Genomic DNA, 66,176 nt, shown 5'->3' with positions numbered 1-66,176 from the left:
CCTGATGGTACTTTGGATTCCGTGTATCGTGCCCACCCCCAAGATCCTATATGTATGTGTAATGAGAGTGTGAGTAATGTGAATGTCTAAGTTGTGGGATAAAATTGAGGCAGAGGCAGCCAGAAGGGGACAAAGGGGGGTAGCCTCCTCTGCACCCTGGTGACATACCCCTACTCCAAGGTCCTGCATGTGTGGGTGGTTGTGGTGGAGCGGGAAGAGGGAGGCAGCTGGAGATGGGGAGGGAAGGAAGGGAGGGGCAAGTGACCCCTCCCTGGGGCCAGCTCCCCCGCTGACCCCAGTAGGCACCCCCATACTCCGCGACCCGCCAGGGAAAGGGGGCCCAGGCCCATCCAGACCGGGGCCCAGCGCAGCAGCGCCGCCCGGGTCAGTCCACCCAACCCCACCACAGAGAAAACTGCACCCACCCCGTCATCCACTCATCTTCCAGACTACATGAGACAATAAACACCCAGGCTGAGATCTTCCTCCACCTCTCCTGTGTCTCCCCCTCCTGCAGAGAGAGCCCCTGAGGAGAGGAAAGCTCCTGCGAGATGTGACAATCTTCCCCACCAGTGGCTCGATGCACCGGCGGCACCCTGCTCCAGGGCTGGGCCCCCATGCACCCACCCGCCCACAACCCCGGCAACGCACCAACCAGGACCCAAGCCCCCAAGGCCCGGCCCGGGCCCCAGCCCAGAGACGGAGCGCCCCCAGAACCTCACGCCCATCCCGGACCCACCCAGGGGCAGCCAGGCTACCAGGTCAGTAACCCACGTCCGTCAGCACAGACCCTCCCCTAGCCCCGCTGCACGCAGCCGCGAGGAAACAGTCACCTGAGAGCCAACAGAGCCCCTAACCGGACATGACCGCTACCCCGGGTTGAGCCCCCCAAGGAAAGGAACCATTAACAGGTTTTTCAGACAGGATATTTTTAATACTTTTAATATTGATATTTTTCCATTTTAGAGATATTGTGCAAATGCAAGAAAGAATTCTCACTCCATGGACTTGTTGCCACTGATTTCAGTGTATGTCTTCTCTCTTCTCTGTTTCTTAGCGGGTTAAACATGAGCTAAAGGCGAGAGCCTAAAAACCGGCTCAGGGGAAAATTTACTAGGTTACACGTCACTTTGTATGAAATGAAAAGAATCACTAGAGGTTCACAACAATCTGTGAAACTACACTGTGAGATACTACCAGTAGTACTAACAAAAATGCTATGAACATTTCTATAAGTCACTTTGATACCAAGAGTACAAAGAATCACAAGAATACACTGGATTTTCTAAACAATGAGTGTTTGTTTCAACTGTTTGATCAAAGACTGCTGTCCTGAAAGAGCAGGCAGCCAAAATTAAAGTTTCCGTCTTTATAGGACACTTGCAAACACTGGACAGCTGCTTCATCCAGCCATGCTTCACAAAACCCAAGACATTTACATCTAGAACAAATAAGAAGAGTTAGGATTAAAATCAACTGACCAATTTCTTCTTCCTGCTCCTTTTCACACATGGTTGTTGTGTTTTGTTGATAGAAGATGTGGTTGTTTTGTTTGATTTGTAGTACCAAGTGTGAAATAAATAAAAATGAAATGAAATGAAATGAAATTTACAACTTAAAACCACTCATAAATATTTTGTTTTACATCTGATTGCCTCAAGGCCTTATGACATCCTCCTTGAACATATAACAGTGATGATCACCTCTTTTATTGAATTTTATTGAAGACAAACAAGCTGATGAGTAAGATAACCAAAAAAATGTGAAACTCTGTTATAGAGTCTGACAGCTGCTGGTAAGAATGACCTGCGGTAGCGCTCCTTCCTACACTGTCGGTGTAAAAGTCTACTGCTGAACGAGCTGCTCAGTGCTCGTACAGTCTCATGCAGGAGGTGGGAGGTGTTGTCCATGATGGATGTTAGCTTAGACAACATCCTCTCCTCCCCAACCTGCTCGATGGACTTCAGCGGACAGTGCAGGACAGAGCTGGGTCTCTTGGTTAAGTGTCCCCCTGTCCCTCTCTGCTATTCATATGTATTATTGTAGGGTCTACCTTACAATATAAAGAACCTTGTGGCGACTGTTGTTGTAATTTGGCACTATATAAATAAAATTGAATTGAATTGCTATTCCACCACTCCAGCAGACCACAGCATAAAAGAGAGCAGATGCCACCACAGTGTCGTAAAACCTCCTTAGAAGAGTGTTGTTCATCGTAAAGGATTTCAGCCACCATAGCAGGTGGAGACGACTTAGACCCTTTTTGTAGAGTGCATTTGTGTTTGTGGACCAGTCCAATTTATTATTGAGGTGAACACCCAGGTAATTTTACTGCTCCACCGTTTCACTGTCCAAACCCTGGATGTTCACTGGTGTAATAGGGGGTGGCTTTTTGCTGAAGTCAATCACCAGCTCCTTCGTCTTGCTGGCATTAATGTGAAGATGGTTCTGTTCACACCAGCTGATGAAGTCACTGATAACCCCCCTGTATTCCAGTTCGTTTCCCTCCGACATCCGACCCACAATGGCGGTGTCGTCTGACAACTGTCCATGTCATAACGGAAGTCTGCCGTGTACAGGCTGAAGAGGAAAGGGGCGAGTACTGTTCCTTGTGGGGCCCCCGTGCTACAGACTACCACCTCAGACACACAGTCCCGCAGCCTCACATACTGGGATCTACTGGTAAGGTATTCAACAATCCACAAGGACAACTTATGGTCCACTCCCTGTAGCTTTTCCCTTAGCACTGAGGGCTGGATTGTGTTGATGGCACTGGAGAATTAAAAAACATGACTCTCACAGTGCACCTGGCACTCTCCAGATGAGAGAAGGCCTGATGCTGCATTTAGATGACAGTGTCATTCACCTCGATAGGTTTCTCCCGACTAGTGGGCGAAGGTGGTGAATTATGATCCTTTCCATGGTCTTCATCAGGTGTGAAGTCAGTACAACGGGTTTGAAGTGGTTCGGCTCCTTGGGGTATGTTGTCTTTGGGACTGGCACCATGCAAGAGGTCTTCCACAGAACGGGGACCCTCTCCAGACTGAGACTGAGGTTAAAGATGTATGTGATAACCTCACAGAGTTGATCTGCACAGTCCCTCAATAGTCTGGAGCTGATTCCATCCAGACACGTGGCCTTCCTGGTTTTCATCTTCCTTGGCTGACTCCGCACCTATAGTCAGCTGTGATGGAGAGGCTGCAGTGTAGGGTGTGGGTGGTTAGCTCCTGATGGGGGGAGGAGGCAGTAGAGTCGTTGAAGGAAAAAAGGGGGCAAGTGAGGTGCTGTCCACTACTCTGTGAAGTCACCAAATTAGTGTTGTAATGCTAATGACCTTGTTAAGAAAGGGGGATGAGTGGAAGACAGCACTTAACACGGGTCAAATTCCCTCTCCAAGTCCATAAAACACATGTAGACATGCATGTAAGTCACTTCTGATGAACAACAACTCAGTGTTTTGTGATGCTAGGGAGGCAATAAAACCAGTGTAAACCTGTTCAGATTGTGAGAGTGAATTATGAGTTAAAGAAAATAATCTTGTGGATAGAGGTGAAAAGGAAGAAATAAAAGTATCAAATTGGGTAATTTTAGGTCAAATGTGAGTCATTATGATGGGCGATATTTTTATATACGGAATGGCAACCAATATGTAATGAAATGAAGAAATGTATTGCTTGAAATGTATGTGCCTCACACTGTGGTTTAATCACTAAAATCTCTCTCCATGTTTTCCTTCTACATTTATTGATTCATTCAAATATACTTGATAAGAAAAAATGTGAAACCTTTATTAAAGAAATCTAGTATGAGACAGAAAACTATATAGAAATGTGAGATGTGAATGAATAAATGAGAAAACTGAAACAACTGCCATCTGCTTTTAAAATAACCACATGCACAAAACAGTTCAAAAGTGAAGAAAAAATAAAACCAAGGTCATATTGTTGTCTTTGGATTATCTAAGGTAATCTGATCTAATTGTTCATAAGGAACGAGGTGGAACAACATATTATCTTACACATGTGCAAGCATACCTAGTCACACACCAACCGTTTTAAAAACTCTGTAAATAGCACCTGGGACATTTTCTATTGTGGTTACACTGTCTTGACAGGCATTTCAAAAGTTCAGTACACCAATTGTCAGCTCATATAGTAATAATAATAACAAATTAAATAGGAACAGGAGCTTTTTGTGAAATACCTGCTTGACTGCAGAGAGCAGAAAACATGATCACATGAACTCAATAAAAAAATGCAGTAACTGAGAGTTCAGTGAGGCAAGATCACTTGAAAGAACTGAACATGATTTAATGGCAGAGAAACTAATGTATTTGGTGACTACACTCCGATTACCCATAACAGCAGATGGAATCCCTGCAGTGACAGGTTTTAGGACAGGACCCCAAGGAGTCTAGATGCTGGAGCTTAAATGGAGCTCTGTGCAATTCAGGTGAGATGAAGACAGGGAGGAGATTGGTTGCACAAAGGGAAAATGATGGAAAGCACAGATTTCAAGCACACAGAGCGGAGGCTCAAAGAAGATGACTGGACTAAGGTAATGAGGATGATTAAAAAAAATAATGAAAAAAAAAACAAAATCAAACCTGAACTCCATTACTTAGCCCCAACCCAGTCATGACCCTTCAAAGGCAATTTGTGCCTCACTTCTTACAAGTTCAAAGGGGGTGAAACAAGTTCCCATGGGTAAGTGATCTTTGAGGTTTAAATCCCCATGAGCACATAAGAACATTCAAAGACTATTCTCACTTTTAGTCCCATAATGGATCTCAAGGAGATGAGAAGAGGCTTTTGAAGAAGTGTATGGTGAAAAACAAATATATCCTTTATCCTAAAACTCACTCATCCTTTATTCAGGAGAAACTAAGATGAAGCAGCATTAGCTTAATGAAAAGCACTCACTGAGGCACAGATACATAAACAGTCACCAGAGACAGTGAAAAGAATTCATTGGAAAAATATTTCACACCACAAAACAAGATATAATATACTTCACTAAGCTTTTTTTTTATCAACAGATAATCCAGTTTTCTCACTTAGACAGAACCATAAATGCTGTTCATCCGTCCATTCTCTTCTGTTGTAGCCTATCTCAGCTGTCACAGGTCAAAACACTCTGGGCAGGTCACCAGTCTGTCAAAGAGACTTGTGAAAGGCGCTATGCAAAGGTAAAACTGATATTATTTTTGAAATTACTACAAATATTGATTCATTATATTTGTATTGTTTTTAATTAAAGTGACATGATATCAAAAAACTGCACCTTAATAACATTTGATCTGAAAAACCTTAGCTATTGTCAAGAAACACAAGTCAGTTGATGACTTATTAGGAGGAAGTCATTAGTCGACTCAGAGGTAGTAGCAACACGTTACGGAACAACAAACACTCCAAACACACCCTTAGAGTCAAACAATGAAGACACACATCAAATGTAGATTTATGATAAAATGTGTCCTTCGACAAAACCTTCATAACTTTGTTATGAATAGAGGTGTTTTGTTAATGGAATGTAAAGAAAGTGGATATATAAAAAGGATGATCTCCATTTAGAAAACAAATATTTCCAAAACTGACTACTAGACTTGTAGTCAACACCCTCTCTGTTTTTCACATAATGATATTATCCTATATCCTCGTATGTGATTGGCCACAATGTGGAGAGATTGGAGCATAGCTGAGCCACTGTGTGAGAGCTGAGCAGCGAAAGGAAATTAAGTGAGGAGCCGGCTCTCGCTTAATGGGAGTCGACTCTTCTGATTCACTACAAAGCACTCTCTAAGCATGGCTCTTAGAACTGATGCTTTTGCGCATGACACATTATCGAACATTACGTTGTGTGTCATGGATACTGTTGACTCCAAATCTCCCGACCACTATCTCGATCTGAGACAGAAAGACCGAGACAGCAAGACCAAGACAAGACCGAGTGATCCGAGATCAAGACAAGACCAAAACCAAAGATCGGTCTCGAGACATCCAACTCTACTGACTACATGAACAACACTTTACAGTGGTTGTATATAAAAATCATATCTGTACCCATTCATCTCTCCATCTGTTACAGGTTGTCATGTAGGGTGATGGAGTACCTGGAGGGACCTATGCAGGAGTACGGAGAACGGTTCCTGTGTGGGAACAGAACACACAAAACATAACATAAATTATTTACCTAACATTTATCTCCATTATGCAATTAACTTCCTAGGACCTGGTGTCCACATATGTGGACATCACATTTTGGGTTGTCTAGACCAAAATACAAAATTTTGCTCTACAAGGGCCTGATATTCATTTATGAGGACATTATACTATCAGTGTTCTATCAAAATTTAAAACGAATGTCCTTATATGTGGATTTCATTTTTCTCAGAAAAAAAAATCCGGTAAAAAAAATTAAATCTGGTAACTATTTGTTTTTACATTCATCAGGTCCCAATCAGCCTAAATAGTAAAGAGTTAAAAATGCATGCCATGAAAGAGTTCGGGTCTTAGGAGGTTAAGAGTCTTAGCAGGTTAAGTCAGTTGTTTTTATATATACCTTATGTTGGGGAACTGGGTGTTGGAGCTTAAACGGTTTAGGCCAACATTTTGCTGTGATCTTTATTTTGAGTTTGTAGTTATAATCTTGATTATTTTGCATTACAACATAAAACAATATGCTCCACAAATTTGTCCTGCCTTGTTAATCTATTGGCTTGTTGTAAAGTGTTGGTAGGTGTCGTAAAGGGGGTGTGTTAGGCATGAGGCACCATGAAAGGTTAAGTAAGTAAGCAGGACGTGGAGCAACAGTTTTCTGATCGTCGCCGTTTATTGTGGTTTCGTTGTAACATAAAAGGAATGTAAACAGAGCTCCCACCAGAGGCATTTGTTTTGTATTTTTCGGTTTGTATGGAGAATAAATGTTTTCCTTTTTTTACATTTGCCTCGTTTTTGCTACCGAAAGGCATACAAGCGATTCAAGAAGAGCACAAGTCAGAAACTTTACGTCCTGCAGAAGTGGCAAAGAAGGACCAAAGGTTGCCGCTACACTGGGTATATCATTAAAAAAGAAAACTGGGGCAGAAAAAAGACAATATACCTGTCAGGGACTGGGTCTGTGACCCAGCATTTAGAGTTTATTGTTATATTTTTGTGATTTCTTAGGTATATTGGTAGGTATTGGTAGGTAGGTATGTTAAGATCTTGCTGTGGCTGTTATTAGTTTGGATTTGAGTTTCCTTGTATTTTGTTATTCATTGTTTATGTTTAAGTCCATCTAGTCATAAGCTCCTGGGTTGCCTAGTTATAGTGTTACGGAGTATAGCATGGTGGGAAAGGACGGAGAGAACCCCCCCCCCCCCCCCCCCCCCTAAGTTTTGTTGGTTTTGTTTTTGAGTTTGTTTTGGATTAATTGCATGTTTTTGTGTTTATTTACGGTTGTTGCACCTGTGTGGGAGGGGAGATTTTACTCTAGCCCAGCTGCCAGTGAGGCGGAGTTGAATACAGGGAGCGGCTGATTGGAGTTCCTCTTTATAAAGGGGAGAGGAAGCAGGAAGTGTTGTTGTTGTTTTTAGTAGGACCTCGGTGAAGCAGGAGAGCCCCGGAGATCCAGGACAAAGTGTGCGCATTTTTAATAGAAAGGATTTTTTTTTAGCCTGGCCTGGTTTTTGCTTTTAACGAAACGGAGGACGTGGAAAGGAGGACGTATTCCTATGGAGCTGTGAGAGGACGTGCTGGAAAAGAGAGGACGTGCTGGAAAAAAAAGGGACGTGTTGGAAAAGAGGAAAACGAGCACTAGACTGGAGACCTCCTGCGCCCCGATAAGAAGAACTGGACCAGCTCGGGGAAGTTTAACTGCCGGGAGGTAATGTGGAGACCCAGCCTCGAACAAAGTTAAAGCCTGAAAAGGTGGGTGGCAAACCTGTTTTAGGGAGCTGCAGGATTGATACGGTTGGTTGCGTGTTCGTGCAGTGACCCTCTCTCCCCTGTTTGTAACTAGGCGAAGAACTCGGACCGCGGTGGTCTTTGGGCTTTGGATCCCTGGCCGGGGTTGTCTTCAGCCGGTAGTTTGCCTAGAGGAAGAACAAATAAATTTTGTGTAACCCATTGCAGTGTGTGCGTGGTGGTTTGTTGCTGGTCCCTACTAGAATTCCTATTCTTTTTGCACGGAGGCTCTCTTAACAGACCTCCCGTAACATTTGGCGTTTGTCGACAGGATTTGTGACCAGTATACAAACCTACCTGCCTTAGACTGATTAATATGGCGGATGAGTTATCTGAAACCAGGAATATGGCGTCACCATTTTTTATCGGTGGGTACCAAAATTTTGTGGGCTTAATACGAATTATGAAGATTGGGAGAGTCAAATTAGCGCAATGCTCCGTGCTCAAAAGTGGTCGATAGAACAGCAATGTGATTTTGTATTGAGTGCATTAGGAGGAGAATCACGACGTGAAATTCTTATTCTGGAACAAGCGGAGCGGGATACGCCAGATAAAATCTTTCTTCAGCTTAAAGAACTGTATGGGGACAAAACAGCCGTGGGTACCCTGCGTGCCATGTTTTATGAATGTAGACAAAGGACAGAAGAGCCTATTAGAAAGTTCACGTTACGCTTAAGGGAGTTGGGCCATCGCCTGCAGACAAAAGAGCCACAAGGGTTTCGGCGGGCTGACCTGCACCTGCGTGATCAGTTTGTCTTGGGTCTTAGGGAGGGTGAGATACAGCGTGATCTGCGGCGTTTATTAAGGCACGATCCTGACCTCTCATTTGAACAGGTGCGTAAAGAGGCTCTGCAATTGGAAGCGGATGCGCTGTATGGCGTACATGAGGACTCCGCTTGTGCTGTAGTAAGAGGGGATTTAAAGTGGCAGGATACTCTGAATTGGAGAGATAAGTTTAAAGTGGAGATCCTTGCAGAAATGAAGGAGCAAATTATGGATCTCAAAAATACTCTTCAGGAGGAGCTGAGGGAATTTGTCCGACCAGCACCAATGCCACGGACGTTTTCAGCTCCTAGAGGTGAGCGAGAAAGGTGGAACCTTAGTTCCCCTCAATATAGGGGAGGTGTTGAAGTGTCCGAGCCACCCCCGGTGACAAAGCAAACCCCACGGTTAGTGGAGCGACCACGGCACAAGTGGGATGAGCATGGGCAGCCTATTTGTAGTAGGTGTGGAGTTAGTGGACACATGGCAAGAGAGTGTCGGGGCACTTCATCTCAGATGGCTTTAAACGAGTAAATCCAGTCGCTATGGGCCAGGTGATTGGAAAGGATGATAGTGGTCCAACTCAGTTAAACCACCCTCAATTTTTAGGGGCATGCCGTCAAGTAGAAGTATTCATTGATGGTAAAGAAGTGACATTTTTGCTGGATACTGGGTCTAATGTAACATTAATGCCACAAGCCTGTTTTAGGAGATTGTTTGGTGAACAGGAGCCGGGGAAAGAGAGTGATCTTAATTGGCTAAAGCTGAAGGCCGCGAATGGATTGGCTATTCCTTACGTGGGCTATGTGTTAGCTGAAGTACAGGTGGGAGACATTACCCTGAAAGATATGGGAATTGTGATTTCAAAGGACGACCCCAATAATTCTAATGCATTACCTATATTAGGTATGAACATCATCGTTCCATGTTGGGATGTGTTTTTTTTGAAACCTCAGACGCAGACCCAGACCTGGCCTGTTGGCTCGACTGTAGACGCTCAACAAGCGTGGGCATCTGCTTTTCAGGACTGTCAAAGAATTCAGGCAGCTGTCCCCGTACCACAAGTAGGGACCCTGCGACCCGCTTACCGCCACCCGGTGAAGATCCCTGAGCACAGTGAGCAGGTGATTTGGGCTAGGGCCCCACAGACACTGAGGAAAGGACAATGTATCTTGGTGGAGCCATTGGAAGGGCCTAGTACAGTTGCCGTTGCTCGATCGCTAGGAACTGTCTATAGAGGCCGGGTCCCCATCAAAGTAAGGAATCTCAATCCTTTTCCTATTACGTTACGACGTTATGAGGCCCTGGCTACATTCTCCACGGAAAATGTCGACATTCAGGAACCTTTTGAAGTCACGTTTGAGCAAACCAGGCCAGGCATCGTTGAAGTGGGCGTATCCCAGGTGAGCTCGGAACCATCTGGTAAAGCTCCTCACATTGAAGTTATGACACAAGGGCGGTCGAATCTATCTATGGAGGAGCAGGAAAAGTTAAATGGTCTCTTGAGGAAGTGGGGCGATGTGTTTGCTGCCGACGAAGAGGATTATGGCCACACAGATGTAATTACGCACTCTATTCCGACAGGTATGGCACCTCCTATTAGAGAGCGGTATAGGCCAATCCCCCCTAAAATGTATCAGGAAGTGCGAGAATTGCTGAATAATATGATTCGATCAGGGGTGGTGCGAGAGAGTACAAGTCCCTGGGCAGCACCCATTGTCCTGGTAAGGAAAAAGAATGGGGAATTGAGATTTTGTGTGGATTACCGCAAGTTGAATGCAGTGACACATAAAGACGCCCATCCATTACCTAGAATTGAAGAGACCTTGACGATGCTGACTAAATCAAAATACTACTCCACCCTTGATCTAGCAAGTGGGTATTGGCAAGTGAAAGTTTCTGAAGCTGACAGGGAAAAAACTGCATTTTGTACTCCTTTTGGCTTGTATGAGTTTGAAAGAATGCCTTTTGGATTGTGTAATGCTCCAGCAACATTTCAAAGGTTGATGCAGAGTTGTTTGGGAAGTCAAATCACAGAGTCCGCTTTTGTCTATCTGGATGATGTGATAGTATATTCACCGGATTTTGACAGCCACCTAGAACATCTGCAGGCAGTGTTTGCAAGATTGAAGAGCTATGGGCTGAAGTTGCGACCTGATAAATGTGTTCTTTTCCAGCAACAGGTGAAGTTCCTGGGTCACCTGGTGAACAGTGAGGGTGTGGCTCCGGACCCTGATAAGATTGCCGCTGTACAGAAGTGGCCGGCCCCGCAGACTATTCATCAGGTGTGTTCCTTCTTGGGCTTTGCCGGTTATTATCGGCGGTTCATTGCAGGGTTTGCGGGTGTTGCTAGGCCTCTTAACTCGCTGCTAGTGGGAGTACCGAAGAATAAAAAACAGAATATCCCCATAAATTGGGATGAGGATTGTCAGCAGTCCTTTGATCTTCTGAAGCAGAAATTGCTCGAGGCTCCTATTTTAGCTTCTGCTGATTTCAGATTACCCTTCCGGCTTTATACGGATGCCAGTAAAGTGGGCCTTGGTGCAGTACTGTCTCAAGTACAAGATGGGAAGGAATGTGTGATAGCCTATGCTAGCAGAAGCTTAGCACCCGCCGAAAGGGATGATGCAAACTATAGCTCCTTTAAACTGGAGCTGCTCGCTTTGAAGTGGGCGGTGACTGAGAAATTTAAAGATTATCTATGGGGGTCTCTGTTCACAGTTTATACTGATAATAATCCATTGGTCCATTTATCGACTGCAAAAGTGGGCGCAGTGGAACAACGGTGGGTAGCCCAGCTCGCAAATTATCAATTTGATATTAAGTATCGGCCTGGCCAGGAAAATGTGAATGCTGATGTTCTGTCTAGAATGCCATTGCAGGTGCAACCCCAGGATTTGGTGCCTCCACAGAGGGTGGACGAAAAAGCATGGGTTCAGGCTGTGAACATCGATTGGGATCCAGGATGCTGGCAAGGCTTACAAGAGCAGGACCCCACGCTGCATAGAGTGAGATACTACATGGCCCGAGGAAAGATGCCATCTGGGGAGGAAAGACGCCAGGAGCCTACTGCAGTCTTAAACTACATGAAACAATGGTCACGGCTGGAGTTGTTGGAGGGTGTTCTGGTCCGCAGGGGGGTGGATTCCAACACCTGTGAGGCGTACTACCAAATCCTTGTTCCTTTGGAGGAACAGCAACCAACATGGAAGGCTTTCCATGAAAGGAATGGTCATTTGGGGGTGGCAAAGACACTTTCGATGCTGCGCCGTAGTTTTTATTGGCTTCAAATGGAGAAGAGAGTGCGGGACTGGACAACATCCTGTGAACGGTGTGTACGTCATAAAGGTCGTGGTGACGGTCAGGCCCCACTTAGTCCTGTTCTTACACACGCACCTCTCCAAACCGTGGCAGTTGATTTCCTGACATTAGGTAGACCGGCAGACTCATACCAGTACATTTTGGTCGCCACTGATTTGTTTACAAAGTATGCTTGGGCAATACCTACCAGGGACCAGACCGCTGCAACTACAGCGAAGATGTTGTTGAAACATATTATTCAGCCAAATGGATGCCCAGAACAACTGCACTCGGATCAAGGTGCTAATTTCGAGTCCGCCCTCATAAAGGAGCTCTGTCAGTATTATAATTGTCGGAAAAGTCGAACTACTGCCTATCATCCTCAGGGAAATGGGGCCTGTGAACGTTTCAATCAGACATTAATAAATATGCTGTCCACCCTAGAGGAAGAGAGGCGGACTCGGTGGGTACAATGTTTGCCCGAACTGCTCCAGGCTTATAATAACTCTGTCCATGCGTCTACAGGTTACACCCCCCATTACCTGATGTTTGGATGGAATGCTCGTCTGCCAGGCGAGCTGTTTATGGGGACAAAGAGACCCATGGAGTCAACCACGATGCAGGAGTGGGTGAGGAGACATCATGAGCGCTTGAGGCTGGCATACCAGATGGTGGAAAAGAGCAGCCAGAAGGCTGCAGGCCGGATGAAGGACAGGTATGATGTTGGGGCTAGGGCAGCACCATTGCTCCCGGGGGAAAGGGTTCTAGTCCATACGACAAGAAGGGACGGACAGGGTAAACTGGCAGCACACTGGGAGGAAGAGATCCAAATTGTAGTTGGCCAGCCAAACCCTATGAACCCAGTCTACAGAGTTCGGCCAGAAGGTAAAGATGGGCCTGTTAGAGTGGTCCATCGTAATTGCCTGCGCATATGTACTTTCTTGCCTTCCGTCAATGATAAAACAGGAGGTGGTGCCTTAGAACCAGGAACGGCAGCTGCGCATGATATAGCGACAGCCTCAGACCAGTGGTTACTTCTATGGAGTATGGCACAGCAGATGCCAGGGCCAGGTCACTATCCGTCCTCCAACAAGTCCGCCCCTGCAACTCAGGAGGGTTTAAGGAGATCTGCCCGTGAAAATCTCGGGAAGCCCCCACCTCGATATACTTAGTAGAGTGCCCGAGGACGGGCTAGGAAAAAGTTGGGGTGGGTGTTACGGAGTATAGCATGGTGGGAAAGGACGGAGAGAAACCCCCCCCCCCTAAGTTTTGTTGGTTTTGTTTTTGAGTTTGTTTTGGATTAATTGCATGTTTTTGTGTTTATTTACGGTTGTTGCACCTGTGTGGGAGGGGAGATTTTACTCTAGCCCAGCTGCCAGTGAGGCGGAGTTGAATACAGGGAGCGGCTGATTGGAGTTCCTCTTTATAAAGGGGAGAGGAAGCAGGAAGTGTTGTTGTTGTTTTTAGTAGGACCTCGGTGAAGCAGGAGAGCCCCGGAGATCCAGGACAAAGTGTGCGCATTTTTAATAGAAAGGATTTTTTTTTAGCCTGGCCTGGTTTTTGCTTTTAACGAAACGGAGGACGTGGAAAGGAGGACGTATTCCTATGGAGCTGTGAGAGGACGTGCTGGAAAAGAGAGGACGTGCTGGAAAAAAAAGGGACGTGTTGGAAAAGAGGAAAACGAGCACTAGACTGGAGACCTCCTGCGCCCCGATAAGAAGAACTGGACCAGCTCGGGGAAGTTTAACTGCCGGGAGGTAATGTGGAGACCCAGCCTCGAACAAAGTTAAAGCCTGAAAAGGTGGGTGGCAAACCTGTTTTAGGGAGCTGCAGGATTGATACGGTTGGTTGCGTGTTCGTGCAGTGACCCTCTCTCCCCTGTTTGTAACTAGGCGAAGAACTCGGACTGCGGTGGTCTTTGGGCTTTGGATCCCTGGCCGGGGTTGTCTTCAGCCGGTAGTTTGCCTAGAGGAAGAACAAATAAATTTTGTGTAACCCATTGCAGTGTGTGCGTGGTGGTTTGTTGCTGGTCCCTACTAGAATTCCTATTCTTTTTGCACGGAGGCTCTCTTAACAGACCTCCCGTAACAATAGTTCTTGTTTATTTAGATTCCTTTGTGTCATCACTCCCTGTGTTAAGTCTCCCTTGTTGGTTAGTGTGTCTAACCTGTCATGTTTCATGTCTGTGTGGTTTATGTTGTCAAGTTCGTTTCAAATCAAATCAAATCACTTTTATTGTCACATCACATGTGCAGGTACATTGGTACAGCACATGCGAGTGAAATTCTTGTGTGCGAGCTTCACAAGCAACAGAGTTGTGCAAAATACAATAACATAAACAGGCAAAATATACGAATGGCTAAATCTGAAACTAATAAATATATGTACAATATAGAATAGTATATGCAAAAAAAAAAAAAAATTTCTGGATGTGTATACTAAATGTTTTTCTACGTGTGTGTGTATACACATATTTTACAAATTAAATAGAGTCAACAATAAATAAAATATATAAAAATATACAGAGTTGAGACATGTGCAAAACAATGGCATTACTGTACAGTATGGAGTGCATAATGTTAAAGTTCCAGTAGTGAAGCTGAGGTGTCTATGACGTGTTCAGCAGTCTGATGGCCTGATGGAAGAAGCTGTCTCTCAGTCTGCTGGTTCGGGACCGGATGCTGCAGAACCTCCTTCCTGATGGAAGTAGTCTGAACAGTTTATGGCTGGGGTGACTGGAGTCCTTGATGATCCTCCCCGCTTTCCTCAGGCAGCGCTTCCTGTAGATGTCTTGGAGGGAGGGAAGCTCACCTCCAATTATCCGTTCAGAGCACCGCATTACTCGCTGGAGAGCTTTGCGGTTGTAGGCGGTGCTGTTGCCATACCAGGTGGTGATGCATCCAGTGAGGATGCTCTCAATGGCACAGTGATAGAAGGTCCTGAGGATGCGGGGGTTCATGCCGAATCTTTTCAGTCTCCTGAGAAAGAAGAGGCGCTGTTGCGCCTTCTTCACTGTTTTGTTTGTGTGTACTGACCACGTCAGATCCTCAGCCAGATGTACACCAAGGAACCGGAAGCTGCTCAGTCTCTCCACAGCAGCGCCGTTGATGGTGATGGGGGTGTGTACTTCTCTGCACCTCCGGAAGTCCACTATCAACTCCTTTGTCTTTGTGACGTTGAGGGTGAGATGGTTGTCTTGACACCAGTGGGTCAGGGCGCTGACCTCCTCCCTGTAAGCCGTCTCATCACCGTTGGTGATAAGACCAACTACTGTAGTGTCGTCCGCAAACTTCACAATGATGTTGGAGTTGTTAGTGGCTGTGCAGTCGTAGGTGTAGAGTGAGTACAGGAGAGGGCTCAGTACACACCCCTGTGGAGCACCAGTGTTCAGTGTGATGGGGGATGAGGTGATGCTGCCCAGTCTGACCACTTGGCGTCTGTCAGACAGGAAGCTATCTGTGTCCCCTCATCTTTCCTGTTTATTTTGAAAGTCTTGTTTCCATGTTCTGTGTACTTAGCTTACACTTTCCTTGTTGTGTCATTATGATCTATTGTGTCAGCTCTTTCCTCATGTGTTTCCACTTCAGCTGATCACCCCGTGTGTGTATTTAGTCTGTGTGTTTCCATTCAGTCATTGTCAGGTCGTCTGTTGTACTCCCCCCTAGTCATGTCAGTTTCTAGTGTATTTAGGGCATGTTCATGTTTCAAGTCTTGGTTTTTCCTCACAGTTTCTATCATGCCCCTGCTCACTACCATTTTAAGGTCAGGTATCATAGTTGCCATAGTCTAGTCTCGCCCAATTTAGGTTTAGTTTTAGTTCTCGCCACTGTTGATTTTACCTTATTGTATGTTCATGTTTTTCATCAGCCACAATAAACGGCTCACTTTTAGTTTACCACAGTTTTGTCTTCCTCCATGTCCTGCTTTTACATCTACTTCATCACCGGTGTACCCTGTAGTGACAAAATCCTTGCTTCATAGATTGCCTGTATTCAGTTTTGGGGAGTAACGGAATACATGTACTGACGTTACGTATTTAAAATACAAAATATGAGTAACTGTATTCCGTTACAGTTACCATTTAAAAAGGTAGTATTCAGAATACAGTTACTTTGTTGAGATAAATGGATTACACGGCGGTACTTTCCTGTTTCATTTTGTCGCGGGTCAGGACTGTTTGGGTTTTGTTTGACAGCTACGCTCTGTTGTTCCAGGCGGCAGCGTTATGGTTGCCATGGTTACAGGGCGATGCTCTCTCTCTCTCTGTGACTGTGTGTTTCCTGGGTGAGAGAGCGCCTTTTTGTTGTTGTTGTTGTTGTTGTTGTGCTAAGCTAACAGGCAGAATTCTACAAGCATAGCTGTAAAGAATGTAGCATCATGGGCAGTGTAGTCCGTGCTGCAGGGAGAATGGACTGCCATACACGTTATGTGTCTGTGAGCGCGAGGAGGGAGAGAAAGGGGAGTGGAAAGGTACGAGTTGTCATCGAGCAAAAACGGGAGCTGGAAGCATGTAAATATAATAATAACCACTTCAGCCAAGAAGAGTGCCTGACGAGCCCAGTTGTAAGTAAGCTATTAAGACTCGACTGTACACCGTGTTCGTGTTTTCCTCCGAAAACAATAAGTTCCGTTGGAGCAGCCTTTCGACGCCTCTCTCTGTCTCTCGCAAGAAAAGTTGACCCACACAACAAAGTAAAGCTATTTTTCGGCTACGAGCCGACAGGGACCCCGCCGTATTAGTCAGAGGTCCCTTTATTACAGTTCGGAGTCGCGGACCTTCAGTAATAGTAATAAATCACACAGCAATAGTACATTCACGTTGTTGTAAAAAGCATGATAATATATTAAGTAATCCAAAGTATTCAGAATACGTTACTGTCATTGAGTAACGTAACGGAATACGTTACAGAATACATTTTGGGGCATGTAATCTGTATTCTGTAATGGAATACATTTTAAAAGTAACCTTCCCAACACTGCCTGTATTACATAGATGTAATTAAATGACAGGTAGGTAAGGAGAGAGGAGTAAGGTAAGTGTCTTCCTTTGTTAAAACACAGTGATGTGCATAAAGTGTTGCAAAGCAACAAGTATATTTACAGGATCTGTTGTGCATCACAATACTGTAATATAACCAGATCATCCACTTCTGTCACTTACGACAAGTTTTGTCTATGTCCTTCATCATATAGTGCGGAAAAATGCACACACATGTATTCAACTCCTGTTGAATACATCACCTTGGTCCACAGCCAGACCTCTGTGGCACATAGTTTCAGGTATTAAAGTGCTAGAATTTCAATGAACATAGACCACAATTCCAAGATGGCGGCGCGTGAACAACGCGAGGCTCAGTGTCTCTCCAGAATCTGCTATTTAGCGGTTTTTTATCTACTTTTAACCGGATTATTCGTCCAGAATTGCTGTGCGTTCCTGACCTACAGCAGACAAGAGCTTCTGGACATCTGGACTCATAACTCTAACAGTTTTATCGCCGATCTCCGACTCATCCCAGAGATCTCCAGAACACCGGAGGCTGCCCACTCTACCCGGCCGGGCGGAAGTGCACGCAGACGGCGCCGAGATCGTAAACAAAGGCGAGGTAGGCGCGGAGGGCTACGGGCTAAGCTAAAGCTAACACCACACCGGCTGCCTTTACCCAGTATTTTCCTCGCCAATGTCCGTTCTCTGGCAAACAAAATGGATGAGATACGGCTCTCCATCACTAACAACAGACGGATTATGGACTCAAATGTCATGTTTTTCACCGAAACATGGTTGAACAACAGCTGCCCGGACAATGCTATCGAGTTAGCAGGACGCCACACACACCGAGCCGACAGGCTAGCAGATGACTCCGGCAAGACCAGAGGTGGAGGTTTGTGCATTTATATTAACAATGCTTGGTGCATGAACTCCACTACTACTGAGAGTCACTGCTCACCTAATGCGGAGTTTTTAATGGTCAAATGCAGACCTTATTATCTCCCCAGAGAACTCACTTCGATCATACTCACTGCCATGTATATACCCCCCGACGCTAATGCTAGGTTGGCCATGAAAGAACTTTCTGCAGCCATTAACAAACACCAGAATAAACACCCCGAGGCTGCTTTTATTGTTGCTGGCGACTTCAACCACACCAACTTAAAGACAGTCCTTCCCAGATTCCACCAACATGTCTCCTGCCACACCAGAGGAGACAAGACTTTAGACCATGTGTATTCCAACCTGGCTGGAGCCTACAAAGCCACACCCCTCCCCCACATTGGACAATCGGACCATTTCTCCCTGTTCCTTACACCTAGGTATTCACCACTCATCCAACGTGTGAAACCTGCTGTGAGGACAATTAAAGTGTGGCCAGAGGGGACAGAGGCAGTGCTCCAGGACAGATTTAAAAACACAGACTGGAATATGTTCACCCACACAGACCTGGACCAGTACGCCTCATCTGTACTGGATTACATCTCCGAAACCACAGACAGTGTCACCACCCAGAAACGGATCACCATGTACCCCAACCAGAAGCCTTGGATGAACCGGGATGTTCGTCTCCTCCTGAAGGCCCGCAACACCGCCTTTAGGTCAGGAGATGCACACGCCTACAGTACAGCCAGGGCTAATCTAAAGAAGGGCATCAAAAAAGCCAAACACCATTACAAAAAGAAGGTAGAAGAACACTTCTCCAACTCCAACCCCCGACGCATGTGGCAAGGACTCCAGACCATTACAGACTACAGGACCACCAAACCCTCCCCCGCATCCTCTGATGTCTCCTTCCTCAATGAGCTCAACAACTTTTATGCTCGTTTTGAGCGAGGGAACCCCACAACCACAACCAAAGCAGACGTGACGCCAGACCACCAACCTCTGACTCTCTCCCCCACCGATGTAGGAGCGGTGCTGAGCAGGATCAATGTCCACAAGGCTGCAGGTCCCGATGGCATCCCCGGGCGTGTTCTCAGAGCGTGTTCTGAGGAGCTTGCAGGAGTGCTGACAGACATATTCAACCTGTCCTTGGCCCACGCTGTGGTACCGGCCTGCTTCAAATCCACCTCCATCGTCCCGATACCCAAAAACTCCAACCCATCTTGCCTCAATGACTACCGCCCAGTAGCACTCACCCCCATCATCACTAAGTGCTTAGAGCAGCTGGTCCTAGCACACTTCAAATCCTGTCTCCCCCCCACCCTGGACCCCCACCAATTCGCATACCGCCAGAACAGGAGCACAGAGGATGCAGTCTCCATCGCACTGCACTCTGTCCTCTCACACCTGGACAACAACAACACCTACGCCAGAATGCTGTTTATAGACTTCAGTTCAGCATTCAATACAATCCACCCCTCACAACTCATCAGGAAACTGACAGACCTGGGCATCAGTTCCCTCATCTGCAAATGGTTACTGGACTTCCTGACCAACCGCCCCCAACACGTCCGGCTGGATAACCACTGCTCATCTACAATCACGATGAACACCGGTGTACCACAAGGCTGTGTGATGAGCCCTTTCCTCTACTCCCTCTTCACCCACGACTGCAGACCTGCTGATGGTTCCAACACCATCATTAAGTTTGCAGATGACACCACGGTGATTGGCCTCATCAGTGACAACGATGAGGCCGCCTACAGGGAGGAGGTGGATCGTCTGGCTGAGTGGTGCGACACAAACAACCTGCTGCTTAACACCGAGAAGACCAAGGAGCTCATCGTGGACTACAGGAGGAATGCTGACCCACATCCACCCATCCACATTAAGGGGACGGCTGTGGAGCGTGTGAGCAGCTTCAAGTTCCTGGGAGTCCACATCTCCGAGGATCTCACCTGGACGACCAACTGCTCCAAGCTGGTCAAGAAGGCTCACCAGCGCCTCTTCTTCTTGAGGACTCTGAGGAAGAACCACCTGTCCTCAGACATCCTGGTGAACTTCTATCGCTGCACCATCGAGAGCATCCTGACCAACTGTATAACAGTCTGGTACAGGAACTGCTCTGCCTCGGACCAGAAGGCGTTGCAGAGGGTCGTGAAAACTGCCCAGCGCATCGCCGGAGCACCACTTCCTGCCATAAAAGACATCTACAGGAAGCGGTGTCTGAAAAGGGCTGGGAAAATCATCAGAGACCCCAGTCACCCATCACATGGACTCTTCACCCTCCTGCCCTCTGGGAGGCGCTACAGGAGCCTCCGGACTAAGACCACCAGGTACCGGAACAGCTTCTTCCCCACAGCTGTCAGACTCCTGAACTCTGCCTCCTGACATCTGACCCACGTTAACTCATGGACTGAACATACACACACACACACACAATGGACAACTGTACCCTCAAACACACAATAATAACATGGAGTGAACCACCACTCACAACCACTAGCACTTTATATAGCCTCTGTAGAAATTATCCACACCCTCACTTACCTTAACTGCACTACTGTATAGCTCTGTAATAATCATTCTGTACATACGATAATTTTTAACCCTACAACTGTTTACAACTTGCATAGTTCCCATTTCTGTATAGCTGTATATCTCAGATTCCTGTAAAGTTATTTATTTCATATTCTGTATAGTTTTTCATATTTATATCCTGTCCATATCCTGTACATAGCTTGTACTCACTACAGCCTGTACATACTTATAGTTATAGAATATTCACAACATACTTCATACCGTGTACATTATAACATACCATAATAGACCCATTTCTGTAATATACTTACATATCTATATTATTGCTAATATATATTGTAATATATCTATATCACTAAGCACTTCTGGATGGATGCAAACTGCATTTCGTTGCCCTGTACCTGTGCATGTGCAATGACAATAAAGTTGAATTCTAATTCTATTCTAATTCTTTTGTGTCATTGTTTTGAATTTCATCACATTGGACAAAGACAGGAATACTTGCACAGCCTGTTAGGCTTCTTTCCTTTTTTGCATAAAGCAATTATTTACATTTATCTCTACTGTTGCTCTTTTGCTGACCTCAACATTCATTTGCTTATTCTCAAAATATTTTGAGTTAGGACCAAAGGCTTTGGTCTGCTTAAATTTTACCTGTTTAGAAAACAGCTATAGAAAAAAACAACCACTGTACTCTTAAAATGTCAAAGTCATTGTCAATGTCAACTTTATTTATATGGCACTTTACAGCCAACAAGATGCACCAAAGTGCTGCACAGCACAAACACCAAAGCAATTGATAGGAGTACCTGAAAAGAACGAAGGGGGGGAGGCAGAGATTATTTGTTTTAAACGCGACACTAGTTTCATGTAGATGAAATCAAAACCAACTCTAGATAGGACATAGGTGAACTGGTGAACATGTATGCTACCATGAAAGTAAACAGTTTATTTTTGAGCCATCATCTGGTGTTCTCATTCTGTGGAGATTTTCACATTAGTCAGATATGAAAATAATAAAACACAGCTACAAGTTAGGGGCTCCTTGAAGCCAGTCTCAGATATAGAGATACCGTAAAAGTCAATTTATTTCTCTGCATGTAGGGAGGATTTTTTTCAGAGAACTGGTTCTCAGTAGTTCAGTTCTTTGGATTGTGCTTATCGGTTACTATCGCACTTGTACAATTAACAGATTTCAGTTGTGTGCCAGAGGAGGAAAACAGTGGTGCATTCTACAGCAGGGATACGGACAATGTTTTGTTTTTTCACCTTTTAACAAAGGGGGGAAATCCCTCCAACATGTACAAACATTTGAACACACAGCATGCAATTAATTTGCATGTTAGTAATGTCTTTGGGTGGAGCCAATGAAAACCCAATAAGAATCGATAAGAGAATCAATAAGGAATTAAATTGCTAAGTGATACTGATATGGGAAAACAGCCCTTACTTGTCGAAGCATGGACTCCGCTAGACCCCTGAAAGAGTGCTGTAGTACCTGACAAAAAGATGTTAGTAATATGATTTTTTTGATTTGATTTTGATTTTATTGATTAGCATTCAAATATCTCAGTGAATACAGAACAAAGATCTACCACAAAGCAAGAAAGCACGAGACAAGGCTAATCAAAAGGTATTGGCTGAAGCATTTGCTTATTACGCCAACCCTTTTAACAAAAGATCTTTTTGCATGCAGCTCCTGTACACAGGGCTCGAAGCAAATAATAAAACAAAGCAAAAACAAAACAAACAAACAAACAAACAAACAAACAAACAAACAAACAAACAAACAAGAAAAAAAAACTTTCCGCCTTAGATAAGTAACTACATCAAAGCAAAAGAATCAAGAGTTTTTTTGGGGTTTTTTTTTTTTTTTTTTGCTCTTTTCATTCTTGATATATATTTTTTTCTAATACTCTATTTTTAAACATATTTTTAAACAAGGAAAATGAACTACACCTTTTAAAATCACTGTCATAACTATTCCACAGGTTAACTCCTCCAACAGAAACACATCTCTGCTTTATATTTGTCCTCATCTTGTTTTTTTTAAAGAAATCTGTTCCCCTTAAGTCATATTGACTCTCTCTGACTTTAAACAGCTTCTGAGTACTGCGGCAAAGCAAGTTATTTTGTGCTTTATACATTATCTGTGCCATTTTATGTTCATCTAAATCATAAAATTTCAGGGTATTCAGATTAATAAACAAAATGTTAGTTGGTTCTATATAGTTTGATTGGTTTATAATTCTTATAGCTCTTTTTTGTAACTTTTTTTTATTTTTATTTTTTTTTATTTTTTTTTTAGTCACTTCCACGTTGGCTTCACTGTCCACTGTTAAAAGGAGCTACTAGAAGATGTTTTCACCAGAGCATGGTTCATAATCAGCTGTTTGCATAAGCAACCTTAGTACAGGAGCACAGTGTGACTCTGCTGCCCCGCTGACATTTTGTCTAGACCAGGGGTGGGCTCCTCAACATGTCCTGAAGTTCTCCAGAGGCCTGGTAACGAACGACTCATTTGATTCAGGTGTGTTGACCCAAGGTGAGATTTAAAACCTGCAGGACACCAGCCCCCGAAGCCTGGAGTTGCCCACTCCGGGTCTAGACCCACGGAGAGCTGAGGTTTTGGCTTTTACTTTAATACACCGGTCTTTTTTGTAACTTGAAAATAGGAAGAGTGTTCGTTTTATATGCATTACCCCATATCTCCAGACAGTAAGTCATATATGGAAGCAACAGAGTACAATAAAGTGTGTATAACGATTTTTTATTCAGGACATGCTTTGTTTTATAGAGAATAGCAATGGTTTTTGACATTTTTGTTTTCACATGGTTTATATGAGACTTCCAACTCAGCTTATCATCAATTATCACTCCAAGAAATTTATTTTCGTACACTCTTTCAATTTCAATTCCATTAATCCTGATTTTAGATACATTTTTCATTTGTCTAGTGCCAAAAATAATCTATTTTGTTTTCTTTATATTTAACGATAACTTATTTACATCAAACCAGTTTTTTTCCGCTGTAGTCAGAAGCTGTTCTGGGTTTTTACCTGAGCAATACAGAGTGGTGTCATCAGCAAACAATACACATTTTAACAGTTTGGAAACACTACATATGTCATTTATATATAATATGAATAATTTAGGGCCCAGCACAGAGCCCTGAGGAACACCACAAGTTACCTTCAGCTGATTAAATTTTACATTATTGATTTCAACATATTGATATCTGTCATCCAGGTAACTTTTCATCCACTTGTATGCTAACCCTCTTATGCCATATCTCTCTAGTTTATTCATTAATATAGAATGATCAATTGTATCAAACGCCTTTTTTAAGTCTATAAAAACACCAACTGTCATGACCCTGTGCCTTCTCGGCTGACTCTGTATGGCTACAAGTGTTTTTGTTGTGCTGCATCTCTCTCTCTCCCCTCCCGCGCACTGCGCTCTACCGGGGCGGAGTCGTGACGGCTCCAGCCCCTGGCTCGGACACCTGCAAGCAATCATCTCACCCACTTAAGGCGGCTGCTGAGAGTGCTTCCTCGCTGGATTATTGTGTAACACTCGTCAGTGTCATCACCTATCTGAGCCGTTTTACGAGTTTCTGTCGTGCCACTACTTACCTGCCTTTCCTCTCTGTGCCAGAATTCTCGCCAGCCTGAGGACCGCCGTTGGTGAGCTAAAGCCGGAGTCCGAGCTACCTGAGCTTCAGTGGATTTTGTACCTAGCCCTCTTCTTCCCGTGCCTGTGTTCCCCGGAGACCCTCTTCCTGTGCCCCCCTCACCCGTATATATTCGCACCTGGTGTCTGTGTGTGTAAATAAATCACGAACTTAAGTGACGGTCTGCCTCCGAGTCCCTCCTGAGCCTGACAGAATAATCCAGCCACCGCTATGGACTCAGCAGGCCCAGCCTCGGCAGCGACAGCCCCCATGTCTCTGGAGGAGCTTCTGCACCGACACGAACAAATGCTGGTGAAGCTCAGCGGAGACGTGGCGTCTCTAACGCAGGCCTTCGCCCAACGGATTCCGCTGGCCGAGGACCAGCCTCCCGCGGCCCCTCCCCAGGTAACGCACGCTCCTGCCGTCACTACAACAGCCACAGCTACCCAGGCTGCTAGCGCGGTAGCTTCAGTAGCCTCCGCGGTTTCGCTGGATAAGCTTTTGCCTTCACCTGAGGCTTTTTCTGGGGAGATGGGAAAGTGTGCGGGATTTTTGTTGCAGTGTTCTATGCACTTTCAATTACTGCCCCATGTGTTTGTTTCTGACGGGGTTAAGATCGCTTACGTCACCCAGCTACTATGTGATCGAGCCCTGGCCTGGGCCCAGGCCCAGCTGCAGGCTTGCCCCGGAATGTCTTATGACGACTTCCTGTCGCGCTTCAAGTCGGTGTTTGATAAAGGCTCTAGTACGGAGGCAGCTGGCTATCGTTTGATTAATCTGAAGCAAGGTAGGCGAAGCATGGCTGACTTTTCTGTTGATTTCTGGACCCTAGCTGCACAGACCAAATGGGGACCTGAGGCTCTGAAGACCACTCTGTTAAATAATATCTGCGAAGAGCTCAAGGATGAGATAATGATGCGGGAGCTTCCTGCCTCTCTGAATGCATTAATGTCCCTGTGTATTCAGGTGGATGATCGCCTGCGGGCGCGCCAGAGCTCACGAAGGCGGCAGTTTCGCGAGCCTCTGGCTTCTCGGGAGCCCCAACCCGACGCACGGGAGGCTGGAGCGTTTGGAACAGAGGAGGAGGTACCCATGCAGCTGGGATGTTCTCGACTCACTCCTGCGGAGCGACAACGCCGGTTTTCCGCGGGTGAGTGTCTGTATTGCGGTCGCAAGGGGCATTACATCTCTGCCTGCTCGGCGCTGGCAAAAGGGGGCACCCACCAGTAATTGAGAGGGTACTGGTGGGCGACCTGTCCAGCAACAAGCCTCTTCCCCATCTCTTGCTGCCTGCAAAACTCACCCTCCGGTCGTTGTCCCATTCCCTCTCTGTGTTAATTGACTCTGGTGCAGAACAGAATTTCATTGATGCGTCGCTAGTCTCCAAGCTCAACATTGGCACACAGCCACTGCCTCATCCTCTCCGCGTGTCTGCCCTGTCCGGTCACCGGTTGCCTGACATAACACACGTCACCCTACCCGTCACACTCACTCTCTCCGGTAACCACGTTGAGAACGTTTGTTTCTGTGTGTTTAAGGCTCCAGTAACCCCGCTTGTACTAGGTTATCCATGGCTTTGTTGAAATCTCCCAATTCTTTGAATCTTTGGGCTGAAGGAAGGACAATACTCGGTGTATTTATGCTCAATCAACAATCATTTATTTCCATACAATTCAACACTTAAGAGCATAAGGACCATCATGATGGGGAGAGCTGCCTGAAGAGGGTCACAGCAAGTCTCAAAATGGTGACGGGTTGCTCAGCTTTTTATAGTCTCTAGTGGCCCCCATCTAGTCGTAAAAGCCAAAACATCACATTCTTTCTCTGTTACAGCGCCTAAGTTATGACCTCGACAGTTGTTTCTCTGCTTTCTGTAAGGTGGGGGTGTGGAATGTGGTCTGTCTATCTCCCCTGTCTTAGACACAGAGTCTCCTGCTTACAAGCTTCTCTTCATGATTCAACAATTAAGCATGTAACACATTCACAGCAGATCAAGGATACAGAGTGATGCACACTTATCTAATAAACTAATAAGTGAATATGTTCTGTTAACTCAAAAGTATAATAAGAACTAAACTACATACAGCTCACACACTCTATATTAAAGGGTATAATATGATCTACAGCAGTATCATACTTCAACTACTTTGATTACATATATAAGGTAACATATAATACAGAATAATCTAATAATTCCCCCTTTTGATCTCTTAAAAGAGATCACTTATAACATGCACTCCAGGGTCGCAAGGTCCAGTTCTTCTTGGTCCTGAGGCCCTCTGTCCCCCTTTAACGGGTGGACCATATGTGGGTTGACCTCTGTGTTCACGCAGTTCAGATGCAAGCAAAGTTAGATTTACAACCATAACAGCAGTTACAGATGACACTCCCATCACTCCCCCATTCTCCCACAGCTTTATTTTGGTGGTCCAGTTTTCCACCCCCTTTTTAATGCCCCCTTATACCTTTCAAACGTACTTAGACTAGAACCTCTGTCTAAGGAGCTTTTAACCTTTATTTTTATTGCTGCAGCTACCAGTGTCTTCCAGTTGGGTGATTCTCAGCTTCTTTCTTCGACCTCCGGGGTTCGACCACCCTTTAGTCATTGCACAGTTCTGGGGATTATTCTGCCCCGATTTCAAACAAGGATCTGTGTGTTTTGGGATCACCGCCGTGTCCCCCTTTTTGCCAAGAGCCTCTCGAACCTCGTTGGTCTGGTGTTCCTGGTTTTCGCCAACCCTTTCATGGTTATTGCTGTGTTTGTGGGATCCATGTTCTCCAGGAGCCCAAACGCCATGACACTTGACCCCAGTTGCTGTCTCGGCAGTCCCTACATCTGTCTCTGCTGTGAAGGGTCCTCACATCTCCGTGTCCCCGTCTGGTGTCTGTTCCTTTCTCTGCAAGAGACAGAAAACCAAAACACCTCTCTCCCTAGCCTTGATAATCTAATATTGTTATCCATTGTTGTTCTAATGATTCAAATTTGGTTTAAAATATTATGTTCAGGACCTATTCTAATCATAATCTATGTGTGTGTAAAAGAAATCAAAAATTAGTGAACCCTTTCTAAGTCTAACACATTATAAGCTTAAGTTTTACCATAGCTAAATTATTAAACACAGAAATAACGTCATAAGATGTTCATAAAACCATTGTTTGATGTTCGGACTCAACTCCCCCTTTTTTGACACACTCCCATGTGTCAATTCATTGGAGCTAGACAATTAAAAGAGAAGGTTAGTGACATCATATCTCAGAAAGTATCAGAAATTCTTCTCTCGAGTACCGTTGCTCCAGCCTTGTCATCCCAGAGGATCCTCAATCCCGGAAATTTCCCTTCTCCTCCTGTAATAAAGTCTGTCATCCTTCCATGCCCTGGTAACTGGTCCATCCAGAGCTGTAACATTTTGAAATGTACATACAACAAGCCAAACCACACCTTGGTCACACCAACCCTTTTCTGCCCTGAAGATGTCCAACGCCATCTTAGTCTGGACCAGGGTTGTAATAGTTTTGCAATTTTCATTAGTTTTTATTTTTATTTAGCTTCGACTTCAGATTTTCAATTTTATATCAGTTTTAATCAGTTTTTACCAATTGTTTGCTAGTTTAGTTTTGATTAGTTTCAGTTATAGTTTTAGTTGTGTCTGCAATAATTAAGTGTAGCAAAATCCCAGTCCCATCATATCAGTCATGCTCTTGTGCTTATCCTTGGGTATTGTGACTATTAACTCTTGCAGCACTGGGTGCTCCTAATATTGGTTCAAGTGAATTTATAAACTTTGTGAAGGGAATTGACTCCTCTGCACACTGGAATAAACATAATCAACATGATCCACATTTTACTGCGTGTTCTTTCACCATCTTATTGATTCAAATGCTCCATCCTTATGTGGTTTGCGACATTATGTTTATCCACTTTGTCTCTAAATGTTTGAAGAATTTTCAAGTTTGGGGTCAAATTTTAAGAATTTGACCATAAGTGAAAGTTATGGTGTCATCACCCCCTTCGGGGCTTACCTTTCCCAGTTTTGATGACATTCCTCCCTATTCTTTGCAAATACCCCCTGTTGGTGGCGAGAAACTGTTGGTGTGGTGTTACAGGAAAAATGATTCTGTTTCTTTACCTTCTTTTAAATGTACAAAGATGCCTTTTGTCTGCCCTCTGCCTATGGTTAGATTAGTTTAGAATTATCTTTTTAGACTTTCCCAGCAAACACATCTTGTTTCTGGGACATATTGTTTTAGATTGTTTTATCTTCCCTAGCTCTCTGCTGACGAGACTAGCACCATATATGGAGTTGTTTTATTTTATCTGTTTATTATTTGTTATCCTGTTCTCACTGTCTCTGTGCTCTGTGCCTATAAAAATTACCAAGCCACTGTGCATGGTGTGAGTTGTTCTTAGCAGCTCACCCGTGTACACGTTTGATAAAGAAAGTAACTTTGTCTCATTGTGTCTTTATTTCTCCTGGGTTTTTTACAGAGTTTTCCCTCAACATTTCTTGGTCCTTCGAGCCGGATCGCCTCCATCGTGTCCCATCTCCGTGACCAGTCCACGTTGTTCGTCTGTCGACAGCCCACACACTAGGTGTGTGGTCAAAGACCAAGGGCGTTAAATTCGAGTCTTGGCCAACGTTCTAGAAAGCGACCCACGGTGGTGGGGCCCGATCGAGGTGGACCAGACCCGGCGACACTGACCAGGTAGATACAGACACACTGACACAATCTTGCGTAAAAGCGTATTTTAAATTCAGGGAATTTAAAATAGCGAAAGTAGCTCGTCGCGACTGGAAGCTCCCCACCTCTGTGGGTTTAAAGTAGCTCGTCGGCTGGTAGCTTGGAGCTCGTCGACTGGAAGCTCCCCACTTCTGTGGGTTAGGTTTGGAGCTCTGGGTAGCTCCCCCAGCTGGGTCTAGGGAATAAGTAGCTCGTCTACAGAAAGACTGGCAGCTCCCCTTATGATAAGGGTTCCGATCGCGCGAATAAGTGTGAATGTATGTGTGTGTATTGTTTTAATTAACGGAGCAAGCTGAATTTTCACGGTCCAATAAGAGACTGAGCTGCTCCTCCTGTGTTTTTTCTTTTACTGCTGTTCACTGACGTGCTGGTGAGTTGAGAGAACGGTCGAGTTCCGTCTCGTAAAGTTCACACCGCTTTTGGAAATAGTCCGAAAGTAGAAGGGCGTGTGAGCAACCACTCTCGTCTCTAATACCAGCGAAGGTGATAGCAGCTGTATTGTGTATATATTACTTAAACAAAAATAAGTAAATACATAAATAAGATGGGTAATCAAGCAAGTGAAATTAAAACTCACTCCTGACGAGCAGTGGTGAGAAAAGAAAAGTCCAGACGCCGGACAAAAACAGTGTCTGTAAACTGAGAGATTTAAGAAAACAAAATATAAACAGTCAGAAGAATAGAACTCAACTGCCAGTTTAGTAAAACCAGAAGACGAGACACTGTGCAGTGCCCACAACCCTTTTAGAAAGCCATCACTCATTCCTGCAGCCGCATCTGCAGCACCACCCATATCAGGAAGAACTTAATAATCCCTTATTAAGTGAAAACTAGAGATCAAAGTAGTTTGAAGTAGTTTAAAAGGGTTGAAAACAGACCCCACTGAGTAGATATAAATATAAAAAGTACGAAATAAAGATGAAGGGAAAATTACAGTAGAAATTATCTTTAGAGTATTTGAAATTAATAATAGCAAGGATAACAACCTGTAAAGTGATATTAACAATGAAACACAGTTGGCATGATGACCATGCCCAGCATGTATAAAATGAATATAAAGCAAATAATTCACACGAAAATATTTTAATAACATAAATAAGGTATATTAAGGCTGTGTCACTGTTCAGCCAAGGACAGTGTGTGAAAAGGTAACTGTCTCCACCTTGGGAAAAGGATGATTCTGCAGGTCATCTGAAGCCCTTGATGGATACAAAATAAAATATAAATAATATATTATAATAGAACTGCCTGGTCCGCCATGCAACAGAGAGAACAAATGTGACCGCAGATTGGATGAATTCTAAATTATCTGTTTGCTGAATAAGATGATCCTAACTAACAAATTGGCTCAGGAGTAGTATAGTGGTACACACTGATAAAATATTATAATATGCTATTGCTGTTATATAAGACAAAGAGGATAATATTAACAATGACATAATATTAATATGAAGAGGCACCTTAATCGGTTATGATGTGAGGTGGATAATTGTTAAGCAGTAGTCTACATCAAGCTTAAGGTTTGCTGAAACTCAATGTAATGACATGTGAGATGAAGACAATACAGAGAATAACTAAACTAATGAAGTGCATAGAGGCACTTGACCAGCTTGAAACTTATCATTCTAGAATGACACATTGCTGAGATATAGAGCACACCTATAATAACAACCAATAAGCAAAACCCTGTAGACAACAGCTAAAACTACAGGATTGAGAAGCTGAATTAAATATGTAGACACTGCTAAGCTGATGAGCATGTTCCACATTTTCTTTTCTTTTTATTTATTTGTTTCTTTTAGAGCAGAAGCTGCTATTCTGCCCAAAGAAAGACTCTAGGTCTGACCAACCGTTTCAGTCATGGGCAAAAAGATGTCAGTCAATAAAATTCTAAAAGATAATTTATTGACGAAAAATATATCAAGAGATAAAAGATAAAACAGTCCAGTGTCCCACTTATGAATTGTATAAAAACACACAGTCCCAAGGCCAGAGCCAGCTATGCCACACGGCCAAGTTGCACCCCACATGTTGCCTTTAACAGGGTTAGAAGTTGTCCTTGGAGACCCACCACCCTGCAAGCATATAGTCAGTGGTCACTCAAGCCTCTGGAACTCTGCTGCCTTTAGGCTGTGGCATATAATAGGCCCTGGACTGCACAGAGAGACAAAACAACACAGTGTTTGTAGTGTGGGCTAGATGTAGACCAGTGTATCAGTGCAATCAAGTACACCTGCCTCTAATTAGTCCAACCCCATTCCAGCCATTGGCTCACCAAAAATGTGACAACCACAAAACCACTCCCAACCCAGTGCAACTTCACACAATAATATGGAGCTGAATTAACACAGGCACATTAGTCTACCATGTTACAAGCTGCATGCTATTACAAGCCAACATATGCAGACTTCTGCCTTGTACGGGTGGCAGCATTTTTCTTTTTCTTGTGTGTCCTGACATGTTTATGTTTTTTGTTGTTTGATTATTTTGTTGGTTTTGGAAACGAATTTAAACGAACTTGTGACCATACTTGAGAATCACAGTGACACATAGTGATTAGGCATATGATTGAAAAATGCCTAGGTTTAGAGCTGTGAGCTATGAGCTGTGAGCAATGCAAAGTTAAATATATATTTGTATAAATGGGAAACAACCCTAACTTGAAAGTTTGAAATGTGTGAGATCCATGACTTGTTTGAAGAACTAGAAATTATCTAAAAATGCCTTAAGTGAAAATGTAGAGTTGCATCTATTCTCCCAAACCAAAAAAAAAAAAAAAAAAGAGAAGAAGCATTCTGTAACTTAGAAATAAGGCTGACGTGTTGACAACAGACTAAAACACTAATTCGCAGGTGGCTATCAGGAACAGAGGCGAGCAAAGTCACAAACACCAAGGCTGCAGACAGCCACGCAGCAACAGCAGATAACATAGAGACAACGCCTGCTAGAACCGTTTTGAAACCTCAGCAAAACAATTTGTCAGAACGTGCATGACGTGTCAAAAATATAATGCTCAGGGAAACCTGAGACTACACAATCCATATGGACTTTATTGAGCTAAATGAATGCCAAGGGTAAAAATACACCCTAGTGGTTATAGATGTATTCTCAAAGTGGCCAGAAATCTACCCAGTGAAAAAGGCAGATACAATTTCAGTAGCAAAATGTATGTCTAAGTTGTAGGAAAATAAAGAGATTGTAAATGACGAAGAATGTAATGATGTCTATCAAGTGTCTTGCAGATCACAGCCCGGTGACTGGGTTCTGATCAAAGTGCTCCAAAGGAAAAACTGGAGCTTGCAAAATTGCGGAACGACCATCCTGGATCCATCAGAGTCACTGCAGGCGAGTCAGTGAAGCCATCTAAACACAGCTGACGGCAGGCTTGCCCACTTGTTGTGATCTCGCCCGGTGGAGGGGTCAGCTTTCCTGGCCGGGGGGTCTACTCGCGACAGGAGGGTGTGTCCCGTCGTCATGAGGTGGTGGCTCTTAATAACTGCAGTGGCCCTGACCATGGCCGGGCTCCTCATCTTTGCTTCCGTGAGGGACAATAAGTCACGCTACATGGAGAAAAGGCAGACACTGTATGACAAAGGAAAGTACACCAAGTTTCCCCATGGCTATGCCACTAATTTCTGGTGGCAGTTTATGAACACTACAGCTTACTTGAATAATAAAACTGACTGCTATGCAAATACATATACACTTTCTGCCCACCAAGGAACGAGAGGAAGTGTATGGACTGTTCACTCAACGAAACCTGTGCCAGTAACGCGACACTGATGAGCCTCAACTGTCGCTCCAACTACAGCTACCGAATGATACTACAAACAAAGACTCATTACCAGACAGGATGTGCACGGACGGCACCAAGCAGTAAAGGAACCAGAGTTTCGCATCTGAGGAGGAGTGAAATTCTTACAGAGCTTGATCCCCGGCATTGGAGTTGCCGAGGTGCGGGATCACGTGGAAATCAACCAATATGCTCTGCTACGACACATCAACTTGACTAAGACCCTGGGAACCGCCTTAGCAGGAGAACAGCAGGCCATCAGAACGATGGTGCTGCAGAACAGACTGACTCTAGACCTGCTAACAGCATCACAAGGAGGAGTTTGTAAGCGGAGACATTTATGAAGCTTTGCAGAATTTGACCATTCTGCAGAAATATGTCACTGACCACACATCTGGAGCAGCTACACCGCCATGTCTAAGAGTAATGATTTCAAAGATGATAACAACTACAATGACTGCTTATGTTGCCGTGCCTGAAGAAGACCAGCATCCCGTTGCAATTCTGTTAGAGGAGAACTTGTAATAACTGCTAATGAATGACGTGGTGATTAAAAATGACTTGATTAAAACATTAGTAGGTTATGCAGGTTTTCATCCTTGTATTTTTTGAAGTTTTCATTTTACATATTAGGTTTTCATCATTTTTAAATACAAAGTTTTCATTTTAGTTTTCATCCTTTTATTTTTTGTAGTTTTAGTTTTATTATTTTTTCTTGTTTATTCCACTTGTTATTTCATTTACTATGTTTTTCTTTTTATTATTTTCTTTTGTTTTATTCTTTAGACCAAATGACTTCCATTTCTGCTATGCTGACATTTTGAAAATTAAAAAATTGCTTAAGATACTTAAATAACCTTCACAGACAATTGTTGTATACATTTAAAATAAGTTAAAACAGGAGGGAATGTTACAGGAAAAATGATTCTGTTTCTTTACCTTCTTTTAAATGTACAAAGATGCCTTTTGTCTGCCCTCTGCCTATGGTTAGATTAGTTTAGAATTATCTTTTTAGACTTTCCCAGCAAACACATCTTGTTTCTGGGACATATTGTTTTAGATTGTTTTATCTTCCCTAGCTCTCTGCTGACGAGACTAGCACCATATATGGAGTTGTTTTATTTTATCTGTTTATTATTTGTTATCCTGTTCTCACTGTCTCTGTGCTCTGTGCCTATAAAAATTACCAAGCCACTGTGCATGGTGTGAGTTGTTCTTAGCAGCTCACCCGTGTACACGTTTGATAAAGAAAGTAACTTTGTCTCATTGTGTCTTTATTTCTCCTGGGTTTTTTACAGAGTTTTCCCCCAACATGTGGTCAAGTGGGTGCTATAGAAACAAAAGCTCAGGACAGAATAGTTATCAGTCATGTACTTCCTACAAATTTTACATATATTGAATTTCATATTGATCCTCTGAGTGTAATGGTACATTTTAATTTGAATTTATCAAAACTAAACACAATAGGTTTTCTTTCTTTACTTTGCTCTTGTTCTTTTTCAGTACCACATCCTATCAAATGTCCCTGTCGGTTATATTCTACTTTTAATAACTTACTATTTCAAGCGAGAACCTAAATCACGTGGCCCAATGTTTGTTATTACATATCTCTATTCTGAATGTGGCAAGTCATTCATAGGTATTGTTAAAGTTTTGGCGATTTTCCTCTATAAAATTTAATTAACTTTTTACAGTGGCCTGCTATGGTTAATAACATATTCCAGTCATGAGTGATATCAAACGTTTTTCTCCACTGTAGCATTTGGCATTCCCAATAATATACCATGATACCTTAATCAAAACACAGCTAATATAGCACAGTTTTCTTAATGCAAACAACAGTAACTCAGCATTACCAACCCAAGAGTTAAGTCTGCAGTTCCACACTCTCATGTGAAGCCACAGTCTCCTCCTCCAGTCTCTCTTATCCTCCTGCTCCTGAAAAAACAAAGCGAAGCATCCACCCTTCTCTTGCCGGCTGGGTGAATTGTTTATTGGCATTTACTAGTCCTAAAGTGGGTGCAGTCATTGTCTCAGTATCAAGTCAGTCAAAACTTTTAGTCGTCAGTCCATCACAGTCCATTCACATGCATACCTCCACACACATTCATACCAGATGTTGCTGATAATGGAGTCTCACGCGCAACCTATTCGAGCATCCATCACCAGCAAGATGACGTCATCATTTTAAAAGGAAAACAATTCTTTGTTCTTTTATTCTGGATTGACCCGCTGCAATCCTTTTTAGACTAAGGACTTCTCATGTGATCAGTGTCCCATATAAGTGAATTTCTCCCAAGCCAATTACAATCATGGAGAAGCACACTTTGCAACTGTTTTTGTAAGAATATTTCATAGCGCTTTAAATTTCAATCTTTCAGGCCTGGTTTAAAGAGCTGATTGTTAAATCATGAACTCACAAAATATCAACATATCACCACCGGTGGATCACACCTCTCAGATTTTCTCATCTCAGTGCACTGTAACAAAAACGAAAACAGACATAACCAACAAAATACTACTAAAATAACACAAACTAGGGCCCGTTGCAGACATGTCCAAGCATAAAACTATCCCTCTCTCGCTTACGAGAAAGAACACAAGCCAAAGCTCACTGATAAAATCAAGCTAGCGCTAAGCAAAACCAAACAATCAACCAGAAATTCACAGGAACGTTTTGCTTCCTGCCGGGACAATATTGTGTGGGAATGAGAAGCTCAGGTGCCGTAACACCTTTTGTTCTTCCTTGAATTAAATCTCAATCACAGAAAATGCCGTACTCCAACCTAACCTTACACTATTAATTCATCAATTTTCACTCTGTGCCACTGTTCCTCATCAGGGCTGTGTGAAGCACAGCAAAGAATTCAGTCAAGGCCTTGAGCCATAAACAGACATCACGCACAGACATTGTTTTCATAACCAAACCTGTTTTAGACCTTATTCCTAAAATCTACATAAATGCCCTCTGAGTGACATATAACACATTCTAAGTAATCAATGGCTCCTCATAAAAATTATGCATTGGGATGTTTGTGAGCAGCATTTTGCATATCAGCATAAGCAAAGCATTCTTCATTGCATCAGCGTGTGTGTGTGTGTGTGTGTTTCTCTTCATTCTGAGTCAGTGCATGTAGATGTGTGTGTTTGTGTGGGTGTTTGTGTTCATCACTTTCCTGTTCTGGTGTTCTGGGTAAACCACGGCCTGAAGCGTGCCCTGGGGTCCTGCCCTCCTCCTTTTCAGTTTGTTTGCGACCATTGCTGCTGCTGCTCGAAGTTCTGTCCATCCTGGTTCTGACCCCAATTGGGGCAGTCCTTTCTCCAGTGTCCATGCTCACCGCAGGTGAAACCTGCATCTTCTCCTGTATTTTTGTCCATTCTGAGGTGCCTTCTGTCCTCAGTTACTCCTCCTGTCCCGGTCACGCCCTTTTTGCTGCCCGATCCTCCGTGTTGGTCCATCACTGTCCTGCACAGTGTAAAAGCTCCTGGAGCTGACAACGGGGCCAGGCCCTGTGTCAGCCTTCTCTCCCCCTTTTTTTGTTTTTTTTCTCACCATATAATCAACTCATGACCCACCAAGCTGACAGGACAACACAGGATCATGTTTAAAAGCCCAAAAATGGAATTTTCTTTCATTCAGTAATCACTTTTATTAATCAATCAACAGAAAACATGTCACAATTTGACTCTTTTAACCACTAAATTTGTTGTGTCTTGCCTGGTTGGTTAGACCAGTGCTTCTTTTTTTTGTTAAATTGTTGTCCTGCAACCCAGAGGGTTTCTTTGTCAGTAATGTATAGACTTCATCATTTAAGTATGTTAAATTTTTCTTCAACTTTGCTGGAAAATCTTCACATGTTCACGAGTGTAAGCTGTTTCTTCATTGCGTGTGTGTGCATTTGTAGGCAGGCAGGTTAATTTTATCTTTTCTCAAACTAGGCGTTACCTTAAAAGGAGCCTTTCTCTCAGATTTCTCTGCTTGCGTGTGTTTTTGTTTCACCTTTTGTTGTGATGCTCCGGACGCCTTCCCAACCTCCACAAGTCCGTTGGCCCCAATTTTATGTGTTAAAACTTCTCTTAATTTCTCCTCTAATCCTCTCCTCGCTGCTGTCTGTTTCACAGCTGCTGATTCTTACTGAGTGTGGCTCCCATTACTTATAATTTTGCTTCGGCCGCTGTGCTTGTGGGGGCAGTTGGTCCAGGTCCGCAGCTTCCTGTATTAACACACTAAGAGATTTATTTAATTTCATTTTCATCACTGTTAAACAGATAAGCAGGCCACACGCCTACCTTGACAGCGTAAACTGTACGCCAGTCTCCCAACAAATTCCTCTCTGTACTCCTCCATAATTCTCCACTACACACCTCTTACTATCTCTCTTTTTTATTTTTATTTTTTATTACACCACAGAGTAATACACCCAATTATGCCCGTCTATCTCTATGTGGCTCCAAATTCCCTCTTTATTTAATTTCACACTCGTCAGGGGACAGGCACACAACAATTTCAACCACTGAAACGAGGAATTCAACCTTTTTTATTTCTTTACTAATCTAGACTCAACCTTTGTTCGCAAAATGTGTCTTGTTCTAGTCCGGAATAAATGTGAACCCGCGATTACGCTGCGGTCCCAGTGTTATTCCGTAGCTATGCGGGGGCCCTCACCTCCCCAAGTCACCACCTCGGTATCCGGACGCCGCCGGTCCTGGCCGCGCGTCCACGAACAGGAGGGTCGCCACTCCTAGGGCAAAATGTTCCACAGGTACACTAGACATCAACCTTTGATCCTAAAATGTGTCTTTGCTCTAGTGTCCTCCTAATCAAACACATCAACCGTCACTGTCACTGTGTTCACGCTTCACACTCACAAAAAACACACTCAGAGCGCGCCTCACTCACACTCAAAACAACACCTAGAGCGCGCTTTACACAAGTCAGCACTCAGAGCGCGCCTTCACACACACACACAACACTTTTCCTCAGCGGGAATTTTACACAGAAACCTCTGAGCTCAACTGTTAGATCTTCTTAAAGCACACTGCACCATAGATCAAAATACCCCTTTCTCTGCGCTTATGACCGCCACAACGGGGCAAAGTCGCATCATAAAAGTGATGCTTGCATCCCCGAAGTTATACCTGACATCATAAACCAGGTTTTGCTCTATGTACTTCTTGGCAAGTAAAATTTTACTTTGTTTTATGACCGCGGCCCTTAAAACTCGACTGACGCCACAAACCACCGTCAAACCTCTATCCAATGTGCTAAAACTAGCACCAACCACTACTGCACTTCACGGCCGCACCACCGGAACACGGCCGTATCATAAACCAAACCTACGGACGTGTTTCGCTCTCGCGTTGCCAGCGTTCAACTGCACCGTGAGCCAGCATCTGCTTTTCCTTAAATCAACTTCTATTTCATAGCCGGCAAGAGCCAGGACTTGACTGACACCATAAACAAACTCCAAACCTCGACTTCAATGTACTGAACTAATGGCCGCGTCTTCAGAAGAAATTCTAACGTATTATTGCTACAGAAGCCAGTATTAGACAAAATTAAATGTGGAAGGTAAAGTGGCTGCAACTAGTCCAACGTAGTATGTTATTAGTATCTCGGTAGAAGCAGTTTACTGCAACTAGTCCAATGTAGTATGTTATTAGTATCTCGGTAGAAGCAGTTTATTTAACACACTGGAATTCAGCCTCAACTTATGTTGTTAGTATCTTGCGCCAAAAACCAGACACCGACAAATTTACTGTGAAAATACGTGCAACTCAGTGAACAGATTAATTTGGAAAGCCCAATATGCACATTTGGTATTTATAATACAACAGGCTGTGCTTACCTTTTTATATTTGGACCGGTCCTCTGTTCACCTCGCCTCACGATCTCACCAAAGGCCAAATCTACACCTCCTCAGCACACCAAAGATCCGGGTCACACGGCACCAAGTTGTTGAAATCTCCCAATTCTTTGAATCTTTGGGCTGAAGGAAGGACAATACTCGGTGTATTTATACTCAATCAACAATCATTTATTTCCATACAATTCAACACTTAAGAGCATAAGGACCATCATGATGGGGAGAGCTGCCTGAAGAGGGTCACAGCAAGTCTCAAAATGGTGACGGGTTGCTCAGCTTTTTATAGTCTCTAGTGGCCCCCATCTAGTCGTAAAAGCCAAAACATCACATTCTTTCTCTGTTACAGCGCCTAAGTTATGACCTCGACAGTTGTTTCTCTGCTTTCTGTAAGGTGGGGGTGTGGAATGTGGTCTGTCTATCTCCCCTGTCTTAGACACAGAGTCTCCTGCTTACAAGCTTCTCTTCATGATTCAACAATTAAGCATGTAACACATTCACAGCAGATCAAGGATACAGAGTGATGCACACTTATCTAATAAACTAATAAGTGAATATGTTCTGTTAACTCAAAAGTATAATAAGAACTAACCTACATACAGCTCACACACTCTATATTAAAGGGTATAATATGATCTACAGCAGTATCATACTTCAACTACTTTGATTACATATATAAGGTAACATATAATAACAGAATAATCTAATAGCTTTCACAACACAACCCACACATCGACTGGCGGAAAGAGCAAGTTATGGGGTGGGGTGTGGGCTGCCACATGACCTGCCTTCGGGCCGCCACGCCATCTGCTCCCTCTTCCCCCCCCCGGGAAGCCTTCAAAGTCACCGGAGCTGTCTTCGGTTCCCTCCGTCTATCATGACCTCGCAGCAGTTTTTAGTAAGGATGAGGCGGGCTCGCTTCCACCACACCGGCCCTATGACTGTGCCATTGATCTTCTCCCTGGGGCGCCTCTCCCCTCTGGCCGCCTCTACAGCCTCACACAGCCCGAAAGGGAAACCATGGAGAGATACGTCAACGACTCTCTGGCTGCTGGGTTAATTCGCCCGTCATCCTCCCCCGTGGGGGCAGGATTCTTCTTTGTTGCAAAAAAAGACAAGACGCTCCGGCCATGTATTGATTACCGCGGCCTCAACAAGATCACTGTAAAGAACAAGTACCCTCTTCCCCTCCTTAATTCTGCTTTCGAACTACTCCAGGGGGCCACGGTGTTCAGCAAACTAGACCTACGAAACGCTTACCACCTGGTGAGAATCCGGGAAGGAGATGAGTGGAAGACCGCTTTCAACACGCATATTGGACACTATGAGTATCTCGTCATGCCCTTTGGCTTAACCAATGCGCCCGCGGTCTTCCAGGCCCTTGTTAACGATGTTCTGAGGGATTTTATTAATCTATGTGCTTTTGTGTACCTTGATGATATTCTCATTTTCTCTAAGTCCCAGGCGGAGCACGAGAGTCACGTGAGGCAGGTCCTGCAGCGCCTCCTGGAGAACCGGTTGTTCGTGAAAGCGGAGAAATGTGAATTTCACGTTGACACGGTGGCCTTCCTTGGCTATATCATCTCTCGGGGGGATCTCAAACCTGACCCCGAGAAGGTCCGGGCCGTGGTGGACTGGCCTCAACCGCCGAACCGCCAGCAACTCCGACGGTTCCTAGGATTCGCCAACTTCCACCGACGCTTCATAAAGGACTACAGTAAGATTGCCTCACCTCTCACTGTACTTACCTCTCCCAAAGTTCCTTTTCAGTGGGACCTCTCTGCTCAGGAGGCCTTTTCCCTACTGAAGGAGAAGTTCACTACCGCCCCCATCCTCCGTCAGCCCAACCTCAGGCAACCGTTCGTGGTGGAGGTGGATGCTTCGGACTCTGGAGTGGGAGCAGTTCTGTCGCAACGATTTGAAGGTACGCTCCATCCCTGTGCATTCTTTTCTCGTCGTCTCTCACCCGCAGAACAGAACTATGGCATCGGTGATCGGGAGCTGCTAGCGGTCAAACTGGCCCTGGAGGAGTGGAGGCACTGGCTTGAGGGCGCGGAACACCCGTTCATCATGTGGACCGACCATAAGAACCTTGAGTACATCCGGTCCGCCAAACGCCTAAATTCACGACAAGCCAGGTGGGCCCTCTTCTTCACAAGATTCAATTTCTCCATCACTTACAGACCAGGGTCGCGCAACGTGAAGCCCGATGCACTCTCCCGTCAGTTTTCCAGTACGGAGGGAGACTCCGATCCAGAACCGATTCTTCCAGCTACCTGTGTTATTGGAGCTGTCACATGAGAGATCGAAGCTCTCGTGCGCGAGGCCCAGGATATTGACCCCGACCCGGGGACGGGCCCCCCTGGTCGGTTGTTTGTCCCTGCTGCTGTCCGACCTCAGGTACTACACTGGGGCCACACTGCCCGGTTCACCTGTCATCCCGGAGCCCGCCGCACCATCACCTTCCTCCAGCGGTTTTTCTGGTGGCCCTCCTTGGACAAGGACGCCAGGGAGTACGTCATGGCGTGCACCACGTGTGCCCGGAACAAACGTCCCAACCGACCACCCGCCGGGCTTCTTCAACCGCTCCCCACGCCAGGACGGCCTTGGTCTCACATAGCGCTGGACTTCGTTACGGGGCTCCCACCGTCATCCGGTAACACCACCATCCTCACTATTGTTGACCGTTTTTCTAAGTCGGCTCATTTCATCGCCCTCCCGAAGCTCCCTACAGCCCTGGAGACCGCCCAGCTGCTCACCACCCACGTCTTCCGGCTTCATGGCATTCCGATGGACATCGTTTCCGACCGGGGACCCCAATTTACCTCTCGGGTTTGGAAGGAGTTCTGCATGCTGCTCGGTGCCGCGGTCAGCCTCTCTTCGGGCTTCCACCCTCAGAGCAATGGACAGGCCGAGCGTACCAACCAAGAGCTCGAAGCGGCACTCCGCTGTGTCGTCTCTCTCAACCAGACCACTTGGAGCGAGCAGCTCCCCTGGATTGAGTACGCCCACAACTGCCTGACCTCTTCAGCCACTGGACTGTCGCCGTTCGAAGCCTCATTAGGCTACCAACCACCCCTGTTCCCGGCCGTGGAAGGTGAGCATACCGTTCCATCAGTGCAACATCATTTCCGCAGGTGCCGCCGGGCCTGGCGGTCCACCCGAGCCGCTCTGCTGCGGACGGCAGAGCGCAATAAGGAGATTGCCGACCGCCACCGGATCCCTGCGCCTGCCTATACAGTTGGGCAACAGGTATGGCTCTCCTCACGCTTTGTTCCCCTTCGTGCCGAGTCGAAGAAGCTTTCCCCGGCTTTCATCGGTCCGTTCGAGATTGAGGCCCTGGTCAATCCGGTATCCGTCCGTCTGAAGCTGCCTCGCAATATGCGTATCCATAATGTTTTCCATGTCTCCCAGGTCAAGCCCGTGCTCTCCAGCCCGTTGTGCCCTCCTTCCGGGCCCCCTCCGCCCGCCTGGCTCGTGGATGGGCAGGAAGTGTTTGGCATCACCCGCATTATGGACTCTCGGCGGCGGGGGAGGGGCGTTCAGTACCTGGTGGACTGGGAGGGCTACGGGCCAGAGGAACGTTCCTGGGTGCCCCGGTGGGCGGTTCTGGCTCCTGGTCTGCTCCGCGAGTTTCACCGGCGGCATCCGGGTAAGCCGGGTGGGTCGCCGAGGGGCTCCCGTTGAGGGGGGGGTACTGTCATGACCCTGTGCCTTCTCGGCTGACTCTGTATGGCTACAAGTGTTTTTGTTGTGCTGCATCTCTCTCTCTCCCCTCCCGCGCACTGCGCTCTACCGGGGCGGAGTCGTGACGGCTCCAGCCCCTGGCTCGGACACCTGCAAGCAATCATCTCACCCACTTAAGGCGGCTGCTGAGAGTGCTTCCTCGCTGGATTATTGTGTAACACTCGTCAGTGTCATCACCTATCTGAGCCGTTTTACGAGTTTCTGTCGTGCCACTACTTACCTGCCTTTCCTCTCTGTGCCAGAATTCTCGCCAGCCTGAGGACCGCCGTTGGTGAGCTAAAGCCGGAGTCCGAGCTACCTGCGCTTCAGTGGATTTTGTACCTAGCCCTCTTCTTCCCGTGCCTGTGTTCCCCGGAGACCCTCTTCCTGTGCCCCCCCTCACCCGTATATATTCGCACCTGGTGTCTGTGTGTGTAAATAAATCACGAACTTAAGTGACGGTCTGCCTCAGAGTCCCTCCTGAGCCTGACACCAACAGTATATTCCTTATTATCTATAGCATTAGATATCCCTTCAACAAGTTCCATCACTGCCATCGAAGTGGACCTTTTCGCTCTAAAACCATATTGGTTATCACTTAGGAGATTATGCATCTCAATATATTTATCAAGTCTATTAACAAATAACTTTTCTAACATTTTTGAGAATTGTGGAAGTAGTGATATTGGCCTGTAATTGGTAAACTGACATCTCTCTCCGTTTTATGGATTGGAATAACTTTTGCTATTTTCATTTGTGACGGAAATACATCAGTTTGAAAGGACAGATTACAAATGTATGCGAAAGGTTGCACCATATATTCTATAATACTTTTAACTAATATCATGTCAATACCAAAACAGTCAGTGGACTTTTTATTTTTAAATGTCTTCACAATGTTAATTATTTCTCTATGAGTTACAGCATCAATAAACATGGAGGACACAATCTGAGTAATACGTTTATTTAGGTCGTTATTATTTCTTGACTCTGGAATTTCTTTTGCTAAATTAAAGCCAACATTTACAAAGAAATCATTAAATTCATTTGCAATGTCTTTAGTTTTATCAAGCACAATATCTTTATCTTTTTTAAAATAATCTGGATAATTCTTATTTTTTGAGCCCTTCTTGATTATACTATTTAATATCCTCCATGTTTCTTGTGTGTTACTTCTACTTTGCTCCAATAATTTGTGGTAATATTCTTTCTTACTTGTTCTTATAATATTCACTAATCTATTTTTATATAACTTGTACGTTATTTCAGCATCTTTTGTCCTCTGTTTTATGAATCTCTTATATAGATTATTTTTCTTTTTACATGCATCTTCTATCCCCTTTGTGATCCATGGCTTATTTGATCTGTGATGCTTTCTAGTGATTTTCATTAAAGGACAATGTTTTTCATATAGTGAAATTACAGTTGATAGGAATGCATCATATGCACTATTTGAATCTTCATTTGCAAAAACCTCATTCCAATTGTGTTCCTTTAAGTCCACCTGGAGGGCAGCAATGGCTCTTGTTGTTCTATGTCGTATCATATCAAATGTTTGATTCTTTTGTTTAGTTTTAATCCCAAAATAATTTTGAAAAATTGCAAAAACAGGACGATGATCGCTTATATCAGTTATAAGAAGTCCACCTACTATTTCATGGTCAATTTTATTTGTGAATATATTATCTATTAATGTAGCTGTATCAGTTGTTATTATCAGTTGTTATTCTACTTGGTTTTATAATTACAGGGAAAAGGGAGTTACTATACATTGTATTTATGAAATCTGTTGTTTTCTGATGTCCATTTGGGTTTAGCAAATCTATATTAAAATCACCACAAATTATTTGCACTTTTTTATTTAGGTTGCTAAACATAGCAGCAAGTTTTTCATTGAATGTCTCAAGGCATGAACCTGGTGTCCTATAGATGCAACTTAAAATTATATTACTAGCTTTTTCAACATGGATTTCAATAGTGACACATTCCAATACGTTATCTATGGTGCTTGACATACATTCAATCAGACTACATTTCAAAACTTTATCTATATATAAAGCAACACCACCTCCTTTTTTATTCACCCTGTTCATTGTAAATAATTGGTATCCTTCCAGTCCCATTTCACTAACTTTCTCATTATCGAGCCATGTTTCTGATATTGCAATTATATTAAACTTTTTTAACTTACTTAAACATTCTATAATTTTAGAAAAAAATTTATACAGGCTCCTACTATTGAAATGTATGACCGACAATGCATTTGCCATTTTAATATTCATATTGAATTGGTCATCTGTATAGTACTCACAAGTATTATTGTTGTTATTGTAGAAGTGGTTATCTGGGTCAATGTTACTTTCAGGGTCATGCATGTTGTGCTCTGCATAGTTAAACGTTTTGAAGTTCGTTTTCTCAGTGTGTGCCAAAATAACCACCTTGACAGTCCTTTTCTTAATCAAATTCTTCCTCTTCAATATCTCTGAATGGAAACCTATAATCTGTGTCCAAACTTGTCATTTATGTGTTTTTTGTTTTTGTTGTTGTCTTTTCCATTGTTTTTGAGCCATAAGGCCAGAAACACTTTCCATACCCATTGTTTATTATCCAATCGTCACTTTTCCAATAGATTCCATAGCAGATTCCTGATTATTTATATTGCTCTAAGTCTTTCTCTTATCATCACAACTTTCGCTTCTTCGGGAGTGCCATTTAGTCTCATTACTTTGCAGTTCCTCGTCCATGTCGCTTGTATCTTATTTTGTTTCAGGCTGCGTGCCTGTCTTGCAATTTCAGCAGTCTTTTTCGTTAAATGTTCATTTAAATACACACCAGTCCCTTTTAGCTTCTTTCCCTGTTTCAGTAACTCAATCTTTGTTTTGCGACTCACAAACCGAAGAATAATTGATGGCTTTAACTGTCTTTTCTGGGGAGCGTGTGGCATGCGGCGATATGATGGCTCTGAATACTTACATTCTTCGTTTGAAGGAATTTTATCACTTGCTGTTCAAGCGTTTGCAGCTCCTCTACTGGGGCATCTTCACCGTCTTTACCTCCGCCAGCTGTTACTCTGGCGTAGGTTCGGTGTTGCGTCTCCAGTCCACCTATGACTAAATCATCCATTCTTGTGTATTGTTCAAGGGTCTCGATTCGCCGTTCCAAGTCGTCTATTTTCTTGTCCTTGTCCTTTATGAGGTTTTTTAGTTGTTTTATTTCATCCATTGGTGATGTAGCATACCTTGTTGTTTAGCCACTTTGCTCAGTTCATCAGACATGAAATTAAGCGATTTCCTAATCTCCTCCAACTCCTCTTCAACTCCTGGGTTTGCTAATAGATAGATAGTACCCACTTAGCAGACAGGTCTGGCCCAGATCTGGTGTCAAGCCGGCACTGCTGGCTGACTTCTGGCATGGTAAGTGGTATGTGATCCAGATAGGGCCAGGCCTGGCATAGATGGCACTGTTTGTGTGATGGCATGCCACATCTGGCCTGATTTCGGTTTGGTTTACATGGCCCACGCTCATAGAAAACAGGTCTGGCCTGTGCATCAAGCTGGCACTTCTGACTGGCTGGTGTCATGGCAGGGTGTATGTCAACCAGATGTGGGCCAGGTCTGACAATGATGGCACTATTTATGATCCTATTTTCCTATTTTAGTTAGAAGACCTAACTGCCACGTTGCAATACTATACTGCTATGGTAGCCAACGTTGCAAATGCAGGTTTGACAGGTTTGTGAGGGTTTACTTTATCAAAAACCTAGTGTGATTGGGTGAATGTGGCATGTTGTATAGAGTACCGTGAGTAATCCGGGAAAGCAGAAAAGCCCTATGTACGAATCAGTCCATTCCCTGTCTGAATATAGTTTCGCCATGTTTCTTTTGCACTATTATGTTGTTATTACATGGCTCTGTTAAGGTACACATTAGGCTGACATCTGGAGCCAGAGGTGAAACTGTTCTGGGCCAGCACAGGGCCAGCATAGTGTCTGCAACTGGCCCGTGGCTGCACACAACTTACACATGGCCAAAATACCAAAAAGAATGACGACACTTTGGTGGCCCAGATCAGGTTTGCCAGAGGTAAACCACACATGGGCCACCAAAGGGCCGTCATTCTTTGCGGTATGTTGGCTGTGTGTAAGCACATTGTGGGGGCCAGATTCAGGCCATACCAATTTTGCTATGTGGGTAATAGGTGCTGTAAGCTGTGAGGTGGGGGCTCCATGGAGCTGGCTTGTTCAGCATATCCATTGGCCCTTTTCACACTCACTTAAATCCTTACACTTGCCCATTTTTCCTGGTTTTAACAAATCAGTGCTAAACTGCAAAACTCAGAAATAAAAAAAAAAGCAAATCAGTGCTGAGGACAAAATGTTCACTTGCTCCCTAATGTACCCCACTTACTAACAGGAGTCATAATGTAGAGATAAACAAATTATAACTATAATTATATAAAATAATGTAAACAATAGTTATTGATATATTTCACTTTCAACAGAGACAGTGGAACAGCCACACCATTCTGCATGGTTAGAACAGAATTTGCCTCAAAGGAACCAGTAAACATGCTAACATACAGTAGTTTTGACTAGCACTGGATGAAACCATGCAAAAATGACTCATGTGTTAAGCATGATAAGTTTTTCAAACATGTGACTAGCCAGGAAGCAGTTGGCACTCCCTTGTAATATAATACATGTAAGTACTGCTCACCCGGTCTTCACCAGCCCTGACATAGAAGCAGGAAAAAAAGGCATCACAGGGCCTCTTGTTAAAAGCCTGTGTGGGCAAACTAGCAGGGATCGTCACTGGGCTGTTCAACCTCTCCCTGACTCATGCCACTGTTCTTACCTGTCTGAAGGCCCACACCATCATGCCCATCCCCCAAAAGACTGGAATAGACAGCCTCAATGACTAAAGACCTATAGACCTCACACCTGTGGTCATGAAGTGTTGCGAGTGATTAGGTTAGGTTGATTAGGAACATCAGAGACTGCCTAACTCCCTCTCTCAACCCCCACCAGTTTGCTTACAGAGCGTATCTGGCCACGGGGGATACCATCACCATCACCCTTCACAGAGCGGTGGGAAATCTGGAGAACAGGTAGAGCTAGGTGAGGATCTTTGTGGACTACAGCTAAGCATTCAACACCAAAATACCGGACATTCTCACTACCAAACTGTACCACCTTCAGATCTCCCCTGCCACCTGCTCCTGGATCAAAGACTTCCTCACCAATTTGGACTGTCAATAAATACTATGTTACTGCATGTGAGAAGCTGTCACGGTTCGGGGCAGCGGCCGTGTGAAGAGTGGAAGGAGGACTCAAATGCAGCACTTATTCAGACGTGAAGGGTGATTTATTAACAATACCAGACATAAAGTGGAGATGGCAAACAGAACTAAGGACGAACTAAACTGGGATAAACTACACAAAGGAGTGGCAAACCTGAACATGAAGGGTGAACAGCAGGGAGAGCACGCAGGGGATTTCACAAGGTATGAATACAGACGACGCGACGAGGAGCAGAGGAAAACACACACTATAAGTACACAAAGAGACACTGGGAAATCACACACAGGTGGGAGACACAGCTGGACCTGATTAACCTGACGAGACAGGGGAACACTAACACCAGGGACCAATAGAGGGAGCACAAACCCAAAACCCAGTATCTAAAATCCCAAAACACAAACCATCCCAAAACAGCCCAAGAATAATAAAGAGAATAATAACAATAAGGAACACAAACACAAAGTCACTGAGTCATGGCCGCAGGACCATGACAGAAGCAGTAAGTTGGAACAGTGTCCTGACCCTGGTTCATATGTACAATCTGTACTAATATTTATCAACATGATGATATAGTTTTGTTGTGATTGACAAACACTCACTCTTCTAGAGAAACCTTACAGTAAATGAAAGCATGGCAGTGCCTGCCTGCCTGACAGATGAATTGTTTCAGGAGAAAGACAAGACAAAGCTCAGAAAGGTAAAATTACTTTTAATAGAGAAGCAAGATAATCAAAAATAAGATAATCAAAGCAAACAAAAATACAAAAAAAAACGATTTACTATTCCGATTGTAAAAAATATTATAAACTTAAGTGAAACCAGCAACACTAGGAAGTAAAACAGGGTATAGCACAGTATGACAAGACAAATAACTGAGGGGAGAATGAGGCGTTAAATACACAAACAGTAACAGGAGAGAAAACTAAACAGCTGAGACAATGACGCACAATATCAGGCTCAGGGAATATGACACCCAAGACTCAAGTTCAGGCTTTAGCTGCTTGGCACCTAAATGCTCCTTTTGTGCCTCTCTGGTTGCGCTTGTTGCTGGAACTGAACAGAATTAGCTAGCCAGTTTAGGTTAGTTGGAATGGCCCAGGATAGTTGAAAGCAGGAGCAGAAAACACAGGAACAGAAAACTCACCGGGATAGCCAGCTCTGATTGTTCTGGTGAGAAACCAGTCAGAGCAATAGTGTCGTAGTGGGCTGTCACAGGAGACACAATGAGTTCAGGCAAAGCAGTGGAGGGTCTGGAGGGTTCTGGTCCTGGGTGCAGGGACACGGTGGAGTCTAGCGCCCTTTCTCCTTGGGATTGGGGCAGGCTGGGACCTAGCTACCTTTACCCTTCCTCTTGTGTTAGTTTTCTGTTATCATCGCTCATGTTAACGGGTTGGTTTTGACCTGTTTATTAAATCAGCTATAAAATACACTAAAAACAACAAGCTATCATCCAATTTGTTTCTCATCTCTTGGTTACCTTCTTAGGTTTCCTTATCCATGAAAATGTTGGTTTCAATACTTTTGGTGTGGTGGGGCCTTTTTTTCTCAGAATACCCCTCATTTTCAATTACAAAAAAAATGGTAAAATGAACCTCAAGAGAATCATATTAGTACATAAAAGGTTGTCACCTGTTACCTGATTAATACTGAGGGGTATAGAAAAGATCTCTTAAATAAAGGTTTTGTATTTATTTATTTTAATATTAACAACTAAAGTGACATCTATGGTTTTATGGGTCAATTTTGGACCCATAGATATTTACATGAAGAAAGGGCAAAAAAGTCTTTTTTTCCAGCAATAGAACTTTAATATAAACTGAAAAAAAGAAAAGAAAAGCAGAACAGGTGACAAGTGATACTTTTTGTGTGTTCTTTGCAGAGATATTTTTTGTAGTTGAAACACAATAAATTTGTCTTTCTGTCCTTACTGCTTGGGCAGACCTGACACCTCTTTCTTTTTGAATCAGGTGGCCTGACTGGGGTTGGGGCTGTTTCGGTCGGTGTTGAGGCAGGGCTGGCTGAGGAGGATGCTGATGCAGATTCTCTCTGTGTTGCTGATGGTGTGGATGGAGTGCTGGGTGAGCTCTGCAGCTGTCTGACAAAGAATGCAGTGTCTGGGTCATCCAGTAATCCACAAGATACATGTTGGGAAAAATTAACTACTTAATCTGACAGACTTCTTTCTATTTGGTGAAATCAGGGTACCATTGTCCTCAGAGCCTGATTACTCACAGCAAAAACTCCTTAAAAGGCAGGGGAAGTTAAACTAGCCACAAGACACATGAAACAACTTGCCAATAAAACAAAACAGGAAATGAATTACAACCAAACCTGATGTACTAAACATGCTGGTAATTTCAGCAAATACAAACTGCTTAGATTTGATCAAATGTTGGATGGCTGCAAATGCCCTCCAACTCAATGAGGGGAAAACTGAAGTCCTTATATGTGCTCCTGACAGATCTTTATCCCATAGTGAAAGCCCTTGGTCCTCTCTCAGTATATGTTAAATCCTCTGTCAGGAATTTAAGTGTCACTTTTGACTCGACTCTCACACTGGACCATCCATCTTCATCCGCTTTGTCCGGGGCCGGGTCGCGGGGGCAGCAGCCTAAGCAAAGAGGCCCAGACCTCCCTCTCCCCAGCCACCTCCTCCAGCTTGTCCGGGGGAATACCAAGGCGTTCCCAGGCCAGCCGAGAGATATAATCTCTCCAGCGTGTCCTGGGTCTGCCCCGGGGCCTCCTCCCGGTGGGACAGGCCTGGAACACCTCACCCAGGAGGCGCACAGGGGGCATCCTTGTCAGATGCCCGAACCACCTCAGCTGGCTCCTTTCGATGTGGAGCAGCAGCTGCTCTACTCTGAGCCCCTCCCGGATGGCCGAACTTCTCACCCTATCTCTAAGGGAGAGGCCAGCCACCCTTCGGAGGAAGCTCATTTCTGCCGCTTGTATCCGCGATCTCGTTCTTTCGGTCACTACCCACAGCTCGTGGCCATAGGTGAGGGTAGGGACTGGACACTGGACGGTCATGCTAAATCTCTGGTTCAGTCTTGTTTTTATCACTTAAGAAATGTAGCTAAGTTAAGCCCTATTTTATCTCGCTCTGAACTGGAAACTGGATTGCTATACATGCATTTATTTCCTCACACTTGGACTATTGTAACTCACTGTTTATGTGTCTAAGCAAAGGTGATCTGCATCGTCTGCAGGTTGTGCAAAACGCTGCAGCTAGGCTTTTGACAAAGTCCATTTTAAGATCCTGGTCTTGACTTTTAAAGCTTTGCACAGATTGCACCAGCCTACATCTCTGATCTGCTACAGCCTTAAGTCCCTAGCAGGTCCCTGAGGTCATCTGATCAGGGCTTACTTGCTATAAAAAACTAAGATGAGAACTAAGGGTGATAGTAGTGATGTGACATTCTGTATCGAGGCTTCGAAGCTTGTGTCGAGTAACGCAATGCGCGTATCGAGGCTTGCTTCATTTATGGGAGGAGCTGAAAATGATGACATCCGAAGCCTCGCTGCCCGGCTGTACCACGTGACTGGTTCACGAAGTGGTTCGAACTTTGCCGCGAGCTATGACAGATATAAACCCCTCAGACTTATTCAAAATGTGGGTGTTTGATGGAGAGCTGCGGTTAGTGAGAGTTTGTAGACAGTTTGGAGGTTTATGAGAGTGAGGAGAGAAAGTCAGGAGAGAATGGAGCCAGCTAAGAAGAGGAGGCTGTCCTCCCCTGTGTGGGAACATTTTGGTTTTATTCCTCCCAACAAGGTATGTAAATTTCAACAGAAAATGTATTTTCATAATACTGATGGTGCAATACAATTTATGTTAAGCTGTCTTTACTTTTGTACAAGGTGAAGTGTTTGCTATGTGCCAGGGAGCTGGGATATAACAACAACACCTCATCCATGCTTAGGCACTACAGAGCTTTGCATGAGAATAGGGGGAACACCGATTGTGGAGCAAGATCAGGTGAGCCATCAAATGCCATGATAATATAGCATGCATTAATGTTACTAAATGATATAACAATATTATACAGCTGTTATAAGTTACGTGTGTGATATTTATATTTGTGCTTTGTCTTTATTGTCTTTCCTCAGGAGAACAATCTCAAATAGATGAAGACCTGGTTAGCATGGTGATCGAGGACTCCCAGCCATTTAGCATTGTGGAGGACAAAGGATTTAAAAGATTTGTTAAATCGTTAAATCCTAGCTATGTTCTCCCCACTAAAAAGGCCATAAAAGCAGTGGAAATTTAGTTTTTACAGAATAAAATGTGGGCAGGACTGAGGCTCAAAGCCTCAGTGTGTAGCTGTCTATACCTCAACGTTACAAAAGCACATCCACTGTCCATACCCCAACCACACCTCACCTCACAGTAAATGATCATTTCCATTTTAAGCATTTCCAAATGATCATTTTCCATACTGCCAGTATAAATATACACAGTATACAGCCATATATACTACAATATACATGTTTTACACACTCCTTTTGTTGTTGACATTTACAGGCTGTGTGCAAAAGGCCACACTCTTCAAATTCATGCCAACTAATATTTTTACGTCCAGTAGGTGTCCTACTAGAGCAAATGAAGCTTCAAGAAGCTTTGCGCTGGGGTGAACCAATTGGATGAAAAGCTTCAGTGCTTCATGAAGCTTCATCTGCCCATCACTAGGTGATAAAGCTTTTGCCATTGTGGCCCCTAGACTGTGGAACTCTCTCCCTCAAACTCTGGACTCTTTTGCTTTTGCTTAATTCTAGCCTTTTTTATATTGTCTGTTTTTGTCAGGGCTCTGCGTGCGGGCAGGTGGAAATGTGGATCCAAATGCAGGACTCCAAGATGAAATGTAACTGAAAACCACAGCTTTTATTGCTGGCATGAAACCAAAACAGAAACCAACCCATGAAACCAAGCAGGAACACACAGGCAGGATCTGAGGGTACGACGCAACACTGGGTTGAGGAAAACACGGGGCCAATATACACAGGGTGGTAATCAGGGAATGGGTAACAGGAGGGAGACACAGCTGGGAGAAATTGGGGCTAACGAGACAGGAGGAGCAAAGCTGGACACACTGATACTGGGTCAAATACTGGGTCAAAACTGACCCAGAACCATGACAGTTTTATCTTTTTATAACTTGTTATCTTATGTGCAGCACTTTGTGATTCTGTCGAGAAAGGTGCTATATAAATAAAATTTTAATTAATAATTTTTCCAGCTATATTCTCCCTAAAAATAAATGCATACCATTAGACCATTACAGCCCAACAGAAGAATTTTGCCCAGGAACCCCATATCCAGTTAATTGGGCTATGGTTAACAATAATGATAATTACTCACTACTGATAATTATACTGCTAATTGGGGATAACATCGATAAACATAACATCAATTAACATAATCTTGATCATGTGACATTTATAAGGAAAAGATTCATAATCGGGGAAAATCATAATCGGGGTGTGTCCACATTAATAAGTGACAGAGAGCGGAACTAATATGCCAAGATCTTTATCGGACAGAAAGATGAATATATGTGGATTGTGGACGTGTTTTTATAGTTAACAGTATTTGTTCGTTTGTCGCGAGGTGCAACCCTCTTGTTGTTCAATAAAAAAAATTATTGAAATATAGCTCGTCCGGTGGTTACTCACACTTTATGGGGACGAAAGCAGCCACAGAGAAAAGGGATTTTCTTCATTTGTGTAATCTGTAATCTGTGATGCAATAAACAAGATACAGCTTTGTCCTGGTGTGACTAACTATCTAACTATCCTTTATAAAATGGGTGAAGCGGTTTCCAAACCTGAACATGGGTACATAAGGAAATCCTCACAAACCACACCTCTCCACATTTTTGTCAGAGATGAAGGTATCATGTTCTCGGTTAGCAAATGAGTATAGATATGACGCTTGTTACCTGAGTCTTTCTGTAATGTATTCCATGAAGACATCACAGCACAGAATTTACATCAAATGCAAAAATAGAATGCCAGTGCATGAATTCAACATGTACACAGTTTAAAAGGATTTGGATAATGGATGTAGTTTCAGGTGAAATAAGATGAATTTCTGTATCAAACCATTACTCTGATCCTTCTCCATGTTCAAGACGGACCATGCCTTTTTTAGCTTTGTTTTTGTTAAACACCTACTTCATATTTTTCAAAGTCATGCTGTTTCCAACAGGTCATATATGCCAGTGAAATCAAAGATCAAAACTAACAAGGATTTGGTGAGTAGCGTCAATGGCAAAGCTTCCTGGTGGCAATGGTAATATTTAAAAATAAAAGCTGTTTAAAGGTTCATTCTAATTTCTAACAGGTCATGGTGGTAAATCCAGCTTTTATGAAATATGTACATGAGGTTTGGCTTGGAAATAAGGGACGTTATCCATCCACTGGCTTTATGGCTTTGATTCTTGCACTTCACATTTGTGATGAGGTAAGTACAAAGTTTTCAGTCTCCGAAGTGCCAGAAGTACGAAGTAAAATATGATTTTTATAGTGCTGTCATCGTTAATCTCACACCCCGTGCGTGGGGCTGAATCGCGCTAACATGTCGACACCATGCAGCCCCACGCACTGGGCGATCCGCGCTAAGTCGCTAACGGAGATTTGCCGTGTTAATGTGGTTATGGCATTAACGTCATTTTAACGAGATTAACACTGACAGCACTAGTTTTTTATTGTCATACAAGCTGGTCGATTTGAGTCTTTGTCAATTTGTTCATCATTTTTTTTGTATTGCCCTTTTAAATAGATATGCATTTCAAAAGTTATTCAAAAGTTCAAAACGTCTTTGGTGAAGATCAGAACGGGTTTAAACACCAGTATCACTTGATTAAAGAATTCTGGTTAAATCTGTGAATCGTTAAATTTCAATTCACATGCCCTATGAAAGTGAAAGCTTCTGCAAGTCTTTCTGATGCTTCCTGTTCTTGATGTGACTAGACTACAATGTAGAGGACATTCCTTCATGGAAAGCTTTTTAGCTAAACCTCTCAATAAGAGGTTTTGTCATTGTACAATCATGGTGCTTCCATTTAGTGCTTGCTCAGGTCGCTGTCCAACTGTTCATTTCATTTTTCAGCAGCCATTGTCTGGAGTTTGGTTAAAAAAAGGGACATTTTGTTCATGCATTTGTTTCCCATTCATTCATATGTTCATTTTTTGTCTTCCTAGGTTGATGTGTTTGGTTATGGTGCTGACCGTGATGGAAACTGGAGTCACTACTGGGAAATACTCACACAATACTAACATAAGGTTAAGAACTGGAGTACATCCTGGAAATTATAACATCATCCAGCAACTAGCTCAGCAACAAAAAATTAAGTTCTATGAAGGCCTAATGAAAAAAATGTGATTGAATGCCATACACTCAGTGGGGAAAGTACTGAAAGCCAAATGGATGTGTATCTATAACTATAGTAATTTCCTAACCCTCCTAACTGAAACTGATATTGAGATTTATTAGGAAGGATGACAATTAATCTCTAAAGGGATTTTCTTTCCTAATCCATTGCTTAATTTAAATATGTAAATAAATGCACCCAGGAGTTATACTATATGGTAGTTTCTAACATGAGGTTTTTAAGAAATGAAGTATTTTCTTAAGAGTTGGTGGAATTACAAGAAGACAAACGACAGCAGGCAAGCTGTCGGATGTCTAAACATGTACATAGTATATTGTGTTTAACTGAAATACTATGCTGTATTATTCTTAGTTAAAATAAGCTGTTTACGTGAAAAGAAACATTTTACAGTTATGGTGAAGTAACTTATTAAGAGAGGGGGCGTTTATGTTCATGTACCGAATATTGTCTGCATTTTCTTTCATTTTTTGTTTCCTATCCTGTTCAGTACTTCAGCAATCAGAATTGTTGTGTGAATACAATACAATTTTATTTATATAGCACGTTTAAAACCAGGGGGTACACCAAAGTGCTTCACAGTAAGGAATAACGGTAAATCATTAAATCATTAAAACAAGGTAAAATAGACAAAATAGAGAAAACAAACAAAAAGCATTAGTAAGTAGAGATGGGGAGAAATCATGATTATCCAGACAAATGAGTAGCGATACAGCAATTACCGAGCGGTGAGAATTAGCGAGTCGGAAAAGCCAGGTTGAATAGGTAAGTTTCAACCGTGCTTTAAAGGATTGAATGGAGTCAGAGGCACGAATGGTAACAGGAAGACTATTCCAGAGGTTTGGTGCTACAGAGGCAAAAGCACGATCACCCCTAGTCTTCAGACAGTAACGGGGCTGGGCCAGAAGTAACTGACCAGAAGATCGTAAAGAACGGCTTGGAGTATAGAGACTGAGGAGGTCGGTGAGAGAGTCAGGGGCAAGGTTGTTTAGGCATTTGAAAACAAGCAGCAGAACTTTAAAATCAACCCAAAATTTAATAGGCAGCCAATGTAAGTCAGACAGCACTGGAGTAATAGAAGCAAACTTTCTCGTTCCGGTTAGGGGATGAGCTGCAGCATTCTGAACGAGCTGTAATCGTTGGAGGTAACCAAGTTGGAGTCCAGAGTAGAGCGAGTTACAATAATCTGATCTGGAGGTCACAAAGGCATGTATCAGTTTTTCAAGATCTTTGTACGGTATTAAGTGTTTGACCTTTGAAATTTGGCACAATTGGAAGAAGCCACATTTAACCACTGAGGAAACCTGTTTATCCAGCTTAAATGAACTATCCAGGCAAACAACTAGATTACTTACAGTATCTGTAAGAAAGCAAGCAAAGGGACCAAATCGGGCAACTAGCTGGTCTCATGAAGTGTGACTATCAAACACCATAATCTCAGTTTTTTTCTCATTTAAAATGAGAGAATAGGCTGACAGCCACTCAGTCTGTAACCTCAGACAAACAATTCAATGAAGCTGACAGGTCATCAGACAATTGGAAATAGATTTGAATGTCGTCAGCATAACAGTGGTAGGAGATCTGATATATGTCAAAGATAAAACCCAGGGGTAGCATGTACAAGGCAAACAGTAGAGGGCCCAGCACAGACCCCTGTGGTACTCCACAACAAAGAGGGACAGCGGTGGACGAGTAGCAGTCCATCATGACAGAGAAAGTCCTACCCGAGAGGTAGGATTTAAACCAATTAATAACATGTTCCAGTCTCTCTAAAAGAATTTTATGGTCTACCATATCGAAAGCAGTGGACAGATCCAATAAAATTAAAATGGCAGGGCAACCTGAGTCGGTAATTAAAAGAAGATCATTGAAAAATCTCAGCAATCCTGTTTCAGTGCTGTGGTGAGGTTTAAAACCAGACTGAAATTTGTCACTAATTTGCATTTTTGCATTTAAGTAGGCCTGTAGTTGTAAGAGGACACGGCCCGTGAGTAATGATAAGTTAATCAATGATAAGAAATGAGGCCCAATTACATCGAACCCATCCTTTAACATCCGGGATGGGAGGAAATGATGAGCCGAGATCGAATTTCTCAATTGATCAATTATACTTTTTAAAAGTAAAAAGTGAAATTGGCTCAAACTGGTAGAAGTTGGACAGAGATTCACCAGGAGGAAGAGGATTCACTACAGGAAGATGTGGGAGTGAGGTTTTTAGAAGTGAAATCTTCCGTGTAAAATAATTTAAAAATTGCTCACAGAGAGCTGGGGGGCCAAAGTCTAGTTTATCAGGGCAAGGATTGATGGCAGAATTGAAATTTTAGACAGGGCCCGGGGGTTATTAGTCCCGATGATGTTGGACAAAAAAGCAGCTTTAGAAGTCTTAACACCATCCTGATATATAGTGCAGCTGCTACGTAAAATGTCGTAAAATGTCTGAAGGCGAGGAAAGAGCCCAGCTGATTTATTTTTTCAAGTGGAGAAAAAATGCCAAAGCCATATTGTCTAATACAGTCACCAAATATTTAGATATTTAGAATTTTACAAGGTTGATCTCCTGAAATTCGTGTTATTGTTAATATCGGTGGAGAGTGGAGAGTTGTCATACCCTGAGAGCAGGCAAAACTCTAACACGCACAAACAGTCAGAGACAGGGAGGCAATAGAGCTAAGGTGGAGAGCAAGGAAAACTGTCAGCAGTATGCACACACACACACACACACACACACACACACACACACACACACACACACACACACACACACACAGACGATAAAGGTTGATGTGGATCACCCAGCTTTGACAATGTATGGTATGCTGCTTTTCAAGAGGTGGACCCTTGGACTGCCGACCAAATTATGGTCCACAGTACTTTCCAAATTAAATATATACCCAGCAATATAGGCAATAGAGGATTAATGATTTAATGACCTCCAGAAAATCATTACCACCAATCAGAGTGAAAAGAAACACTTGTTCAAAATTACTCAAATGAAATGAAAGGAACATGAAAGAAAACAAAGGGGCTTATTAAACATCTATCCATTTCTACATGCACATTTTGAATAAAGAGGCTCACATGGAAGTGCTGAAGTGTTTTGCAATTACAAAATTTAAATTAGAATCCCCAAAATTGGACTTTTAGACTCATGAATCACAAAAGGTTAAAGTTAGATGTCATTATATATGATGATACATAGAGGGCGCTCTTTTACTACTTAAAAGAGCAGAGGAAACTTGACACCCTAACCCTGTTAAACATAACAGGTAGGGTTATGTTAGACATAACACGTAGGGTTATGTTACCTGTAGAGTTATGTTACCTGTAACTCTAAACCTACACAAAAAAGGGACTTATACTCCCAGGAGGCAGTATTTTTCCAAAGTCATGGCTTAATTTTAGTTCTGTAAATTATTTATTATTATTAATATTTAAAATATTGTAAATGAGAACAAGAAAAAAAGAAATCATTTTATATACAGTAAATCCTACTACTTATTCCTGCGTCTTTCAGGATCTTACAAAGCTTGAAACAAGCGTTGACTATTAAATTAGTCGCCAACGATTTTGATAGTCAACGTAATCATGACTAGTTGACTAATCGTGGCAGCCCTACTATCACCATAAACAGTAGCATAAAAAAGAAAAAAACCAAAACACACCATGACCAGTTTGTGTCTCTGTAACTAACCAGAGAACTTCAAGCATTACAGCACATGACTAATTTGTGTTACTTTTCTGCAATGACCCAACGAAACACAGAAAGGCAATAATAATGATAAAAATAATAAAAATAATAATAACTTTATTTGTATTGCAAATAAAAATCAAATACAGACACATAATCAACATACAATCTATGTAATCGGAGAAAGCTTAAGGAACTTAAGTTACCTTACTGCGCAAAAGTCCACTAAACACACGCAACCAAGCTACCAACTCTCCCGACTTCATATAACCAGGGAAACAATGCCTGGCTAGCTAGCTAAGGTTGCAAAAAAACACCACAAAAATGCATAGCATAGCAAATGAGCTAAAACAAAGGGTTACCGTGCCAGTTTCCTCTGTTGTTTTTCACTGGTAGCCGATAGCCGCTGTAACTTCTCATAATGGCATGAGAGCCAGTTCCGTAAGCAATGCCATTTTCAGCATTGCTTTCAGCCCATTACTGGAATATGTCAGTGTCATAAATTTTGGGCCACATGAGGTTTTTGCCTTACAACTTCTGATTGGTGGAACTGACACGCAGTCGCTACCTTGATTCTGTTGGCTCAAACGATTAAAAATAGATGCCAATCATGCAAAGTGTCCATTTAAACCGTCTATTGCTAAGGGGGAATGTTCCCCACTGCCTGTGAATGTGTGGATAATTCTTTAAAAATATATATATATAAAAAAAACACAAGCATTTTTAGGTATGTAAATAAAATTAAATATTTTCTGCTGTTTAATACCTAAAAACTTAATTCAGATATAGTTAAGCCCTTTGGGGAAGAGCATGGCTTGATTCAAGCTGTTTCATTCAGTGTCCTTAACAAAGTGCAGGCACAAAACACAGACTTGAAAAAATGATAGGATACACAATGTTTTAAAACATGTTAATTCAGGTCAGTTCCGCTTAGTTCCCTTTCTTCTGGTTATTCACACCCCCCTGCATTTGTTCTTTGCCAAACCAGTGACAGCACCAGTTGAGAGTCACTGCACGTGTTCCATACAGACTTTAAATTTCACCTCGAATTGTTTTATGACAGTATTAGCCCTTTTCTGACTTATTTTAACTGGCAGTTTAAACAATTTCACAATTCACACAGCTTAAATAAATATTGTGTGCTAACCTTTATGTGTGTGTGTATTTTTCAGATGATGCATTTCAGGAATACTTTGAAAATACTTGTCCTAGCCTCAAAATAATCAGTTGTTTTGAATTTAATAAATCCTCTTAACCTTGTTTTTTCTTCCTAGCCAAATGAAAAGTTCCACAGAAAACAACAATATGGAAGGTCATCTTGCAGGACTCAATAAATAGTTATAGGTAGGTTTTTCAAATGTCATACTTGGTGTAACCTTAGCTGTGTTGACATTGTTACGCAACTGATATAGTATATGGTTTGATGACATTGCCAGTGTTTACAGAGCAGCAGGTGTATTTTATCATTTGAGAGAATGGGTAACTGGAATGTCACACCTTTAATATTTTCCTGTTTGCACAGTATCAGCTTTTGACGTGAGCTGACAGCAGATTAACCAACATTACAGGCTCCTTTATTAAATCTATAGATCATTACTGTATGGAACCACAGATGGAAAATGTGTTTTATAGTCATGGATCCTTCTTCAGTTTTACACTGGATATAAAATGCAGAATGCAGTGGGTTTGTATGTGATTAGGGCTAGTGGTGTGCAATACTGCAGTGTTTAGTATTCATCTGATATCAAGTAAATACAGCAGGGGCAGTATTGCCAATAATACCGATACCAATGCTTTTTAAGGCAGCTTATGTAGGAGAGACTAGCATATAATGGTTTATGAAATTAATCGTCACTTGTTTGACAAATCTGAACACATTTTAATGACCACCACAAATCACTATGATTTTTACTCCAGAATAATTAGTTAACATAATAAAACACATACATGAAATATATTTGACTGTCAACACAAAAAGGTTATTATATTCAAACATTTTTCATACTTCATGTTTTAGGTATATTTTTTCAGCTCCAGTACAATAATTTATTTAACACAAGTCAGTGGCCTGAATATATTATCTAAATGTCTTAGTATATTTTACAGGCAACCAATCTGCTTACCTAACAACTAAGATGACCAATAACACTTTACTATTAAGTAATGCTGAAGAACCGAATAAAAAAATATTTTAACCACTACATGAAGTACCTTGTTGTTCTTTGCCTGTTAGAAAGGACAGTAAGACTGGGCTCTGTCTGTAGGCTCTCTGCTGGAGGTCTTAGTCTGTCGAAGGGATTTCCTTCCTCCCGTCTTCATCTTTTGCTGCTTGTTCAAGCATTTACAACTGTAAATTACTTCTTACATGATGCGCTGCTTTCTCACTCACTGCAGCCTGCATTTCACTGCTCAGTCCCATGGGCTCAAGTGATAGCTAAACACAGCAGAACATGGAGGAGGGGATGGAGCAGCATGTACCTGCATGAGAGGAGCAGTGTTTACACAGAGATGCCTATGATCTGATAAACACACAAATGTAGCTTGCCATCACCAGTGTGTGAATGTGTGTGTGAATGGGTGGATGACTGGATATGTAAAGCCCTTTCGGGTCCTTAGGGACTAGTAAAGCACTATATAAATACAGGCCATTTACCATTTACCATAAACACGAACAATGCCGTGAGCTTGGTAATTATATTAAAATATTACACCAATACCAGTGTTGGTCTCTACATTATCGTTATTTGGCTTGGTCTAGCCACCTCTAGTTAAAACAGTTCAAAGAGCCTAAAGTTTCCCTGGGCCAGTTCAACCATACACTATTGTACCAAACATTAGAAAAAGTGTTTGAAGTGAAACATTTGTGATGTTCTAAATTGCATTTAGATCATTAAATTGTCACATATGACTAACAGCTTTAAAATTTTGCTTTTTGCTTTTAGCAGGCAGGTTGTTTGTACTTATTTTCTAATAGAAAAGGAAATGAATAGCAGAAATTAAGTTGCGAGAATTTTGGTGAACTACACTAAAACACCAACTGTGGAAGACGGGGGAATGAGAGATCAGAAAACTTGACATCTGGAATTAAAAAAAAGAAAGAAAGACAATTCATCAGGACCCTGATGACAAAAAATTCAAGTAACAAGGATCTGACAGAGAGTAGAAGTAGGAACCCATCCTTGTTTGATGAAAAACAGGTGCTGGTGCTAAACTCTTGAAACAGCTAGTACAGCCACGTCTCCAGAAGGGGGTGATTGGAGAGGTGTGCCAGCAACCGTACATACATCAACCTGCGGGTAAGGAAATGGGAAAGAGAGAAAGTGCAGAAGAGAACAGGCACAGAGGAAGAAAGAGTATGAAAGACATGCTTGACTATGACATTCTAATATAATTTTGGTTGTACTATAGATGTAAATCAAAATTAACAATTAATTAATTTCTTTCAATATTTTAACATCTGCGTTTGGATTGGAATGTTTGCAGAGTTTACAATCGCTGTGTCTTTAGCTTTGTTAAGCTCTGTCCTCTAGTCCAAGCTGGCTACTGAAATACCGATCACACAATCAATCACCAGTGGCTCTGCCAACCTTCTGGCACTGCCCCTGGAATCCACTGCACCACCTCTCCTCTGCAGTGGAGCCGCAGACCACACTCCACCACATTCTCAAAAGTAAATTTGTGTGTAGCATTGTGTTATATGGGATCAGTACAAACTATTTTAAAAGTTGTAAATTTTAAAAATTTTAATCCATAATAAAGTGCTGTCAAGTAGTATTTAGATTGCCTTTTCTATTGATGAGATTTGTGTTTCTGTAATTATTCCTTTTTCTACTGAACTACTGAGCACTAAACTACTGAGCATTAAACTACTGAGTTATTCATTGTTCTTGCCGGTTGGCTTTGCTAAAATCAAGCAATAATCTAAAATGTAACCTGCAATCTGTTTATGACTACATCTGGCTAATATTGGCAGTTCATGTGCTAGCACATCCACACCTTCTCTGTCTACATTCATTTCAGTGTCAATAGAAATGTTCCATCACAGCACAGCTGTTATGATTAGCCTGACGGTGACTGTCAAATGATGACTTGCACCAAAAAAACCCCCAAACAAATAAAACAAAACTATGCAACATACCAGCTGAACACTATGTGTATTGTGCTCATGAAGCATAATAATAGTGGAAGATGATTAAGGTTTAGAAGAAATGTTTAAGGATCAGAAGAAAATTAGGCAAAGGGCTCCAAGACATTGATATTCATTTATAGACAAAGCTGTGATGTGTATTTTGTGTGATGTGTGTTATACAGACTGTAATCGTGCTAATTTGAACATGTTTTAAATGGCTAATTGAAAGTTAACATAATTTCATCCCAGCTGATTTTGATTGACATGCACTCTTACTGTACACTGAAGCACTGAATCCAACACATACCAACTCGCAACTGATTACAAAAACTCGGGTGTGGGAGGAGTTTGGAGAGGCCATGGAAAAAGACTTTCGGACTGCCTCGAAGAGATTCTGTCAAACTGTCAGGGGGCTCAGGAGGGGAAAGCGGTTTCCTACCTGCACTCTGTATTGTACGGGTGGAGCATTGCTGACTTCGACTGAGAAAATTGTCGGGAAATGGAGGACCTCCTTAATTGCAATGGCACGTCTTCTGTGGAGGAAGCAGTCTGGGGACGAAGGGGATGACCCACCAATCTCCGGAGGCAAGGTCACTGAGGCATTTAAACATCTCCTTGGTGGCAGGGCAAGCTGATACCAACTGAAAATGTAGACATTATTGCTTACAAAAAGCTCAATGGTCAGTCTCTTCTTTAGTCAAGAGGATGTGGTTTTCTCAGTTCCCAAAAAGATTTTCACTTTTTTTTTTATCTGACCACAGAACAGTTTTCCACCTTGCCTCCGTCCATTTTCTCTACCAAGAATTAAACATTCCCCACAACGTTGAGCTGTGTGGAAAATGTTGAACACATAATTAGATCTAGATAACGCATCTGCAGTTACAGTGTTTAACATTAATCTGTGGCTTACAATCCTGCAGACCAGACCAGTGCCCAATTCTCTTGTTTGTGTTTTGCATCACAAGAAAAAAAACAAACAAACACTGGTCACAGTTATTGTTTTTGGATTATGGTCAGTGAAAACTTGAATAGGTTTCAAAGTAGATTCTATTTACACTTGAAAGCTCTTCAAAGCAAGCAACAAGGCAAGGACATCTTTGTTAATTGTGCTGTAGTTTAGCTGATGTTGTACTTTTAGAGCAACAGCAGGTGGGGTGATCTAGCCCAGCGGTCCCCAACCTTTTTTGCGCCACGGACCGGTTTAATTGCAGACAATACTTTCACAGGCCAGCCTTTACGGTGACCCAGATAAATACAACAAAATAAAATGATACGACCAAGACAAAAACTGTGGTGTTTTGTATATATAATAAACGCAAATTTACTGCGCAATTGTGTAACTTTATTGGCACCATTCCCCAGAAAAGGCCAACAACACTGAGAGTAACAGCCTCCTCTTTGCCACTTAATGCTCTCTGGTTGCTATGGTAATATGTAAACATTTCTTTCAAATTAAGACACACAACTACAACACGTGAAAAGACCCAGGGAAACCAAGTTAATGATAAAAACCCTGAAAACCATAAATTTCACACCTGATCCTCAACTCTCGCGGCCAGGTGTCAAGCGACTCATGGACCGGTACCGGTCCATGGCCTGGGTTTTGGGGACCACTGATCTGACTGACAATGAGGTGGAGTTGTTGCTGCGACTAACACAAAAGTACAAAGTTGCAAAAGGAAGTGAGAATAAAAGAATTTGAAGAAAAGCTAAACGTATTAGTGTGGACATGACCTATCTGTTAACGCAGAGAAGTGTGAATTTCACGCCTCCACAGTCTCTTTCCTGGGCTTTTGTTATTTAAGGACGGCAGGTGAAGACGGACCCAGCCAAGGTTCAGACAATCGCTCAGTGGCTGGTCTAAGCCTCATTAGAAACAGCTCCAATGCTTCTTGGGATTTGCCAACTTTACTGATTCTTCATCAGAGGTTACACTAGGGTAGCAGTGCCACTTTCTAGACGTACGTCTCTCAAAGTTCTGTTTGTTTGGTTCACAGAGGCGGATCCAGCATTCTCAAGATTAACGACTCTGTTCACCTCAGCACCATTGTTGGTACATTCCGACACTAGATTACGTTTTGTGGCAGAGGTGGATGCTTGGGTAGCTGGGGTTGAAGCTCTCCTTTCCCAGCGCTTTGGACTCCCATGCAGATTGTTATTGTAAATAAACTGATTGTAAACTCGATCACTTCTGTGCATTGTGTCTGCTTTTGGGTCAATTTCTGTGCCGTCTGTGACAAAGTTATCATCTTCCAGGATATAATAAATAGATAGATAAGTACCTTAAAAAAATGTAATTCATAGTGTAATTGGAGTTGTATATACATTGCTACACAACTAATAAATGGCTTAATATCAGTATTATTCATTTTTAATTCAAAAATTCAGTATCTAGGAAGTATAAAAATGTATGCTAGTATCCTTTTTTGGAAGTGTTTCTTTTACTCCAATATTGTGATTGATTTGAACATTTGTCAGTGTCGTAAATAGCATACAAATCATCATCAGTTTTAATAATAGAATACTGTTACTTATTTAGAGACCTCTTTATAGTGATGATATGTGTATATCACAGTCACTGCTGACTTCTTTGTCTACTAAACCACTGAATCACTCACACACCATGAAATATGCATATTGTATTCGTTAGTCAGTAGCAGTGTTGGTCAAGTTATTTGAAAAAAGTAATCAGTAACTAATAACTGATTACTTCCCCAAAAAAGTAATCCCGTTACTTTACTGATTACTTATTTTCAAAAGTAATTAATTACTTAGTTACTTAGTTACTTTTTAAAAACACGATTTACAACCTGAAGAGGTGATAAAGCGATATATCTTTCAGCCCAATTCTACTTTTTCTACATAATCCATCATACAAAATGTAATCAAATGGAAAAGTCTCTTTTTTTAACTTGTTTTATCAGTTTTAATCTTTTAACTATATGCATCAAGCAAAAATGTAATTATATGCAACATTCTCTGAGTTGAATAAATGAGTTTAACATTTAAACCTATTTTCTGCACATTCCAGCACATAAAATAAAATATTTTTTTTGTTTACACTCACTCTTTCAAATAGATGCAAGTAAAACACAGCAGAACATAAATAAAGTCAAAGTCTCAGCGGTCCTGTTGCTCTATCTTCACCTGTAAAGCACGACTGCGGTAGGCGGAGGTTTACCCTGGTGCAGGTGTGCAGCGGTCAGTGGAAGGATACGGCAGTGTCTCTGTGAGTTTCCCATTACATCGTTGCGCTCTCGGTGCTTGCTTGGAAGTTTAGGGGTTTTTTTCGCTGTAAAAAGAAGTTTTCTTCCCACGCACGATGGACGCTAATGTTTTCTTCACTTTTTATGGAATCAAACTCAAAGTAAGGTCAGTACTTCCATGCTTTAAACGCTGCACGCTCATACTCTCTCCCACACTCGATATATGATCCACTGTTGATCTGCACACAG

At 42.9% G+C, this 66,176-nt stretch overlaps 2 protein-coding genes across 7 annotated transcripts; both read left to right on the top strand.

Moving 5' to 3' along the window:
- The first annotated feature begins 7,361 nt into the window (after nt 1–7,361).
- On the top strand, nt 7,362–14,058 carry LOC146644276 (uncharacterized). 6 transcript variants are annotated; one of them, XR_014909303.1, is made up of 6 exons: nt 7,362–7,910; nt 8,002–8,065; nt 10,886–10,993; nt 12,534–12,723; nt 13,556–13,809; nt 13,901–14,058. XR_014909303.1 is itself a non-coding variant. In XM_085396201.1 (4 exons), exons 1-2 carry the CDS (start codon nt 9,254–9,256, stop codon nt 10,921–10,923), a joined length of 1,077 nt encoding a protein of 358 aa, XP_085252327.1. In that variant the 5' UTR covers nt 8,336–9,253; the 3' UTR covers nt 10,924–10,993; nt 12,534–12,723; nt 13,556–13,694. The 6 variants fall into 6 exon arrangements, 2 of the variants coding, with proteins under 2 accessions (XP_085252327.1, XP_085252326.1); XR_014909305.1 differs by lacking the exons at nt 8,002–8,065; nt 13,901–14,058 and having other exon boundaries at nt 7,375–7,866; nt 11,578–12,723; nt 13,556–13,694; XR_014909304.1 differs by lacking the exons at nt 8,002–8,065; nt 13,901–14,058 and having other exon boundaries at nt 7,376–7,910; nt 11,578–12,723; nt 13,556–13,694.
- Nucleotides 14,059–24,009: 9,951 nt separating this feature from the next.
- Nucleotides 24,010–28,170, top strand: LOC146644275 (uncharacterized). The gene is made up of 2 exons (XM_085396209.1): nt 24,010–24,881; nt 25,061–28,170. The coding sequence occupies exons 1-2, from the start codon at nt 24,326–24,328 to the stop codon at nt 25,066–25,068; spliced, it is 564 nt and encodes a 187-aa protein (XP_085252335.1). The 5' UTR covers nt 24,010–24,325; the 3' UTR covers nt 25,069–28,170.
- The last annotated feature ends 38,006 nt before the right edge of the window (nt 28,171–66,176 follow it).

Source organism: Rhamphochromis longiceps, linkage group LG22 (assembly GCF_057381845.1).
Source record: "Rhamphochromis longiceps isolate RC_006_pf linkage group LG22, R_longiceps_female_GT1.1, whole genome shotgun sequence".
Classification (NCBI taxonomy): Eukaryota; Metazoa; Chordata; class Actinopteri; order Cichliformes; family Cichlidae; genus Rhamphochromis; species Rhamphochromis longiceps.
Note: the sequence above shows the minus strand (reverse complement) of the source record. Positions and strands in the feature narration are given on the sequence as shown.

Coding starts and splice junctions, on each gene's coding strand:
- LOC146644276 (XM_085396201.1), top strand. CDS start 9,254: ATGGGCCAGGTGATTGGAAAGGATGATAGTGGTCCAACTCAGTTAAAC. Junction 10,293..10,885: donor TACGCACTCTATTCCGACAG/GTATGGCACCTC, acceptor GTTCTTTTCCAG/CAACAGGTGAAGTTCCTGGG.
- LOC146644275 (XM_085396209.1), top strand. CDS start 24,326: ATGGACTCAGCAGGCCCAGCCTCGGCAGCGACAGCCCCCATGTCTCTG.